Source organism: Telopea speciosissima, chromosome 1, assembly GCF_018873765.1.
Source record: "Telopea speciosissima isolate NSW1024214 ecotype Mountain lineage chromosome 1, Tspe_v1, whole genome shotgun sequence".
NCBI lineage: Eukaryota > Viridiplantae > Streptophyta > Magnoliopsida > Proteales > Proteaceae > Telopea > Telopea speciosissima.
Window position 1 is genome coordinate 37,110,427 of NC_057916.1, and position 72,089 is coordinate 37,182,515.

Below are 72,089 nucleotides of genomic sequence, written 5' to 3' on the forward strand. Positions count from 1 at the left end.
GAGAGGTGACTGTATGAACAAATTGAATCTTTTGCGTAGAAGTCCCTTCATTTCTAAACCCTTCATTCGCAAACATATTATGAAAACTTTCCTCTTCTTCTGTTCTGTCAATATATGCTTGAGCTGAAAGCTTAATCACTTGAACTCGTTTCTTTAAAGAGTGAACTTCTTCCTTTAACTCAGAGAGTTCTTTCTTAAGATCAGAAACAGAGGATTCAAAAGTTTTATAAGAGCATTCGGAACTCTTTTTATGATATTTCTAAAATTATATTCTTCAGTTTTATCGGGTATAAGATTCTTTAATCTTTTATCTTGCTGAGTTTTGATCATATTAATATATTTGTTTAGCATTTTTGTTTTAATAATAGAATCAGATATATGATCAATGGTTCTTATAAATAAATCTTCTTCAGTGGTAAGAGTATTGATACTAAATCCATTCATCTTAAGAGAGGCTTTATAAGGGTTGCAGTTGATGAGGCATAAAACACCCCACCTATCAGAGGCTGCCGCGTGGCCGACCCGACCTCAGTCCGAGAACCGAGTTGGGCCGAGCAGGAAATTGGGCCGACCCCATATCCGATAAGTCACCTGACAAAGCCTGGTTTGAGCGAGCTGGCCGGTGACTGAGGCCGAGATTATACGGGTCAGCCAGGGACTCCTAGCCGACCTCATGGCCGAGACCAACCTCCTCTCGGGCCGACCTCCATTGCCGACCCCACGGGCCGACCTCGTAGGCCGAGCCCTCCTCCATTGAGGCTCCCATAGCACCCCACCGGGGATCTCCGGGCCACGTCAGCACATCCCGAGAATCACGGGATAAGGACCGAGCCACGATCCCAGCGCAACACAGAATCACACTCTACATGGACTCTTACCTTAATAAGAGTCCGACCCCGAAAATAACTCTCCACTCCGCTCTACGCGAGAGAACCTTCCGAAAGAAGGACTCCTACCATACTAGGACTCTCCCAACCGTCTCATCTCCTCCTTACTCTATAAATACCCAGGTATGGAGCTCTATTCCACATCTTGCTTTTTAATACGCAGTTACGCTGTCGCGTTGAAGACCTGACTTGAGCATCGGAGAGTCCTAGGCCGGAGCCACACCGGCCCTCTTGCGCTCATTGCTTGGTTTTTGCAGGTTCATCCACGGGCGAACCACTACCGGAGGTTTTCACACGCAACAGATTTGGCGCCGTCTGTGGGAACGACATCAGCAAGCATCGTCGTTTCTGCCAATTCCTAGAACAATAATAATGGTGCATACGAGGTCAGGGCAGCATGGCTCTACTTCCCGTACGGAGGAGCCGCAACCCGTTGTGCCGACGAGACGATCACCGCCCCCCGAAGCCTCTCGGCAGGGGATAAACAGAAGACCCCCTAGGGCAGGTGGTGCGCAGCCCATCACGGGCACCATTCCACCTCCAGAGAGCGGGAATGGGGGAGGTGCACTAACCACGGCCGCGGCTAGCCGGGTACAGGCCGAGCCAAGTTTGGACGGGAATGTCCTACCTGCACCGCCACCCTTGCCGGAGAGTTTGGACCCAGAAGCCCCGGCAAATAATCGACAGGTTATGGATTTGCAGCTGCAGATGCTCCACACCAATGAGATGCTGCGCGCCTTCATGAACCAGATGGCCCGAGGCGGGCTGATGGGTCAGCCGCCGGCCGCGCTCCCTCCAGCTCCGGCCCGCGCTGAAAGAAACTTGCAGCAAAATGAGGGCCGGCGTAGGGCCGAGCCGAGTCGGGCTGCGTCCTCGCATCCGTCTCGTCAGAAGACTCCACCTCCGCGCCCCAGTAGAGGCGCTCGACGGGGTGAACAAGAACATCGCCAAAGCCCGCGAACAGGGCATGAAATTGAACCAGCCGGCTCTGTAGCAAGGAGGTCGGTATTTTCTGGACGGATCGGAGAGGACGAACCGCCGAGGATATTCCGAGAACAAAGGAAAGACCCGGTTGAAAGGCGCGCACCGAGACGCGGAGAAGGATCGCGTCATACTCCCCGGCGTCCGAGCTCACCTCCCCGAGAAGAACAACAGGGGAGTCCCCGAGGGTCCAACTTCCAAGAAGAAAAAAGAACAAGGAAGGACGATGAGGACCGAGCTGACCAGAATGGCCGACTACAGCGGGATGACCGATCCTATCAACCCCGGGCCGAGGAGCCGGTTGGCCAAGCACCTGAAACCGAGCTGGAGAAGCGGCTACGAGACTTGGCCGAGCAGGTGGAGGGGTTGAAGAAACAGGCGACCCCGGACGCCTACTCTTTGGTCGGGCGTCACCCTTATCCTCCCGAGATCATGACCGCGCCGCTACCACACGGTTTCAAACCTCCCCCGTTCGACAGGTATGACGGGACGACCGACCCGACAGATCACATCAACTACTTTAATGCGATGATGACCATGTACGGGGGAACCGAGATCGTTTCTTGCCGAGCCTTCCCTGCATCCCTCAAGGGCGCGGCGACCTCATGGTTTTCCTGGTTGCCGCCGAATTCCATAAAAAGCTTCGCTCAACTCGTCGAGCCTTTGTCACACGCTTCCAGAGTAGTATGAAACATAAGAAGACCACGGTCAACCTCCTTAGCGTGAAGCAAAGGCCCGACGAGTCGATCCGAGCATTCGTCTCCCGCTTCAACAAGGAATCCTTAGATATCAAGGATTTGGATGAGGCCACGGCCCATACGGCTATGAGCAACGGATTGGCCGACATGGACCTTATCAAGGACTTGGCCCGGAAGCCGACAAGAAACCTGGCCGAGCTCTTGGAGAGGTGCAACGAGTTCGCAAATATGGCCGAGGTCCTCCAAGCCCGGAAGGGCAACGAAGGTCGTACCGACAAGAAAAGGCCGACAACAGACGACCGAAGAGAAGACAAAAGGCCAAGGACGGATCGCCGAGCTGACAGGTCGGATCGAGCTCGGAGCCCCGACTACACGCCATTGAATGCATCTCGCAAGGAGATCCTGATGCAAATACAAGATGGGGGGTACATCCGCCGACCCCGACCGATGCAAGCGGGGTCATCTCGGAATCCCAACAAATATTGCCAATTCCATAAGGACATCGGTCACGACACCGAAGATTGTTATCAGCTGAAAAGAGAAATCGAAGAGCTGATAAAAGCGGGCCACTTGAAGAGATATGTCAAAGGAGGCCGAGAAGATCGTGGAGGTCGGCGGCCGGATGACCGAGATCAGAGAAGAGCCGAGCCTAAGGCCGAAACCAGGCGAGTTGAAAGAGACGATGACAAGGTCCGAGCCGAGAAGAAGGAGGACGGATCCGGGCCGAGCAATGACAAGGGAGCCCCCATATACACTATCCTCGGGGGGCCCGGGCAAGAGAGTACTCGAAAGGCTAAGGCAAACGCTCGCTTCGTCGGAGTAGCCGAGATGCCCGCCAAGAAACTCAAGCCGGCGGTTACGATTTCCTTCACGGAAGCCGACCTCGAAGGTATAAGTTTACCTCATGACGATGATTTAGTGGTGCAGGTAGAAATTGCGAACAGACCCGTACACCGTGTATTGGTCGATACCGGCGCATCCGTGGACCTTATGTCATTGGAAGCGTACCGACAATTCGGCTTCGGCGACGAAGCGCTTAAGCCCGAAGGAACCTCGCTTCACGGGTTCTCGGGAGCGGCCGCGACTATCAAGGGCTCGATCGATCTACTAGTCACAATGGGGCAAGCTCCCTGCCAGGCGACGATCCAAGTCAAATTCATGGTGGTACGGTCGGTAGTGGCTTTCAACGCCATACTCGGCCGTCCGTCATTGACCGCCCTCCAAGCCATCATCTCCCCGACTCACTTGAAGATGAAGTTCCCCACCGAGAACGGTGTCGGCGAGGTCCGAGGCGACCAAAAGAAGGCACGAGAGTGCTACGCTACCTTCGTCAAGCAAAACAAGGGTAATGTTCGAGGAATGGCCATGTGCGTCGAACATCTCCCCGAGGATCAGCGGGATGAGCTTATCGAGAGAAGAGGGCGACCCGTGGAAGACCGACCCCACTTCATCTCACGAAGATGACCGACCAAGGTGGTCCAGCTCGGATCACTACTAAATAAAGATCAAAGAAGGCGGCTCGGAGTTTTCTTAAAAGCGAACGCCGATGTCTTCGCCTGTGTCGGCCCGACATGTCGGGCATACCGGACATATAGCTGAGCACCGACTCCATGTGGATCCGGTCGGAAACCAATCCGGCGAAGAGAAGGAACTACGCACTTGATCGGCAAACTGCAATCAAAGAAGAGGTGGAGAAGCTTCGCCGATCAGGATTCATCCGAGAAGAGAAATTCCCGACCTGGTTGGCTAACGTCGTCATGGTCCCTAAACCGAACGGGAAGTGGAGAATGTGTGTCGACTACACCGACCTCAACAAGGCCTGCCCAAAAGATGAGTACCCACTACCTCGGATCGACCTCTTGATCGACGCCACGGCAGGTCACGAGATGCTGAGTTTCATGGATGCGTACTCGGCTACAACCAAATCATGATGCATGAGGAGGACGAGTCGTACACGGCCTTCCGAACTGACCAAGAGAATTTCGCTACAAGGTCATGCCGTTCGGATTGAAGAATGCCGGAGCGACATACCAGCGCCCGTGAACTATATATTCCGCGAGCAGATCGGAAAGAACATGGAAGTCTACGTGGACGACATGTTGGTGAAAAGTTTGAAGGCCGAGCACCACTTGGCCGACCTGGAAGAAGCCTTCGGCGTATTGAGGAAGAACCAGATGAAGCTGAATCCCGCCAAGTGTGCATTCGGCGTAACCTCGGGAAAGTTCCTCGGCTTCATGGTCTCTGTCAGAGGCATCGAAGCCAATCCGGCAAAAATCAGAGCCATCCAAGAGATGAGTCCTCCAAGGACGATCCGAGAAGTACAAAGGCTAAACGGACGTGTGGCGGCGTTGGCGCGATTCATGTCGAGATCGGGCGACAAGTGCCTACCGTTCTTTAAGGCCCTAAAGAATATCCGGAACCCAAAAGATTTTATCTGGTCATCCGAATGCCAAGAAGCTTTTGAAGAGCTGAAGAAATATTTGGAGAACCCGCCTCTTCTAAGCCGACATGAACCAAAAGAGGAACTTCAAGTATACTTAGCCGCCACTCCCATAGCGGTCAGTGCGGTGTTGATCAGGGAAGAGAGTCGAACTCAAAGGCCGATATACTATATCAGCCACGTTCTTGTTGATGCCGAGACAAGGTATTCCGGGTTCGAGAAAGTAGCATTCGCCCTAATCACGGCTGCAAGGAAACTAAGGCCGTACTTCCAAGCCCATCCGATTGTGGTACTGACCGACCAGCCACTCAAAAAGATATTACACAAACCCGACGTTTCGGGACGGCTGATTTCCTGGGCAGTTGAGCTAAGTGAATACGATATAAGCTATCGACCGAGGACGGCGATAAAAGGACAAGCCCTGGCCGACTTCATCGCCGAATGCACGGGGCCCGAGCATGAGGTTGGAGAAGAAAAGACAGTCGAGGAGGTCGGGGCTACGGCCGACCCTACTTGGACCATGAATGTTGACGGCTCAAGCAATTCCGGAGGAAGCGGGGCCGGCCTAATACTTGTAAGCCCCGAAGGCTTTCTGGTCCAATATGCCCTAAGGTTCAAGTTTTCCGCCTCAAACAATGAGGCTGAGTATGAAGCCCTTCTAGCTGGACTTCGAGTCAGCAAAGCTATGGGCATAAAGCGGTTGAAGGTGCGAGGAGACTCCCAACTCGTGGTCAACCAGGTCAACGGAGACTACGAGGCAAAAGACGAAAGGATGATAGCATACCTGGGTCGAGCCCGAGATCTGATCTCCGAGCTCGAACACTTCGAGATGACTCGAATACCGAGACAAGAGAATGCCGCGGCGGACTCCTTATCTAGGTTGGCCGAGGCTGACCTCCAATATCTGAGCCGGTCAGTATACATAGAAATATTGGAGAAACCATCCTTACAAGAAGAAAGCATAAAGCACATTGAAGAGGATGGGCCGACCTGGTTGGACCCCATTGTCAACTACTTGGAAAATGACCTGCTCCCGGGGAATCGAGACGAAGCAAGGAAGGTCAAGATCCGATCTTCCAAGTACTCAATGATCGACGGAGTACTCTACAAAAGGGCAATCTCGGCCCCTCTTCTCCGATGTCTGGGACCGAAGGGGGCCGAGTATGCTTTAGCCGAGGTGCATGAGGGAATATGCGGGAGTCACATGGGCGGCCGAGCTCTTGCATACAAGATACTTCGGCAAGGATTCTATTGGCCAAGAATGCAAGAAGAGGCCATGAAATACGTGAAGACGTGTGAGAAGTGCCAACTGTTCGCGCCAATCCCAAGCCGACCAGCAACAAAATTAACCTCAATGCTGAGCCCAATCCCATTCGCTATGTGGGGAATGGACATTCTTGGAGATTTCACCCCGGCATCGGGAAACAGAAAATACGTAGTAGTGGCGATCGATTACTTCACCAAGTGGGTCGAGGCCAAGCCTCTTGCCACCATCATTGAGAAGAACATGGAAAATTTTTTTCGAGATAAGGTCATCTACCGGTTCGGGCTACCAAAAATTCTCATCCCTGATAATGGCACGCAATTCAACAACCCGGCCTTCCGAGAATTTTGCGAGCACTTCCACATTGACTTCCGACCCATCTCGGTAGCTCATCCACAAGCAAATGGACAAGTAGAAGTGTCCAACCGAACATTACTTGCCGGCATTAAGAGGAGGTTGGATGAGGCCAAGGGGAGATGGGTGGAAGAACTCCCAAGCGTCCTATGGGCATATCGGACGACTGTAAGAACTCCAACCGGGGAGAGTCCATTTCGCCTCGCTTATGGGACCGAAGCCCTCGCACCGGTTGAAGTTATGGCTTCATCATACCGAGTGCTCAACTTCGATGAGAAGACCTATGAAGATGGGCTGCGAGCCAATCTGGACTTCCTCGATGAAGTCCGAGAAAATGCCCTACTCCGAAACGCGGCGTACTAACAGAAGACGGCAAGCTACTATGATTCAAGAGTCAAAGAGCGGCATTTTCGTCAAGGGGACCTTGTTCTCAGAAAACTCAGCGCATCCCAGCCAAGGCAACAAGGAAAATTAGCACCAAACTGGGAAGGCCCGTACATAGTCTCCAAGCAAATTCGCCCTGGCACATATCGCTTGCAGACTCCGGGGGGCAAGAAGGTACCGAGACCTTGGAACTCGGAAAATTTGAAAAAGTTTTTTCAATAATTGAACATGTTTGTATTCGGTTTCAGTTCCGACATTTGATTCAATAAAGTCTTTTCTCCAACACTCAACGTATTGGCAAGCTCCCAAGTCGAAGTCATAAGACCGGTCCTCATAGACCAGGCCGACATCAAAGACCGACCCTCCTAGGTCGGCAACCGAGTCATAAGACCGGTCCTCATAGACCAGGCCGACATCCAAGACCGACCCTCATATGTCGGCAGCCAAGTCATAAGACCGGTCCTCATAGACCAGGCCGACATCAAAAACCGACCCTCATAGGTCGGCAGCCAAGTCATAAGACCGGTCCTCATAAACCAGGCCGACATCCAAGACCGACCCTCATAGGTCGGCAGCCAAGTCATAAGACCGGTCCTCATAGACCAGGCCGACATCAAAAACCGACACTCATAGCTCGTCAGCCAAGTCGTAAGACCTGTCCAAATAGACATGGCCGACCTCTCAAGGGCCGACATTCCTATTTGGCCGAGCCTAACGAAGTACTAAACCACGCTAAGGCATTAGGCTCGGCCAAGAAGGATATTCGGCCACGCGTGCGCTTATATGATAGCCTCTCCAATCGGACTGAAGGGAAAGGCGAATTAACAACCAAAGCGAAGATCGCATTGACCGCCAACAACGTTGGGCATGGATAAAAAAGAGACGAGTTCCTAAGCTCGGTTAGTGAAACGACTCGGCAGCTTCTCCACAAACAAAACAGAATACGCAAGGAAAAGAATGCTGAGGGCGCCGAGTTCAAATACTTAGACAAATTTTGACAAAAATAAGTTGTTTTATTCATTGTAAGCCGACTGATCGGCACGGTTACAAAAAGGGCAGCTCGGCCCCACACACACACACAAAAAAAAAAAAAAAAAAAAAAAAATTTTACATCTCCGCCTCCTCGGCGTGGGACTTGGAGGCACCCTCGGAGGCGTCCACGGTGTTGGGCTCGGCAGCAGGGTCTTGAGGTCCAGCTCCCAGAGGGACGACGTCGGCTGAAGCAGGTGCCTCCAGGGGCTGAGCTTGGGTGACCTCGGCCCCCTCCTCATCTCCCATCTCCCCTGCAAAAGTAGTCGCATCATCGTCAAAGCGGGAGAGATTGAGATCGGGATACGCTGCCTTGATCTCGGCCAAAAGCTCGCTCGGCTGCTTCAAAACCTTCGCGAAGGGAGGCTTCCTGATCTCGTGGCAGATATCGGCGTACTCCTCCGATTGGAGATAGTCGCTAATCGCCGCGCTCCGAGCCGTGGCCAGATCTTCCTTGGCCTTCTCCTTCACCTCGGCGAGCCGAGCCTGCAGAGCCCGGACCTTCTCTCTCTGCCTGGCCACCTCGGCCTGAGAGCTCTCCACTTCGGCCTCAGCAGCGGTGAGCTTCTCTTGGGTCTCCCGACGCCTCTGAACGGCATCCTGGGCGTCCTGATAAGCCTTCTTGCACTGGACGTCCAAGGAATAGTTCTCGGTCAGGAGCCGCTCGAAGCGGAGCATGGTCTCCACTGCTTTGGCGAACCCCTACAAAAAAGCATGAGAACAAAAAATCAGGATAAACTACACATATCAGATCATAGGCAAGAGCCGACAAGGAAACTTACCATGTTGAAGTCTTGAAATAGGGTGGAGAGGAGCTCAGGGTCGGACAGCGCCTCCAGCTTCTCCTTGTCGGCTGGGAGCCGACCTGCATCCAGCCATTCCTTGGCGTGAGCGGCCGACGTCAAGGCCGAGTCCCCCGGGAAGAGGCGCCAGGTCGGCCTCACAGGGACGTTGTTGGCCGAAGCCCTCCCCAGGACGTATCGGGAGATGTTGGTGGGAGAGGCCACGGGCGGAAGGCCGCCACTCGTCAGGTTAACCGAGAGCTTTTGGCGTTTGATGTCTCTCGGCGGGCTCCTCTCGCCTTTTCGGCCTTTCCCCTTCCTCGGAGACCCGGCTTGACCCGTGTTCTTCTCGGCCTCCAGACCGACCACCGCGTCCGATGGTCCCGGCATCACCCCCTTTCCCTTGGAGGCCTTGGAGGACTCGCCCCGGGGTCTCTTCTCGGCATTCTTCTTCTTCCTATCCGCGATAATCTCGGCCCTCAGCCGAGCTGTGTCCATTGGAGGAATGTGGCCGACCACTGCAAGAGAAACCGAAAACATAGGAAACAAGTCAGAAAAGGAAAAGAAAACTAAGTTAAGGGGTCGGCTCGGATAACTGAGATAAGCTCGGCAAGGGTTCCTACCAGGGGTCATATGCCAACTCTGAAGAAACCCCTCGTCCTGAAGCCGGAGAACATCGAAGGGCGGACGCTGGGGGATCAGGTCGAGCGAGGTCATCTCGTTCTCGGTCAGGGGTAGTACCCTATTTACATAGTTCAGGTTCATCTCCTTCCACTCGGTTCGGAGAGGGCTGTTGGGAATGGAAGCGAAGAAAAAACGGGGCTTCCAATACTTGTTGAAGGTCGGCGTGCCGACCAGAAACTTGTGACCGCCTAGAGCCGCACTCTTCCCTGATCGGCGGCAGAAATAATACCACCCCTTCTCGGGAGACTTCTTCAGGAAGAAGAGCCGAGAGAAAAGCGCCACGCTCGCACCTCGGCCCATCTCGCAAAACAGGGCGTAGAAGCCATAGACGGCCAGCCAGGAGTTCGGCACCAGCTGACCAGGAGACAGGTGGAAGTGGTCCAAGATCTGGTCCACCAGGCTGAGAACGGGGAGCCGAAACGCATACTTGAAGGGCGTCTCGTACAGAGCCACCTCGCCGGGCCTGATGAAGCAGGCCATCTCCCCGGGATTAGGAACTCGGAGCTGAATGTCCTCGGGGATGGCGTAGGTCGTCCTCAGATAGTCGAGGTCGGCCTCCGTGATTGTGCTCGGAACGGTGCCGACACTGCCTTCCTCGGGCTCAGGGGCATCGGTGGACGAGCTTACTGAGCCAACCCCCATCTCGGACGAATCTCCCTCGCTTGATTCCTCATCTGATGAGGACGACCCGGAGTTCTCGGCCCGATCTGCGGCTGTGGATTGGGCCGCGTGGTCAAACTCCATGGGTAACGGGGGCTCGGCCACCTCGGCCTGACGAAGCTCCACTACATCGGGCTCGTCTGAGGTCGAGCCCAACAGGTCTATGGTGGGAGAGCGGACGGGGAGTTCTCGGCTCGGACTCGCGCCCTCTGCCGCCCTGGCGAGCAGTTCGCCCATAGGACTACTACCAACTGACATACTGGGCGGAGAAGACTTACTGGTTGAAGAAGAGTTGAGCTGGAACGAAACGACGGCCGAGTCGATCACGAACGAAGCTTCAGCCGAGTCGATCACGAGCAGGCAAACGACGAGATCTGCCGAGTTGACGGTTCCAAACTTGCCGAGAAGTCAATAACTTAGAGCAGTGAAGAATGAATAGTTAGGAGTCGCCTATTTATAATCCTTGGGTTTCACTGATCCAACGGCCGACCAGAGCTCAGCATGATCCAACGGCCCAGATCGAAGGACGTTTCGAATTCCCGAGCCCGCCATAATGACTCTGCTGACGTGGCACGGACACCCAACCGTCAGATCGTGCAACGTCAAATCCGCAGCAATAAATAATCTCGGCCCAACCGCAAGAATCTTCCCGACAAGCGCCCAGGAAATTTCACTCATCAGCGCCGAGCCGACACCTGATGAGTGGGGGGGCCTGTGATGAGGCATAAAACACCCCACCTATCAGAGGCTGCCACGTGGCCGACCCGACCTCAGTCCGAGAACCGAGTTGGGCCGAGCAGGAAATTGGGCCGACCCCATATCCGATAAGTCACCTGACAAAGCCTGGTTTGAGCGAGCTGGCCGGTGACTGAGGCCGAGATTATACGGGTCAGCCAGGGACTCCTAGCCGACCTCATGGCCGAGACCAACCTCCTCTCGGGCCGACCTCCATTGCCGACCCCACGGGCCGACCTCGTAGGCCGAGCCCTCCTCCATTGAGGCTCCCATAGCACCCCACCGGGGATCTCCGGGCCACGTCAGCACATCCCGAGAATCACGGGATAAGGACCGAGCCACGATCCCAGCGCAACACAGAATCACACTCTACATGGACTCTTACCTTAATAAGAGTCCGACCCCGAAAATAACTCTCCACTCCGCTCTACGCGAGAGAACCTTCCGAAAGAAGGACTCCTACCATACTAGGACTCTCCCAACCGTCTCATCTCCTCCTTACTCTATAAATACCCAGGTATGGAGCTCTATTCCACATCTTGCTTTTTAATACGCAGTTACGCTGTCGCGTTGAAGACCTGACTTGAGCATCGGAGAGTCCTAGGCCGGAGCCACACCGGCCCTCTTGCGCTCATTGCTTGGTTTTTGCAGGTTCATCCACGGGCGAACCACTACCGGAGGTTTTCACACGCAACAGCAGTGACAATCAGACTCTGAACTAGAGTCGGAGCCAAAAAGATGCTCATCATCAGCAACATGATTAATTTCTTTGTCAGACTCTGTGTCGGATTCCGAGTGAGAGCTATAAAGTATAAAATTACAACGATTTTGTTTCCAATCTTCGTCAATGTTTAAAGCGTTAATTTTTGCTTTGACACGACATTGATTCCTGAAATGACCTACTTTGCCACATTTAGACAAGGGGTTTATTATTAGTATTCAACTGATGCCTAAATTTAGATCTTCTATTGTTTGAAAATTTAGAAGTTTCTCTTGGTTGTCTATTATGTGAGAAAAGTTTCTTGTATATCGGCCTGGAATTCTTCCTATATTTGGAGTATGGTCTATTACGAGTTTTATTATATCGTGGTTTTGTTCTTCCCGGAACCTGAAGTTTCTCATAACCAAATTATTCACAGAAATTGCCCAATTCCTTAGAGCCAATCTGCTTTTCTTTTTCTAATATTTTCTTCAGCTTTAGGTTGGTACAAATTTGAAGGCCTTGTTGCTGAATCCCGAAAATGAGTTCGCCAAAGGTATATTCGGAAAATGGGATAAGACCATTATGTTTATTTCGGAACTGGATTCGAACCTTTTCAGCTAAAAGAGGGGGTAGACCAGAAATGAATTTTTCTTTCCAGAATTCAGAGTTGCTATAATCACGGAGATATACTTTGGAGAGGAAAATATCTTTATACCAACGGAAATGAGACATCGAAGGACGTACAGTATAGACTCATAAGCTGTTCTCTAGTTTTATCTCTTAATATTTCAGTTTGTCCTATAAAATGAGTGATAAGTATATATATATATAAGAGTATTAACTCTGTCATCCTTATCTTCATATATAGTCTGCATAACTATCGTATTATGAGCATCCTGAGTTTCTACATTTCGAGCAACCTGTTTTTTAGCATATATAATTTTAGATTTTGCCTGATCAGAAAGACAATTATCCCACCATCCACGTAGTTGCCCTGAGAAACCGGTTGCAATTATTTTAGCAATATCACTATCGGTTATTTCTTTGGAAGCATGCGGTTTGAAGAGATTTAGGATATTATATTATGATAATCCATCTAGATTCCATTCTACAATGGAGGTGCCTGAAAATTCCTAATGGGTTTCTTCGGCTTCAAATTGAAGGTCGATAGAAGAAGGTTGAGGATAATATATATTTGTAGGAGCAGTGGGTATAGTTCATATAGGTGATTTATAGTTATCGAAAACCACTTTATTAATTTGGAAAGGACTTGGATCTTGAAATTCCTTTTCTATGACGGATATATCCTCATAATCGAAATCACCTATAGTTCATATAGGTGATAATTTATAGTTATCGAAAACCACTTTATTAATTTGGAAAGGACTTGGATCTTGAAATTCCTTTTCTATGACGGATATATCCTCATAATCGAAATCAATATTAGCTATGGACAAGACATGAACACCTTTTTTGGTGTTCTTAATATTTAATTTCTCAAGTCGAGAGACTAACGCGTCTAATAATTCATTATGTTTAGAAAAGGAAGTGGTATTAGATATAACTGGTGGTGGTTTAAATATGAATGGTTTGATAGGGTTTTGTATTGAAAGGGGTTTTTTCTATACGGGAGTTGGTGTAGAGGAAGAAAGTATATTTTTAGTTTGAGAATTGAGGAGATCTTCGATTCTATTATTCTGTTCTCCTATAGATATTAAATATAAATTTGTGTAATTATTTTGTTCTATAATATGGTTTATATGAGATTCATATATTTGTCCGCTTCCAGTGGGAAACACGGACTTGAATGATGCTGCTTTGGTTCCATTCATATTTAACCCTTCTGCAAGAGGGTGTAGAGTTGTTATTTCTTTATTTTCTTTAGTAGTATAGACCCTAGTTATCCTATTTGTATTATTTAATTGTAATTCCGTAATTTGAAACCATGCAAAGAATGGAAAATTAATTGTTCCATATAAGTAACCCATTCTTTATGTATATTCTGCTGAGTAGGCGGGTCATAGTTGGAAAAGAAATCTATTCATTTTTCAGAATTTTTATCAGATTGAAATTCCCTGAATAATAATTTTTAATTTATAGAAAAAAGGTTTATCTTGTTGGACCATGTATATTTTAGCATCCATTTCAGATAGAGTTGGAGAAGATTGTTCTCCGGAATCATTATTATAGAATTCGGGATATTCAACGTCATATAGGAGATTTTCTACTTGTGTCTTTCGGGTGCGACGAGTATGACGAACAATCATCCGCCAACTATTCGGTCCCTTAAAGGAAGTGGGTATATCAGAACAGGAAGCCCTAGAAGGGGATGGTATAGGGAAGGATCTGGTTTCAAAAGTTCTAGTAGATGATGAACGAAGGGATTCTATGCCTGGAATATTTCTAATGGGTCTTGAAAAGGTAATTTCCACATTACTAGCTTCATCTTGGATCATATCTCCAATCTCAGTTTGCTGAGGTGGTTTGGGGGGAACGACCGCAGTCAACAACCATTTATCTGGAAGAGTTATATCTTCCCAAGAGATCATTTTTGGAACCATGACATGAGATTTAGATTCATTTGCCTGAAGAAGTATAGTATGTCCCTTAGTATCAATGACTTTATCCAAGTATAGATGGTTGCTGAGGTGGTTTGGGGGTAACCACTACAAGAAAAAGGGTCATTTACGACAGAATTTTTACTGTGGAATTTTTTTTCCGTCCTAATAAGTGTTATTTACAACAGAAATATAATTCCATGGTTACATGTCCCATCTTTCCTGACACTTTTATATTTTCGTGGTTATAAATTTCGTAGTGACGGAATTCGTGGTACCATGGTGAATATTTATATTATTACCATTGAAATTAAATTCCATGGTTAAAAGTAGCATTCACGACAATAAGAATTTATTGTTTAAGACGGTAAAATAATTCCATGGTAAAAAGTCATGTACATTTTTCTTAAAACAACGGAATAATTGGGCCATCATATTAAGTTTATAAATGGCACGGGTAATTACTCGATCCATTGTATTAGTTTTCCTGCTTTGTTTTTTTTTTTTGGCAGTTCCCGCGTACAAATCAATTATTTATGAATCTCTCTCCCTCTCGCCACATACGAATCAGTGTTCCGTCTCTCTCGGCCTCAATCTCTCACTAATCCCTCTCGCCCTCAATCTCTCACTGATCCTCTCATATCTACTCTTTAATCTCTCTTGCCCTCAATCTCTCGGTTACGAATTCCCCTCTCATCTCTCTCGCTCTTATCCTTTTTATCTCACGGTTTTCTCTTGTTCATCTCTTTGATTGGGAGTCATCTTCTAGATGCTTAAAACCCTAATACAGGTTACCTTTCTCTCTCTCTCTCTCTCTCTCGATTCTTTTAATTTGGAGAATGTTTGTGATATCTGTTTTAGATTTATTGATCGCAGGTCACATTTTTTCGCAGCTGAAGAGACCAAATTCAGCAAAGTGGTGTGGTGACTGGAGAGTTTTATTTTCTCCTTTTCTTAATTTATCCAACTGCACCTTTTCTCTGACTTCTCTGACTACAGTTTCAAAATAGTATGTATGATGTAGCTTCAGTTCTAGACTTTATTAAGTTGGTTCTTTCAGTTCTCTTTTATTTCCCCTTTCCTTTGGTGATGTCTTGTTGGATGTAGCAGCTAGATGAGTTCTATTGAGTTGTGTTGCTGTGATTCTTTGCCCGTCTTGCCTTTGGGTGGTCTTTTGGCTTCTTTCAATTTGGATTGCTTTTCTATATTAGATTCCTTTCTCTATGCACTAATGATTTGGGTGTGTTTGTTTTGTTTCTGATGCTTCTATGAACTTCTATGGCTCCTGTTCTTTTCTGGGTTTGTTGGGCTTGGTTTTATAGTGTATAATCTGCTTTTTGGTGTATCTTTTCTCTTCTCTGAAAAGGAGATCAAATAAGTCCCAAGGCCACCTCTTTGGTATTCCCTATTTCAACCAAGTTCAAAGTTTGACATTATCCAACTACATCTCTAACTGCCTAAACCCTTTTGCCATTGCTTGGGGCATACATTTCATTATTGTCGACAGCACAAAATCACTTTGTTATAGTTACAACAAGAGGAGAAATTATATAAATAATTTTTTTTGTTCTCTTCCACCAATCACCATGAATTCAAACCCTTTTTGAAGAATGGTAAATCCATGATCTTTCAAATTTACAAGCATATCTCAACCACTCAATGCATTAATTCACATTATGGTAGGGCTCATAAAATCTCAATTAGTGCCAAATTTTCTTCTTCCAATTCAATTAATTGGCAACTGAAATATGGCCGACTCACTTAAGCAATTGACAGCAGCAGATAATGACCCACTTTGATGATTTTATAACACCAGGCCCCCAGAACATTTGCCCGCAGCCAATCCAAATTTGGCATTATCTTCTTTCTGTTCTATTCTATTTCCCCCTCCCTGGTGAATTTTGAGAAACTGCCAGTCAAGTCATATTTGGTGCCCTCGAACATAGATGCATGCCTTGTGAATATAGAAGATGCATCCCTTCTGTACCATTACTTTCATCAGAAAAGGCCAATGAAAGTAACACATGCATATGCCTCAAAACACCCAATCATAGTACAGAAAAGGAAAAACTTGAATAAGACTTTGAAAAACACAACATACACAGATTAGGCTGCTATTTGTTTATGTTCCTTGTGTTGATGAGATGCTTTGCTGCATATCATTAATCCTGTGAAGGAAAGGCATTGTATTGTAGTCAGATAAGGTAATGATTAGGTGGGGATATTTGTTATTACTCGTGCCTTTATGCTCTTATGTGACAAACCAAAACCCGTCATGGCCAAGTTAAAAGTGATATTGCATACCCCCAAGAAAAGGGAAACAAAAAAAAAGGAATGAAATCCCTATTGCTAGAGCACAGCTGGTGAACCCCATATGCAGTGGCATATTTCCTGCGCATGCTATTTATTATTTTTAGTTTCAGCTTATTTTTATTTTAGTTTGTGTATCTCAATTACATTCTTACTTAAGATTCTTTTTTTAGTGCCTATTGTCTCTTTCATTTCTTTCTTCCCCTCTTTCAACTTTTGTTCTGTTACGATATGCATTGATATGCTGCTGTTCTCACATTGAAGTAGGCTGATAGTACTACTGTTTTAGAAACACAATTTCTTGAATTTTGAATGTTCATGCACATATATTTAACTAATTGCTACCTATAACGCCACGTTTTTCTACCCGGTGCCACGTTTGCGAAATTTTTTTTTCTATATAAGGGGGGGTCATTTTCATTCTCTTCTACCCCCTTTTCTGCAGTGAAGCTCTGCCCCTTTCTCCTCAGAATCATTTTTTTTTAGCATCTATGACCCTTCGCAGGCGTGCTAGGCATGTTCCACAGGGTCTCTCCTTGGTACGAAGGACAAGGACAAGCAGGCGGGTTGGTACGTGACTGGGGACACATTGAGGGATACTAGCCGCCACATCTGTTGTGCTGTCTGGGAGCAAGCAAAGCAGGTAAGTCATTTTGTTATTTTCATCATTTATTTATTTATTATTTCATTTCATTTATGCCATTTCGTTTATTTATTTAATGCACCTAGAAAACCTTAATCATCATTCTTAGCTCTTGAACCGAGATGAAATCATTAGATACTTCCCTAGACACAGTTTGGCACGCAAAATGAGGTAAAACCATTAAATACCATTTTAGGCACCGTTTGACATGCAAAATGAGGCAAAGTTATTAGATACCATCTTAGACACTTTTGGTGCACAAAACAAGGCGAAACCATTAGATATCACCTTGGGGACCTTTAAGCATGCAAAACGAGGTGAAACCATTAGATACTACCTTAAGCACCGTTTGACACACAAAACGAGATAAAACCATTAGATATCACCTTCGGCACCCTTTGGCATGTAAAATGTGGCAAAGCCATTAGATACCACCTTAGGCACCCTTTGGTATGTAAAACGAGGCGAAGCCATTAGATACCACCTTAAGCACACCCTCCCCATGTTTGTCCTCTACAGTCCCTTCTCAACCATCTAAACTTGGACCGCCTCCCCTCATACAATGGCTGCCCTCTCCATTGTCAACCCCTTCCTTCCCCTACACAGCCTCCCCACCCATTTGCTGTTCACACCAATTCAACGCCCTTATACTCCCCTTCACACTCACCGTCCCTACCCCCCACTTCACCCTCACAACCATCCACCGAACACCCATCCCCCACATCGTCTTCTACATTGCCCACTGTGGATCTATTTGTTGATCTTCCGATTGAGAAGCCACCTACCTCATGCCATCACATGATAACACGCACTCAAGATGTCACTCAAAAACTACGTGTACTTGTAGCAACTCTACCACACTCATCCACCGATCTCGTTGAACCTACCTCTTTCACTATGGCCAACCGAAATCCCCACTGGCGACAGGCTATGAATACCAAGTTTACAACCCTAATAAAAAACCCAACCCTCCATGAATGTAATTGGTTGCAAATGGGTGTTTCGTTTCAAACGAAAAGCGGATGGCACCCTTGACCACTACAAAGCCCGATTAGTCGCAAAAGGGTATAACCAACAAGGACTTGATTACAATGAGACTTTTAGCCCCATGGTTAAACCCACAATGATCCGTCTCATCCTCTCCCTAACGACCTCTCATTGATGGCCTATTTGCCAACTTGACGTCCAAAATGTATTCCTCCACGGTGTCCTACAAGAGGAAGTTTTTATGTCCCAATCCCCAGGCTTTATTGACCCTCTCCATCATGATTATGGGTTTAGGCTTTACAAGTCCTTTTATGGCTTAAAACAAGCCCCTAGTGCTTACTTGAAATTGGTTTTACTAGTTCCAAAACTGACACCTCTCTTTTTATTTATCATTGCAAGGACGTCATCATCTACATATTAATATACGTTGATGATATTGTAGTTACCGAAAACAATGATGTTGCGCTCACTTGCTTCATTAGTCAAATGACGGTTGCCTTTTCCATTCAAGACCTTGGGCCGCTTCACTTTTTTTTTTGGGGGATTAATGTGGTTCTCATGGCGCAAGGTTTACTTATCTCACAATGCCAATATATCCTTGACGTACTGCACAAATCAAATATGGTAACTTGCAAGCCTCTCTCCACGCCTAAGGCCACATCTACCCAACTCACACAGTTCACTGGTACCTTAATGGATGATCTGACTTTGTATCGCAGCACCGTTGGAGCCCTTCAATATGCCACTTTGACACGCCCTAACATTCAATTTTCTATCAGTAGAGTGTGCCAGTTTATGCATCGCCCTACTACTGATCATTGGGCAGCGGGAAAATGCATCTTACGGTATCTCCAATCAACGGTACATCATGGACTTATTTTTAAACGTCAATCCAAAATGCAGCTCTAATACCTTCTCTAACACTGATAATCAAGCAACAGTTGCTCATTCAAGCACAAAGGCTGAATACAGGGCTACTCGCCAACATCGCTGCAGAAATTAAATGGTTGCAATCGCTCCTAAAAGAACTTCGTGTCTTCCTCCCAACAACTCCTATTCTATGGTGCGATAATGTTGTGGGCCTCGTGGCCACCTATCTTACTGCCAACCCGGTGTTCCACACGTGCCAAAGCACGTTGAAATCGTTTCCACTTTGTGCGTGATAAAGTCGCCATAGGAAATCTTGACATACGCTACATCTCTACCAAAGACCAGGTTGCGGATATCTTTACGAAACCACTATCACAAGCTCGGTTTGTTTTCTTGGTGTCCAACCTTAATGTTACTAAAGTACCCTTGAGTTAACCAATCCCCTAATCAAAGGAAATGATTTATCTCAAGGGATTCTATCCACAAAGAACTACCAAGACAATCTCCCAATCAAAGGAGATGATTTATCTCAAGGGATTCTATCCACAAAGAACCAGCAAGACTTACCTACAATAGAGAAGGTTACCGTTGGAAGGACAATACGTGATAAGAATTGTTTTGTCATGACAACTCCTGCTTACTTAAATGGAGGAACCTTCCCTCACAAACAATGTACATCGTCCATAAATAAGGACTCTATTGAATGGAAGAAATAATAAGACAAAAGCTATTGCCTGGACGTAGGTTTATCTTAAACCGAACCACATTACATCATTGTGTCTATCTTCTTCCCTATCTCTGTCTCTTCTTTATTTTCTCAACAACGGAGAAGAAAAAATTCAAGGAACCTTCCCTCACAAACAATGTACAGCGTCCATAATTAAGGACTCTATTGAATGGAAGAAATTAAATAATAAGAGAGAAGCTATTGTCGTGGATGTGGGTTTACCTTAAACCGAACCACGTCACATCATTGTGTCTATCTTCTTCTCTATCTCTCTCTTCTTTATTTTCTCAACATCAGGGAAGAAAAAACTCAAGAGAGAATGGAGATAAGGAGAAGATATGATCAATAGGTATCACCGCCTATGGCCTACGGTAGAGCATCACCACCCTGTAAGAATTATGGACTTAATTAATTATTTAGGTTGATTAATTGGTGAGAATCAAGTTGCACAGATCGATTTGGTTCACTCTTCAGTTTAGGGATAATATGGGCTTAATTAATTATTTAGGTTGATTAATTGGTGAAAATCAAGTTGCATAGACCCGTTGTCTTCCTTTCGAAGAACAACAAGAAATCCAACAGTTCCAAATACATTGAAATCATGTATATCCTAGTAAGGAAAAATTAATGAAAAGCATATCGTGGTGGAATACAAAGTGACTGTTAGAATGTTGGCAAATCCTCTTATAAAAGCTTTGCCAGTGGGAGCGTTAAAAGGTAATTGAGTTTTTGATATGCTTGGTTAGTGGGAGCTTTTTATCCTATTGACTGTTCTATTTATATTTGGAACTTTAGCCTGTGTGTTTGGGCACAGTTTGATGGATATTGATTATATTCCTAATTTTATTTATGCATTTATATTATGCAAAGTTATTCCATCATTCATTTATTTGTTGAACAGTTCATCGACAGATTTGCCACCGTTTATAGACAATACTTGCCACAATTTAAAGGCGGTTTTGCCACAGTTTGGAAGTTTTTTTCACAGTTCATAGACAGTTTTGCCACAAATTAAAGACGATTTTGTCACAGATTATAGGCGATTTTGCCACAATTAGATATTAACCCCACATTAAAGGTGGTTTGCCAAAGTATAGGCTAATATCAAAGTTAAGGACTTGCATGCAATGACATTTATTTAATTACAGGATATGTCACTATTTCCGTGCTAATATCCCACAGGGTTCATATTGGTAAATTCATTTATGTTTGTAATGACAGAAAGTTGTATACCGTATGTTAAGGTGTATCTTCTACTGTCGTTCAACATTAGTGGTTTTTTTAACTGAATCAAAGTAAGAGTGGTTCACGTAATGAGATTCTATGGCCACACCAATTAAAAGACATCTTTATAATTAATATAGCCCAAGTAGGAGATTGTAAGAATTATGGGCTTAATTAATTATTTAGGTTGATTAATTGATGAGAATCAAGTTGCACAGACCGGTTTGGTTCACTCTTCAGTTTAGGGATATGCTTGCCCAACTCATTGTGATTTAGGGTTTAGGATCAGGACGGTATTATATATATCATGTTTTACGTTCCCACAACCCTCATTCCATTTTTCTCCACTTTACCACAAAAGTTAGAGAGCAAACAAGGAGGTCTTAGGTGTTGTGGAAGATCCAGAACCAATGAGAAAAAATCGTTGGGGATTGCATCACGTCACCAACATATTACGGTATAAAGTACGTATCCATTCACCGTTAATTATTTAATGCGTGTTCTAATTCTTGTATGGGATACTATTAGGGTTTATGGGTTTATGTGAAAAACCCTAATTAAGTTTTACACACCCTCCCTCCATAGCTTCACCATCAAGGATGTGACTGAGTCACCACAGTTCACCATTCTTTAAGAGCAAGCAATTTTCTCAAACAAAATCGTGGCCTATGAAGGCCCATCCTCTTTAATTATAATAGTCAAAACTCCATTACAATAATAATAACTCCCAATAGTATGGGGCAGCCAAGTTTGAAAGGTAACTGACACAAGAAATAGAAACTGCAAAGAAATAATATGACTCCTACTAAGACTAGCTCCCCCCCCCCCCCTCCCCCAACAAGGGTGTCTGGATCTTCAGCCCGACTAGTCCCAGGCATGTACATACACCCCTACACACATGTACTGGGTAGACACCGAATAAAAGCCGTGGGGCTGACCCCAAGGGGATAAGGATAAAGGGCATCGAACCAAATCCTATGCGAACCATATTACGTAATTCCTACTAAATCTAGCTATTGACTCAATAGCATTACAAAAAAATAGAAACTAAAGATATAAAATCTCAAAGATATTGATAGCTATTAGCAGCTTCTAGCTCTCCCATGCCTACTGTCCATATGGGCCCACAACTAAAGCATATAATCACATATGGTCCCATATAGCTAGCCTAAAGGCTGGCTTGCCTAAGAACCCAACCCATATACCATTATTCACGTGACCAGTTTTCTTTCTTGAACTGCATTAGAACCCTTAGCACGGAATTTTTTTCTTCTCAGGTTCTCAATTCGGTATGGTTGTCTGATTTCTCTAATAGGAGGCAAAAATGACAACTTAATCTCACTCGGGTAATGTGTTCGAGTAGAGGATTAGATCATTATTTTCACTCCTATGAGAGGAACCGAACAACTGTACCAGACAGAGATCCTAAGAGGATAATGATCCCCTCACGGGTGCTAGGGATCGAACACTCCGACCTTATATACAAACCATGTCCCACACCCTTCCAAATGTATGTTAGGAAAGTTCTATGTCCATTATAGGCAAGCTGACACATCTGACAAGCTGAAAAGGCATCCAATGGGTAGGGTTCGCATTCCACTCTTTTACAAATTCCATGAAATTGGAAAAGAATATGAAGAATAAGATTAAGGAATAGAATTTAAGGTGGAGAACCGAGATATCCGTACGTATTGTATTATACCAAAAGAGGAAATTTGCAATTTCCTAACTCAACAGGAATTATACATACAATAGAGGAAATTTGGAATTTCCCAACTCAACAGGAATTCTACCTTCTTACCAATGATTGGTGTCTCTTTAAGGGTAAACCGAACTTATATAGAAAGGTAAAAGAAGGAAGGAATTAGGCCAACTAATCCTATATAATTTCCAACTCAACAATAGTTGGGGTCATTTTACCTGCCCTGTATCAGGGCGTAGGGGTGGCGAGTTTGGCGCGACTGGATGGGGTGGCTGTCATTTCTCACCTCCTAATGTTGAGCCCATGTTTTTCTAGGATTTTTTATTTTAAAATCAAGATATGTTGAATAACTAAATTTAGTCAGGTCTTTTTTTTCATTAATAAATAAGTGATAAACAATCGCAAGCACACACACACAAATTATCTCTTCCTACATTTTTCCTCCTAATTAGCAAGAATATTACTTAAGATAGTTTCATTATTTATCTCGAATGATTAAATCCTATTTTTAGATTATGATTTTTTAAAATCTAAACTATGTTGAATAGCTAGCTATCTATCATTTATAAATCCTTCCACATCTTTGTCAATCTTCAATTTCATTAATTTTTTCCTTAGTAAATTTATGACATTTAGTAAATTTATGACATACATTATCTCTCCCCACATTTTTCCCTTTAATAAGAGTATTTAAATTAACTTACTAATCCATCACATCTCCCTCTCCCAAAGCTTGATCCAAGTGTAACCCACATTTTCTTCTCCCTAGAAAATGTCCTCATAAGTTAGCTTGTCTCGTTCATCATCTCGTCTCCATTGTACGAGTTTTTTGCTTGTATCTATATCCGCAATTAATGAAAATGAATAAACAAAAATGTATTCTCATGGTTTTCAAAAATATTGATAAATATAAAAAATAATTCATATATATGAGAATTAACTTAATGATGCATGAGAACTCATATGCATGCCAACTAAATACATTGTTCCTCTTAAGCGGCACCCAATTAAATTGCACAACTATAATTAAGATTTCTTGCAAAAAAAGTCAAGGAAGACTATTGTCTTTTTTTGTTTTTGGTATAAAAGAAAGATTCATTGAAGGATAGTATGTGTACAACCTAAAGCTTCAGATTCACAAAGATCATGAAGCCACGGAGTGGAATTTAGTTAATCTATCATACACATAATTGATAGGGCCTTCCTAGCCAGGGCATCTGAAATACTGTTCATAGCCCGTGGAATACATTGAAATGAAAAGAAGAGGATAGTCTCCTAATATCTGAAATACCATTCATAGGATGGATGTCGGTGCTAGTCATGGATATAGCCGATCACCTCCTTGCAATCTATTTCCACCTGAAGTTTAGTGAAACTAGCAACCACAGCTTCTATAAGAGCACATCGAATTGCAATAACTTCATCTTGAACCGCCAATCTAAAGTGGCGGTGTGGAGTTTAGACTGCCTTCACCTGATAGCCCCTATGATCTCTGAAAATGAACCTAGATCACCCCCCCCTTTGAACTTCTATTTCCCAACACTGCTTCCCATTTGACCTTATGGCAACCAACCGGTGGAGATATGCAATTGAGAGTAGCAGCAGGCGCACTATAAGATGTAGATGTTGTTGCATGACCACTAGCAAAAGCAGCATAGAACTTGAGAAAAGCTCGCTCGGCCACTGTGATTATCTCTTGCGGTGTCCAATTTTTAGTGTTGAATACATAATCATTCCTTGCTCTCTAAAGATACCAGCACAGGAAAGAAGCGTGTGATAGAGATTCACGTGCAACTATCTTATTTTGGCGATATAAGGAATCTCAACTATTCAACCAATCTGATAACTTGGGCACCTGATTTGTTGGAGGTCTATATGATAAGGAACTATCAAACCAAACCGCCTTGGCAAATGGACACTCAAGGAGCAAGTGATCTATTGTCTCTCTATTTGCACCACAACGGCGACATGATGGATCGATAGGCACTTGCCATGAGAGGAGACCATCACCAGTAGCTACGCCTTCCGCACACACTCTCCAAAAAAAATATTTAATTTTTGAGAGAGTTTGGAGTGATCATATGTGTTTCCACACCGAATCAAGTACCAACTCCCATTGATGTGCACGAGAGGAAGAAGGACCTGTGGCAGCACATTTGAGATTTAGATTCGATAAGAGGTTGTATGCTGATTTTATAGTAAACACCCCCATCTTGGATGCACCCAAAATTTGTTTATCCTCACTAAGGTATAGGGTCAGATTTATTTTGAGAATTACATCCCTATCCTCCAGATAAAAATTACGTCACATAACAAATTCATAATTGCATTACTGTCGAAGCTAAAGAATGTGCACTATTGACCTAGAACGCTATTTAAGTCGAAGAAAAATAAAATGCTCATAACCCTTTTCTGGTTTTCTTCAACAGTTTATTCTCTGTGCTTTGAACATGATCATAGAGTTACTATGGGTTTGAATAGGGCAAGATTTGGGCATGAGTTGCAAATTAACATTTACAAAGCAAGAAAAAATTGAGAAATCTTTTGGTTGTTCAATTCCTTCTTCCTTGGTGGATTTTGTTTGTAGAAGTTTGTTAAGACTATCCGTTTCTATGTGAAAAATAATACAAAATCAAGTAAACCTTTTACGCGAATTTCATAGAGAGGCAAAAAGACCCGTAGAGGATCATAGATGAAGATAATGTGAGGGTCGATCTCAATCTACTACTTCATTATTTTGTTCTTAATTTTAAATTTCTTTTTCGAAGGTTTATATATGGGAAATGGTATCCATACCTATAGTGTCATGCAATATTTTACATTCTTTCTCCTCCTCGATACTCTCTTTTTCATTCTCTCTCTTCTTGACACTCTGCTCTTATATACAAACTATGTCCTACACCGACCTTCCGTGCTCCCATTGACTGACTATGACTTGGGATTCCATCCCATGCTACCAACCGGCCGATATAACAATTCCCAACCCATATGTATATTAGGACAGTTCAAGCCAACACATCTGCAAGCTAAAATACATGTAATGGATTGGGTTAGCATTCCACTCGTTCACAAATTTCACCAAAAGAGGAAATTTAAGGTGGACAACCGAGATATTGGTACGTATGGTATTCAACCAAAAGAGGAAATTTGGAAAAACCAAACTCAACAGGAATTATACCTTCTCCTACCCAAAAAAAACAGGAATTATATCTGCCAACCAAGTGATTGGTGGTGTGGAGGGGGGAGAGGGGGGTCGCCGACTTTCAGGGAAAACTGAACTTATACGGAAAGGTCAAAAGTGGTCAAACTAGGGCCACAGAATTTCCAATTCAACAAAGTCCAAATTTGACACGTAGATATCCTTTACTGGACCCCACGCAATTCACACCCATGACCCACCACAGAGTCAGAAACAATTAATTACCTCTTAATTTTGGTAATAACGTGAGAAACGTTCTTATAGAAAATTAAATTGCATAAAAATTTGTATCCGATGGTGAGGGCTTTTTTGTAGCATCAGATTGGAATCTGATCAAAATCTTACATCTCACAATGTCAACGACACTAACCCATCTTACAGTTTGATTCCATTATGATGGAAGAAAAACTTTTCACTTAGCGTAAGAGTGTGGGCCGGTAGCGATAGGGACATGGAATCTTAGCCTCAATGATTGAGCTGAGAGCCCTCGTTTCAAGATTTTTGAAAGCTACGCTACAACGCTTTCGCTACGCCGGATTCTCCTGTAAAGTCGCGAATTCCATGTCTTCATTCTAATTTTTATTCTCACAACGAACAGGTAACGTCGTGTCTCCTCATATGGGGTGCAAAATGACGAATTAACTTCCCTCAAACAGTGTATTTGGATAAGGGATTAGGTCGTCATTTCGTATCCCATGTGAGGGGACAGGACGATCCTGTTCCGGCAGCGAACAAGAGACGACAACATTCATCTTCGTTCTTCTTTCTTTCTTGCCTATAAAAACCCCCCTTTGTCTTCTCCTCCTCTCCACACTCATCATCACTCTTCACTCCTTTTCAGTGTCAAACACTGCTTTTATATACTTTCCGCTTAGAAATGGTTTCTGCAATCAATCTTCTCAACTTCACTCCGGCGGCTCCTCGCTGCCATGGTAGCAGATCTCTCTCTCCTAGAGATTTACAGCACCGTTTCTCTGGTGCGTCCGTCAACAGACTCTTCTTCAATTACATTTTTCGTGGCAGATCGATCTCTTTTTTCTTTTTTTCATTTCTCTTCTTTCCTTTTTCCGGCGAAGGCATTGGAATTTGTTAATCAAAGATCACGTTTTCATGCATGCATGAACTGTAACTGTGATCATTCATTAAATTTCCGTTCTGATGATGAAACTTTCCGGTGAGAATTTGAAATTGGATTGTTTAGCCGGAGAACGCAACATCTTCCTTTTCCTGAAAACAAAAAAATCCAATTTTCCGGTTACTTCTTCAAGAATTTTGCTTTACAATCTTTATCTTTAACCTCATTCTTGATTACAAAAAAAAAAAAAAAAACCTTTTTTTTTTTCTTCTTCGTCGACCATGGAGTGTCTTTCTTTTTCTTTTCGATCCTTACGAGATTTGTTGGACCATATTTTAGCCGTCCGATTAGATGATCTTCCGTCAGCAGATCATCGTCCGATTAGATGATCTTCCGTCACCTGATCATCTAATGGGGCCCAGAGTCCCGTGGTCCCCTTGTTCGGTTGCTTTCCTCTCTCTCTCTCTCTCTTGCGTAAGCAGAAAAAAAATGTTTTTAAAAACTAATTTTGAAATTAAATTGGAATTTTAGGTGTTTGGTCAATTGGGACAAGAAATCATGAAGTAGCTGCTACCAATGGCAATCTGCTCGGTTCAAGATTGAATGTCATTTCCAAAACTATCCCTCGAGGTAACATAAGATGTCTACTTACCATCATGCATGCTTTGCATATAGTATATACATACATGCATACATACATATATCTATTCATGATCGATGATTCGGTTTTGGCAGCCTATACTGACCAGTTTGAGACTCTCCAAGGTGACAAAGAAGCGATTTCTCAGGTAAAAATTTTTTTAGGTTTGTTTGGTTTTGGATTCCTTTTTTTGGATTTCTAAACGTAAATTTACTAATATTTAGACTTTTGTGAAGGTTTACATTGCAAATGAGATAGAAAAGAGGGTCAAATCCATTAAATCGATGTTGGGATCGATGGAGGATGGCGAGATAAGTGTATCGGCATATGATACTGCATGGGTTGCACTTGTGGAAGATATTAATGAAAAAGGTGTTCCTCAATTTCCATCAAGTCTTCAATGGATCGTGGAAAATCAACTATCCGATGGATCTTGGGGTGACCGTTATATATTCTCTGCTCATGATCGGATTCTTAATACATTAGCATGTGTCGTTGCATTAAAGTCGTGGAACATTTATCCGGGAATTTGTGAAAAAGGTAAACACCGGTCACATTAATGATTAAAGCATAGATTCTATTTTGCATTCTTGGGCGATAAAAATAGTTTAGGGTTTTTATTGGTATGCATGCATGTCGAAGTTCAAAAAGTTGATACGTTACGTGTGATTTTTACTTTTGTAGTTATGAAAAAGTTTTTGCATATATTTACCCTAGCGGTATAATATTTATTTGCATCGTCTTATTATTTTTTAGTATACATTTATAATTAATCATGCATGCATGAATTTTTCCTAAATGTATCCTCTCACCATATTTTTTGTTTTTCTCTATAGGTATGGCTTTCATTAGAGAGAACATGTCCAAGCTTGAAAATGAAAATGAGGAGCACATGCCAATAGGCTTTGAAGTTGCATTTCCTTCTCTTATGGAAATAGCTGAAAGTCAAGATTTGCAAATTCCAAGAGATACTCCATTCCTACAGGATATATATGCCAAGAAAAATCTAAAGCTCACTAAGTAAGTTTTTTCTAACAAAATTTTTAGGGTTTTTTTTTTCTTTTACTCTTTTTTTATTTAAGAAATTTTTTTAATAGTCATGCAATAATAACTATGCATATATGTTGTAGGATACCAAAGGACATGATGCACATAATGCCTACAACTCTCCTCCATAGCTTAGAAGGCATGGTTGGATTGGATTGGGAAAAGCTTATGAAGCTACAGAGTGAAAATGGGTCATTCTTGTTTTCTCCAGCATCCACTGCCTATGCACTTATGGAGACCAAGGATGTAAACTGCTTAATGTATCTCAAGAAAGCTGTTGAAAAATTTAATGGTGGAGGTAAAATTAAAATTTTGTTTACTTCTCTTTTTTTTTTTTTGTTTCTTTACAATTAGAATCTCATTTTATTTTGCTTCTTGGTCTGATAACTCTTATTTGTTCAATTATTCTTCAGTTCCTAATGTCTATCCGATTGACTTATTCGAGCATATTTGGTCTGTGGATCGATTGGAACGATTAGGCATTTCGCGACACTTTCAATCAGAAATTCAAGAGTGCCTCAGTTATGTCCATAGGTATTATATCTATAACTCTCTGGCAATGTTTGATATGTATTCTAGGTCGATTTTGCATTCTCGGACGATAAAAACAACTATTTTTTTCATCTGTGAATGTGAAATACTAAAATTTTAACAAATATTGGCAGATATTGGACGGAGGATGGCATTTGTTGGGCGCGAAATTCTGCGGTTCATGATATTGATGACACCGCAATGGGTTTTAGACTCTTAAGGTTACATGGCTATGAAGTTTCACCAGGTGATATGATTTGAAAATTAAGAAAGAAGAAAGAAGAAAGATTAAATCACAACAATTGCAGTGAAATTAACAATAGTTTTCTGGTTTCTTTCATCTACAGATGTGTTTGAGCATTTCCAGAAGGGGAGTGAGTTCTTCTGTTTTGCTGGACAGTCAAGTCAGGCAATTACAGGTATATTTAACCTGTATAGGGCATCTCAAGTGAAGTTCCCTGGAGAAAAGATCTTACAAGAAGCAAAGATATTTGCATCAAAATTCCTGAGAGACAAACAAGAATCCAATCAACTTTTGGATAAATGGATAATGACTAAAGACTTGCCAGGAGAGGTATATATATTCTAGATCAGTTTTTTGCATTCTTGGGTGATAAAAATAGTTGATCGAAATACCACTAATAATGAAATTAACATTGAAAAATGATTAGGTTGGATACCATCTCGATATGCCATGGTACGCCAATTTACCGCGAATAGAAGCAAGATTCTTCATCGATCAATATGGTGGAGAAAATGATGTTTGGATTGGAAAGACCCTATACAGGTTTCTTCTTCTTCTTGTTCTTCTTTGTTTCTTTGTTGGCTTAACCCTTCAAACCCTAAAAATTCTAAACCAATAATAGAGAGATAATGACAGTCTAACAAATATTTGTTTAAATTTATTTGGAAACTATAGGATGCCTTATGTTAACAATAATGACTATCTGGAGCTTGCAAAGTTAGATTTCAACAATTGTCAAGTGTTACATCAGCTAGAATGGACTACTATTCAAAGGTAAGAAATAATCAAAATAATAAATTCAAGGTCGAATGTCATCGAAAGAAGTATTAATTATAATGTGTACATGACTGTGGTACATGTAGGTGGTATAGAGAATGCAATCTTGGAGAACTCGGGGTTGGAAGAAGAGAGCTTCTACTAGCATATTTTGTGGCTGCCGCGAATATATTTGAGCCTGAGAGGGCAAGTGAGAGGTTGGCATGGGTGAAAACCGTTGTGCTTATAGAAGCAGTAAGGTCTTATATGGAGATGGACACCACAACTATGGCTGTGAAGAAGGCGTTACTCAATGATTTCAACTACATGAGCACCAATGGAAACAATGATACTATTAAGTAAGTAACACTGTACTTAAGCTATGAAATGTCCATATAAGTGACGACCAACCTTCATATCAGAAGAGATTTTCTTCCTGCCGCAGTTGTCACATATTACATCACAAATTTTTGTCTAACCCATAAAGTGTAGTAGTTAAGGAATATTTGTCTACAACACAAAGTTCCAAAGCGATCTTTCCAATGTTTCTTTCATGGATTCTTTGCCGGCTTGTTTGTCTTTACTTGTGTTAACTACTGATGCATAGTACCCTATCTTTGAACTCTAATTTGTAAGGATTAATTGATTAATTAGTTTTAATTTGTTATATATATAATTTAAATCAAATCATTTGGGACAGGATGAAGGATGCTGAGTCAAAGACAAGAGGAAAGGAGCTGGTGGAAACCCTAATCAAAACCCTAAATAGTATTGCACTGGAAACACTAGTGGCTCACAGCTTAGACGTGAGACAACACTTGAGTTCCATGGTGAGTAAATAAGCAGCACAGAAATGGAGTGGTCCATTTTTTTTGAATTGTTATTGTGATTGAAAATCTTGGTTGTTTGTTGATGACTTTTGGTGCAGTGGAAGACATGGCTTGTTATGTGGTTCCAAGAAGAAGTTGGAAATGGTGAAGAAGCAGAACTACTAGTGAAGATAATCAACTTATGTGGTGGGCGTATTCTCTGTGAAGACCAATCTCTCCATCCTCACTATAATCGTCTTCTCCACCTAACTAATGCTATCTGTAGCCAACTTCGTGGGCTCTTTAATCCCAAGGTACTCTCTCTCTCTCTCTCTCTCTCTCTCTCTCTCTCTCTCTCTCATATATTATATAGAGAAACAAAAGCTAAAAGCACAACTATGACAAGACAAAGAGCACATCAGATACCTACTAAAGGTTACTTACTTATTATTGATTTGTTTTCTGTTTATGTGATCAGGGAAATGGGAAGAAGGATAGTAATAGAGAGGTTAAAGGACCAGAAGAAGTAGAAACCCTTATGGAAGAGTTACTTCAAATTGTTCTTCTTCAGACACCAGACACCATTGATCGTGAAATCAAGCAAACATTCCTTATTGTGGCGAAGAGTTTTTATTATGTTGCTCATTGCAACCAAGCTACAATCAATAACCATGTTGCTAAAGTTCTCTTTGAGAGTGTGGCTTGACATTATTTTTTTTTATATGTATTTGGGAATAAATGAATGTTAATGTTAAGCAATTAAAGGAAAACTCCAATTAATGTTAATGTTCTTTTGGTGTTCTTTCTTAATCTGTCCACATTTACTTACATTTAACTTTTTACCTTGAAAGGTTAATTAGCTTCTATAATTGATCGTGCATTGAATTTGTTGGATCTACTCAAAACCATACAAATCTGATTTGGACCCTTTACAATGAATCCATAGATTGTTTTGATCCAGAGGAGAACAAGAATTTTATTTAGATCGACACTGTTTGGAACCTTGTAGAGAAGGTAACCGAATATTGAGTATATATGTAGCGCCAATATTGTAAATAAAAAAGAGGTTCCCGCTATTGTAGGGTCTGGGAGTGGCAAATGTACGCAACTTAACCGTTGCACCAAGGCTCACCCACTAAAAGGGCATTTCTTGTGTATTTGGTTAAAACATTTTCCCCACTTGTTTAGTGGGTCAGTTCCACTCTTAATGACCTATTAGTTTCAATGAAATACATCACCTAATTTAGCTACAAGATCAAGCCCAAATGTAAACCATCCTTTGTGCAGTTAGACTTCCTTGCATAACCCTAGCATTTTACCTTGCATCTACACATTTTGAAGTTCCAATAGTAGAAATTAGAGCAACTGAATATCCAAGTAACTAATTATTTCAAATCTCAAATGAACCTGACTCACTGGACCCTCAAATGATCCAGATCGGTAATAGCACCTCAGAGGCTGGAGAAGGCCAGACTATGCAAGCTGTCTAGAGAAGGTGTAAAGCCCTTTGAGCACCATCAATCCTCCTCTGTTTCTCTTCTATTGTTTTTTGTGCTTCACTTATTGCTAGTGCCAATATTGCCACACCAGAAAATAGGAGGACCATAGAGGAGTTCGACAGATGCATCTGCATGGGCCTTGTTTCTGACTCAGTAGAGGAATAGACGACGGTCAATCCTCCTCTGTTTCTCTTCTATTGTTTTTTGTGCTTCACTTATTGCTAGTGCCAATATTGCCACACCAGAAAATAGGAGGACCATAGAGGAGTTCGACAGATGCATCTGCATGGGCCTTGTTTCTGACTCAGTAGAGGAATAGACGACGGTCTTCTATTTATGAGAAGTCCAGGAGATGAGTTTAGGCCCCAAAAAAATGGCATAGCCTCCATAGATTTTCTGTCATCACTGTTATTTGCCCAATCGTCATTAGAGTAAAGCCTAGAGGGTAATGCCTGAAGAGGGGCATGCATGTATTGGTAGGCCCGATTAACTCCAAAGGCAAAATACGAACGAGTGAGGGTGACGTATTGAAGAGCCCTAACAATAAACCGGTACCGAGTGGGATTAGACATCAAACACCCCTTGTGGCTGACTATTGAGAGATGTAGCCATCGGTGTAAGAACGAGCAAGCAGTCTACCATTCCAACTCTTTAATGAATATCAGTTATGTACTCATGTGGGTACCTCGACCTCCGAAGTGTGTTCATTCCACCTTGCGGGTGGGTCCGAAGCTTTCAATGTCCCTTTTTGCGACAATGAATATGGTTTCACCATTATGATTTATTATTAAAATGGGGGTTTGAGATCATGTCATATTTTAAAAACAAAAGGAGTCACTACCTAGGATTCGGGCCTAGGACCCAATGGTGGTAGCCCCGTCCAGAGTGAGTGGAAAGGGCTCCCTGATTTCATATGGTCTGGTTAGAGAGTGGGTAAGTGGTTACGTTACGAGCGTGGGAAGGTATTAGCACCCCATCTCGCCCTTTTGAACCGGTCTTTCTCCTAGATGTTTTCTTTGAATATTCTTTCACAATAATGTATTCTATTCCAACATGTAAGGCTATAAAAAGAAACTAAACATGATATTTTTACAAATGAACATGGACAAAATATGGGGAAATCAAGAAACGAGTAGGAGATGGATAATGGATGGATGGGAGGCCAAATGAGGACATTACAAATGAACATGGACAAAATATGGGGAAATCAAGAAACGAGTAGGAGATGGATAATGGATGGATGGGAGGCCAAATGAGGACACAAAAATCAAGAAAACAGAGCAAGGGGAAATCACGCTTCTCGAGGCCCAAGATGATCTCTTTTCAAGTAGGGGGACCCCAGGGTTTGGCGGCACCAAGGAAGGGGACTGCGGCGCCGCGAAGAGTGGACAATGTATTCGGACCTCCCAAAATGTGGACAATGTGTTCGGACCTCCGAAAATGTGGACAAAGGGTAATGGATCAAAAATCGAACTAAGGGATAGAAAATGGCAAAAAGGGGTTGCAAATGGGGACACAAGCAAGGGAAAAGGGGGAAATGGAGCCAAAAACACGTCTCTCAAGACCAAAAAACTCCTTTTTCGAGGTGGGGGACCCCAACCTTTTTTTGGGTTTTTTGGTCATCTTTCCCAATGTTTTTCAAGGCCCTGGTCATGAATGAAGTTCCAATGTCGTCTGTGTCCAATTTTCGTCATCATCGTGGGCAAGTGGTAATATTCAACGTCTACAACTATGACTGAGAGAGTAGTAGACCCTTGGAATGAGGAAGATCTTCAACAGCCATAAAAAGAAAAGGAAGAGGACCCAACTTGATCGATAATTCATTGGCAAACTGTGCAAGTAAAGTGGTGACCTAACTTGGATCATTGCTAGTGAAAAAAATTCCATCCACATACACAAAAACATAAACCATACACCGTTCCAGTTTATAAATAAGAGGGATCGGTCTGAGAAGCCTGAAAAACCAACCTAAGTAAAAACTGAGGTAACCTGTGAAACAAAGCATGGGAGGACTGTTTTGTTGAGGATTGGTGTCTTGACTTCTGATGACTGGACTGTTGTGTGGAGCCTCCGTGGGTATTTTAGTAAATTTTCTGTATAGGGTTTCGCTATAAACCTGTAGCGAGAGATATTTCTTTGTAACGAAAATCTGAGAGAGGTGTGAGGAACAAGTGACTGTAACCCTATTCTCCATTGATAGTGAAACAGAACTCATCTCACCGTGGACGTAGGCAACCTTGTCGAACCACGTAAATCCTTGTGCGCATTGTGTGATTGTGTTTGCATTTTTCCTTTACTTTTCTGCATCGTGTTAGGGTTCTACATGTTTGAGGGCATATAAAGATCGATGAAGTTTGCATACATGCTCTGGTCACATGTGGTCCTCAAAACCAGGGGGTTGGACCGCTAGACTATGTAAACCTCTTCAGAGAGAACCCCGTGCAAGAACGCATTATGGACATCAAGCTGTCAAACCGGCCAACCTTGAAAAACAACAATGGTAAGGATGGAGATAATGATTGTCTGATTGATAATAGGACTAAAGGTATCATGATAATGAAGCCCTTGATGTTGATGAAACCCCTTGGCAACCATACATGCATTGTAGCGCTCAATCCTCATACCCGGAAGCCTGGTCTACTCTCTTTGGTCATTGCCTCGATCAGCTTCGAGTTGATATGTCTATTGAATGAGAATCCCTCCTTCTACAACAATGTGTGAAACTGATTTGTTGAAATAGATTAGATTAGATTATGGACTCCCTTGTTAACTCGACAACTACTCCTCCAGTTGACGAACACCGATGGTTCATGTATTCTATTTTATGGTTCATGTATTCTATTTTATTTTATAGCTATGGCTCGCACAATCATTTGTCTCTTGCATTCTCAATTTATTCCTCATCTTTGCACTCTCAATTTATTCCTCATATATCCATGTGTTAGAATCAAGATTTGTATCTTGCACAATGTGCTTACATTTTTGTCATATTTTATTTACCTATATACTAACCATTATCTTGCAACCAAATCTCCAGGTATGACGCTTGGACTTTTATACATGCACGTAGCTTAGGTTCCTTTTTCTTTCATTTTCATTGTTATTGCTCCTTAGTCGCATTGTTTTGGCATCATTGTATTCTCAATTTATTCCTCATATATCCATGTGTTAGAAACAAGATTTGTATCTTGTACAATTGTGCTACATTTTTGTCATATTTTATTTCCCTGAATATTAAATGCTTTGACTCTTATACATGCACGTAGATCAAATCTCCAGGTATGATGCTTTGACTCTTATACATGCATGTAGCTTAGGTTCCTTTTTCTTTCATTTTCATTGTTATTGCTCCTTAGCCGCATTGTTTTAGCATCTTTGCATTCTCAATTTATTCCCCATATATCCATGTGTTAGAAACAAGATTTGTGTCTTGCACAATTGTGCTTACGTTTTTGTCATATTTTATTTTCCTTTATTTCCCTGTATATTAACCATTGTCTTGCAGTCAACCTCCAAGTATGATGCTTTGACTCTTATACATGCACGTAGATTAGGTTCTTTTTTCTTTCGTTTTCATTGTTATTGCGCCATGTGTTAGAATCAAGATTTGTATCTTGTACAATGTGCTTACATTTTTGTCATATTTTATTTCCCTGTATACTAACCATTGTCTTACAGCCAAATCTCTAGATATGTCTCTTTGACTTACCTCTTAAACTTTCACGTTATTCTTTGTTGTGCTTCAATTTCCTCCCTTCCATGTTACGTCGTTAATTTCGCCAAGAAATAGAAAGACCGGCTTGACCGAGTGGATTGGGATGCCTAATTCCTTCCCAAATCGTAACATGACCCATGCCTAGACCCTTATGCTAGGTGGCAACTCCAACATGTAATTCGGTGGAGGATACATAGAGATCCCCCGCCATGACCGTTGTCCTCACAAGGGGTTAAGGACTAGAGATACTGACTAGGTTTTGCATGGTGTGAGCCAATGGTGGCTCTGATACCATGTTAGAGTGTTATTTAATTTGTTTTTCATTGTAATTGAATTGAACATAGTAGAGTATATACAGTTAAATTAGAGTGGTAGCCCTAGTCGCCTTTCCATGAATAGAAGATAAAGTTTACAAGTAATATATACATGATAAAATCCTCGTGGAGAAGGTGACCGAATATTGAATTGCTATAGAATATGGATACTCAATGTCAGTCAATAATAGCTAAGGTATCTAATAAAGTAGTAGACTTTACAAACACAATGCTCTAACGAGTATGATGAGGTAGGATTCCTCAATAAGGCCAAGACGTCAAAATTCATCCATAAAGCCAATTCTATCAATTATCCATATTTTATCTCTCATTTATATGATCCTATTTTATCTTTTTCTATTTTCTCTCTTCTTTTTTTTTTTTTGTTTTTTTAATGGAAATAAAAACTTATATTACTAAGATAAAAGATTTACAGAGTTATGGATAGGCCATAGATCTATATAATTACAACATTTGAAGGCTATACTAGTGAAATTGTCCGTTTCTTCAGTTGGTTCAAAATAATATTTAATTAAGTTCCAGGAGGTGCGAATTCTAGGAGTAGAATGAAATAAGTCAAAGAGCTCCATGCTTGTACAGATGATTTCTTTAATTTTTAGGTTTTGTTGCTGCGCAAGTCTCCATCCTTGAACAATCCCAAAAAGCTCTGCCTCCTTTGCATCTGATGTAGATAATCTACCTACATCTGTTAGAACATTCTGGCCGTCGATCAAGATTGAAACAGTCCAACTTGTTATTTTAAGGCCTGGTTCATAGTGCCTGCGCAGATTAAACAAGGAAATTGTATATCCAGATTAGCAATCATTGGAGAAATATTTTGGGTGTGTGTGCTAGGTGGTGAGGTTGGGTTAGATGGTAAAATGAGAGGAGGGTGAATATTCATATCTTGAATCCATCTGAAAACCTCATTGAGAACCAACATCGGGTCGGCTTTGGAAGCCCCTAAAATAACCTTGTTTCTTAGATTCCAGATTAAATAACTAGTGATCATTAAGACAGAGAAAAACCAGATTAAAGATTGTTTATCAAGACCTTGAGAAAAGAATATTGAAACACAGAGATGAGTCAGTGAAGGCCCAGAGAGATGCTCGATTCTTAATCCGATGGGGCCAGATGCCCAGATACGCTTAGTCCAATCACATGATAAAAAGATGTGCCAAATTGATTCGTCATTCGAACCACAGAAAGCACATGTAGGTTCGACAGGCATTTTGAGATAGTCAAACTGACAGGCAGTCTTGCATTTAAGACTTGCCAAAAGAAAATTTTAAATCTCGGGTGAATCTTAATTTTTTCTCTTCTTTCTACTCATATATGCATCCCATCCCTGTAAAATGAAAATCTCACCCTTGTTGGATGCCCATGTGCGTACTCTTATTAGCCCCACACTGGTGCAGAGCCACATAGCTTGACAGTGATCCCCCTCCTTATTATGCAAGAGTGCTCATAGCTATTGTTGGTGGAGACGATAATCGATACCGAGCACCGACATGGAGTTGTGAAGATGGCTTTAGCTATTGGGATTTGATCAGCTGATGCCGTCTCTATTGGTATGAATTATGGTCAATACTAAGATTTGATCAATATTGTATTTTTTTTATTTTTTATTTTTTGGGTAAACTCATAGATCAATTACAATTACTAATTAAAGAAAAGGTTAAGACAAGCCAACACAACTTACAACTAAAGGGGGAGGGAGAAAAGGTGCATTTTTAATGACACTAGTGTGATTAAGAGAATCGAATTCATGACTTCCTGAAAGATATACACTTTAACTGACAAGTCTCCATCCAACCGAACTAGTGATTAATCCGATACGGCCAATACATATCAATATCAATGTCGAAGGGCAACCAACACCAATTTTGTGCACCATAATCCTGCTTCTCTCTCTCTCTCTCTATAAATATATATGATATATCTAGTCATCTAGGCGCGTGTGTGCGTAATCTTCCCACTAAGGAGAAACAAAAGCTAGCACACAAGTACGACGCGACAAAAAGCTTACCGGATAGAAGAATCATTAAAATTGGATTGTTTGATTACCCTTTTTAATTTCTATATTCTTATCTGTATGTGATGAGGTGGGCCACAGGAGTCAATCGGTCACATTAAATCAAACTGACCGAGGACTTACCAAATATTGGTCCAGATTAAAACATAAACACAACTATAAAAAGTTGAGTTCTTTAGAAATTCAGATCGGAATCTTTAAGTCCAGTCAGGTTTCGGGTCGCTTATTGGTCCATGTCAGCCAATGAGATGTGACGGCATACTTTCAAGTAATGTCATTCATGTGAGGAGGAGAAAGACAGGGGTGCTAGCGTACCCTCTCTATTGGCTTTGAAAAGTTTTTCCTTTATTTCAGTGAGTATCTTAAATTGAATTCTATACATCCATATATATATATATCATATACTTTACTTTGTTGGTAAAAGATTGGCACACCGGTGTTATACCATACATGTCTCTATCTCTCTTTCTTTCTTTCCCCTTCCTTTGAAATGACTCTTCTGCTCCTCTTGTCTGATTCCTTATCCCACACATCCATTGGTATTGTCTGTTAGTTTATTACACACGGACAATGTGTCTATTCCTCTTCCTAGTTTGTTTCTTTTAAAACACAAAAATTCTTTAGAGATGATACGGGAGGTAATGTGGCTATCCACCCTCTCTTTCAAATGAGCTACCTAAAAGTGTTTAGTTTGCAACCCCCTTACAGAAATAAATAACAAAACTTATTGGTATTTATCATTTGGGGTGCTATTCTCTGTGCCGCAACACAGCTTGCACCCAGGCACATGGGGGTGGGTGCAATGTATTAGGAATTTTTCAAATGCGACGTGTGGGCTTAATTAATTATCGGGTCAATCATTGATGGGGATCAAGAAATACAAGGGCTGACGTGGCTTGCTACTATTTATTGAGATAGATCGGACCGGCCTGGTCCATTGTGGAAGTAGGTTAGAGTTTGGGAAGTATTTTAAATACTAATAATGAGGGGTCCCTGCAGGCACTATTCTATTCTCTTTTCTTTTTTCTCCATAAGAAAAGAAACTCTGTGGGAGAGTCTAGGAGACTGTAGAAGATCCCCATCGTGGTTGTTTACAAATATCATCTGACGGATCGCTATTATTCATGAATATATTCTTATCTATTCTTCATCAACATACGTGGGTGCCAGGTACGCCTTATTTCCCTATCTTTTGATTCAATTGTATTCTAGATTTCTGTATGGGGATGGATTCGGGTTTGACAAAATCTATTGATTGTTCTAACACAATGACCACCCTGCCCCCCTGCACAGGCTGCCCATGTGCCTGGGTGTAGGCTGCGTTGTGGCACAGAGAACATTCTCCCTATTTTTTATCGGGTTTTCCTGTTTTGCTCCATTCAGTAAATTTACCAACATTGGTTATTAAATATTTTTTTCTAAAACCAAAACCGATATTAGACCAATAAAGAAAGGACGGAATTTCCCTTTAGCCACAGTGAATGGGATCACACTCACCGCGGGATAGGAGAGAGCAGGAAAGGGTATCAAGAGGGTATTTTGGGAAGATACTAAACCCTAAGGTGGGTTTGTGAATCCTAGAATGGTGGTTTTCCATTAACCAAGTGGTGGAGGGAAACTTAGTCCATAAATAAATCATTGAGTCCGATTTTGTTTTTTCAGTCGGGATCCATCGGGCTTTTTGGTTTGGCCTCCAAATTGACACACCCCTGTTGTGAACCATATACAGGAAGAAGGACAGCTTGGGTAGGAGTGGGAATTGTTCGGGTTGGGTTGGATTGGGCCGGGTCAGGCTGGGTACCCGGTCATTCAACTTGTTTTCCGTTTAACTAACAATGTACATATATTCTTTCCAAAGTAAAGTACAACTCTGACTCTATTACAAGTGGATGAAAAGTACAGTTCTGACTCTTATTTATTACAGTCTGGGGAATTGGGAAAAGATGGGAAGCCAGGCAAAGTAATCTTTTTAAAGTACACTTTGTTGGAGAAAATCAGATTCGCTCATATCCTCAAGTATCTGGAGATGATGACATGGCAAACAAGATCCCACACAAGAGCAAATGGTAGATGATGGATGTTCTGATTTCCTGCAATTTTCCAACACTCTTATCACTAATCAGAAGAAATAAAATGATTCACCTGGCTACCACATTAAGAAAACCTGTCTTTAATCTTTATATTTGTATGTACTACAAGGGAATCCTTTTTTTTGTTTTTCAATTTTAAAATGGCCCACTGAACCCTTTTCAGTCTGTCCAGATGCATAAGCAAATTATAAAGAGAAAGAATAGATGAGTCTGATAATACCTGTTGCAGCACTTTATCATCTTCACAAGAGTTCACAAAGATTTGGCTTAAAAAAAGTTATACAGGAATGTTCATCAAAATACACCGTGAGCCTCTTTTCCTTTTTGGGTTGTTTTCCAAGGTTGCATGCTGTCGAACTGCCGGATCAGGCGCATCAAGCTCCGTTGCACGGAGTCCAGTGCCCAGGGAGTGCCAACAGCTGGGCTGTGCTGCACACATTCCGACGGCTTGTGTGCAGCACAACCCAGCCGTTGGATGCCCCCTAGGCGCTGGGTTCCTGGAGAGTAGCCAGATCCGGATTAGGCAAAATATCCCACTTTTAAAAGTTGGTTTAGCATTTGATTTTTCAGTTGGGTTGGATAGGGAACAGAACAGCCAATCCTGATTCGAACCAGCCCGGAACGGTACAGAATCCGATTCTATGATGACTTGGCCGATTTTAGGGTTTCCTTTACCAACTCAACTCGAATCTGGCCGATTCAGAACAGAATCAACGTTCCCGATTCAGAACTTCAACCCTGATCTCCGGTCTGGTTAATCCAAACAGCCGAAGCAGACTTGCCATGCCTTCAATTGTTAAGAGGATAGAGACGTAGCTTTAGTTGGGTCCCATCTTGGAGATTGTATGGCGAAAAATTTCAGCTTGATTTTGATGGGCTTGTCACTCTATCAGTAGGATTGGAAACCATGGTATGCAAGGGGCCAGTCCTTATAGATCAGTCACTCAGAAAGACATCGTTAATGCATTCAAAAGTGGTCAAACCACTCTTTACTTCCATGGTATGCAAGGAGCCAATCCTTACAGATCAGTCACTCAGAAAGACATCGTTAGAGACATCATTATTGCATTCAAAAGTGGTCAAACCACTCTTTACCTCCATGGTATGCAAGGGGCCAATCCTTACAGATCAGTCACTCAGAAAGACATCGTTAATGCATTCAAAAGTGGTCAAACCACTCTTTACTTCCGCGGGGGAAGCATGGACCCATGTCGCCGACCCCATTTAGTTGGGATAACGTTATCTATTGTTATTATCGATGTGGTTGTTGAAGTATCACGAGTCTATGCAGTGACAGAATTCTACTGCATCCAATGTATCAGAAAAATCTCCAGAGGTGGGGTGACATACAAGGAACCGGATCCTCTCCAGCTCGCATAGGACGGCTGAGCGGGCTGACACACATCCCAAGGACAACACCAGCCGTCTGATGCACAATGGCCGTACTGGCAAGCCCCGCAAACCTTGGGCTATGTTTGGAAGGCAAGAGACGGAAAATGTAATTATATCAATAATGATTTGTTAGGTATCTCTCTCTCTTCATTTTCGATTTTCTTTTCTTGCCTTTCAAACATAGCACTGCTTACCAAAATTGCTTGGGTTTCAGAAACATTTAGTCCTCAATTTTAACATTCTTTAACCTCTGAAATTGCGTGGTGACCTATGACCTGTGAGTGTGCTTGAATCACATATTTTCTTAACAAACCATTCCCATAGGCGCATAGTAATCTGTATTCATCACAAGTTATTCTAAATAGAGAGCTGAATGAAAAGTTTGATCTTAATAGGATTATGTTAAGTTGCACACTGAAAGATTGCAGCCTAACTAGTATTTAAAATGACTACCCACTTCCATCTAGGAGAGCAATGACTTGGGTTGCCGAGACAAGCCTAAATCTGTGATGTGTTTATACAAAAGCAAAGTTCACACACAGGGTGAAGGTGCCGGCTGAGATAGGTCTGCTAAAGGGTCTCAGCTAGTTGTAGCGATGTCTTGGGATTAAATCCTGCCTTCACCGTTAAGTTGACATTCAGAACAACTTTGGTGAAGCAGCTTGAGAGTACAACCACAATGATGAAACACACACGAGACAAATAGTGATGCCATTTCCCTCACTCAGAACAGTAGAAATAGAACAAAGACGATTCAATCCTGCCAAATTTGGTTAACAAGCTATTGCGAATGCACAGTTAATCATACTCCAGTTCATCGGGAGTTACTGGTCTTTTGAGGGGAACGATGGACTTCTTCTCAACATCTCGAGATAATGCTTTCCTCATATCTGAAAAAAATGACCCATAAATAGCATGTAAATATGGGTTGAAATGGATGAAATCCACTAATGTTATGTGGAGAATATAGAGACCCACCTAACCCGTCTTCCTCCCCAGAGTAATAACGTAATACCCGTCTATAGATTACATATCCAAGCTGATGAGAAAAAAGAGAAAGCAATATCATCATAAAAAAAGTGTTAGATAGTATAACTAATGCCACAAAGAAACCATCCCTCGATAGTGGATCATACAATCCTTGTAATCAATCTGCATGGTTCCCCCACCCACCCAAAAAGATAAAAAAAAAGGGAAACCACGTCCAGGATAAAACATAACCTTACAGCAGCTCAACCCCCATGCTCAACAAGTAACTTTACAGCTATGATGAATAAAGAAATCCAGACAAATACATGTCAACATTTAGACTAATTTACAGTGTACCCAATCAGGGTAAGAAATTAATGAAGAAAATAATTGCTTAATAACTCAACATGGAAACTTAATTACACTGGGTAAGACAATAATTAATATTTCAGAAGAAATTAATTGTAGATAAGCATTAGAACATGAAAACTTGTCTAACTTGAAGTCCAAAGACTAAGTTAGAGAATTGTACCTTTTCATACATCTTTATGGCCGGAGTGTTCGATGCCCTCACAAAGAGGTCGACGAAGTAAGCCTTATCACTGTCAAGACAAAGCTTTTCCTCAGTTTCCAAGGTGGGAGTTACAGACACCCAAACAAAATGCTAGAATGGCTATATTAGTGCTTAATGTTAATCACAGTTGCATCACTTTATTGAAGGAATACTTATAAACCAACTCAAACAGCATACGATACAGATTGACATGGATTTTGTTCTTTATGTGAATCTAAGAGATAATAACTTCACAAGTGAGAACAAAATATACAACTTTCAGTCCTTTGCATAAACAAAGATATATAAACTAAGTATCAAACAGCATTGATCAGGTCCTCATTGACTAGAAGATGCAATGAGCAAGGTATCAGTACAGAACAAGATGCAATGGAAAGCCATAAGCTCAATAGAAATGATTCATACTCCATTAAACATTAATTCCAGTAACCAATTCTCCAGTATGCGGTGCTGTTAAAATTGTGTGATTTGCAATCCTGATCAGACTGTGTGAGATAAAGCATTTTTCTCAACATTCTCTATGATTTCTAAATGGATCCAATGCTCCTATACATGGTCCAATTAAAGAATCATTGAATCCTTTGTGTCATGGGTTCTAATGGATATAAATTTGCGGAAACAATAAAGAAAAATTAGAAAGGGTGGGAGGAGGAGGAATAGTGATAAACATCTGTGAATATTTTAGTTTGTTTACTTTGTGTAATGGTTTGGGGCTATCACTGAGACTTTAAGAACATAATGGTAACAAACATTTGGCCACAATTAATCACAAAACCACATGCTGAAGTTGTGAACTCTCCACCAAGAAAAAACCAAATTTCTTACTTATTTTCCCCTTTCCCCCTGAAAAACGAATTATCATGGTCTAACATTCATCAAAAGCACAAACAAGATTGCAGTAGGATGAAACCAATAATGAAAGTTTTCTAAACAGATACCAACTTAGGTTTTTCAGTCAACTTGAGTATGCGTACTTTGGCGTCATTAGCTGACCATACTTTCAGTTTCCTGACCTATAAAGTGGTGTGTATGTTCTTGCACGAGGTACTATTTTCTTGTATTAGCCATAATCTTTCAATTCACATATGAAAATGATCCACCAATTCAAGGAGCGAATTTCCATTAAAGCAAGGTCAGAACAAATTTAAATTTTGAACTGTATCATGAGACTTGAGGTGATGCATTCAGAAGAATAAGACGAGGTCCTGATTGTTTAGCTAGTCCACAGCATGATTAACATATCAGGTTGCTCCTGAGATAAAATCTAATCTCAAGCTGGTCAAATACAATAGCAAGCCTCTCTGATTGGCCTGAAGGTCAAATACATCTTATATGGCTCAAATTATGTGAAATGGTTGTATAATTTAAGCCATACTGAGGAAGAAAAGGCAACAAGAGAGCCATTACAAATATATTACTATCTTATAATTTTTTTTTCCTTTGGGGGGTGGGGTTGTTGGAGAACATTTTCTATCGCAACTAGGAAGAAATCTTGGTTACACTATGCTCTACAAGAAGCCAGCTACTTGCCACTAATATATAATTATGTATCACCATACATCTTGTCACTGATGTCCTCGAGCATGTGCATGAGTTTCTTTGCTAATTGCTGCCTCCGGAATTCTGGGGCGACAGTCACTGCAGTTACATGGCCATGCCACGATTCACCCTGTCCTTCAACTTTTCCCATAACTGCAAACATGTAAGACAAGATTTCAATGGAATATCTGTACTAATTCCAGGAAGAGAACTTCCATATAGAGAGAGGAAGATCTACAGAAACAATGTAGCAGGAACTGAAGAAGTATCTGATTAGAAAATTATAAATGTTACTCCTTTCCTTAATTGAAATGGTGAATACAGAATAGAATAAAATGACACAAAGCAGGGTTTATTACCCAATGCTCAGACATATAATATGGCATCATCAATTAGCATTCATCTATATCTATTGCTCCCTAATGAATGTCATAAGCAATCTGAACCACAAGAGTTGCAAGGACAGAGTCCATCTTTTAATATTTTGAGGCTGCCTCGTAGGTACGGCAGTATAGGCCACTGTTTTGAAGGTAATGGAGGTTTGTGAAACTGTAACGTGAATTATGGAACCTTTTTTTTTTTTTTTTTGGGATAATTTATGGTGGATGGTAAGGTTGTGGAAATGTGATAGCAACAATTTTATAGAAAAATAAAATTAAAGAGAAATAGAATAAAGAATAAGTTCTACATTGATATTACTGCAATCACATCAACAAATCTCCATGGGCTCCATGGATCGCCAAAGGATCACTCAAATATTTAAGAGCATCAATCAATCAAGACATCTGAATGGCACCCCAAAAAGCAGCATAGAAGCAACAGTATTTTGTAGATTCAAGTGGAAGAGACCTTTTATAGACATTTATCCCCGAGCCAGAGGGCGATCTCTTTAACTAGACTTCACATGAGTAGATGACTAATTTCACTCGATTTCAAATACAAATAAACCCATTGTAAACTGATATCTTGCAGTATCTCATTACAATTCTCTTATCAATTGGATACATGAGATCTTCACTTAGTGAAACCTCTCTACAAGCACTGAAAGCTAGCAGGATGATAAACTTTGAACCTGGAAATAAAGCCTAAAAGGAAGTGATACAAACAAGACCAATATTCAGTTAAGGATTCTAAGATTACAATTAAAATGACGCTAAATGTAACTAAAACTAACAATGCCAAGATGAATCAAAGTGAAAGCAAATTTCACCAAACTAAGATCCAGCACCAATACCAAGTATGACCTCAAACAGAGCTGATTGGAGGGTAAGGATCCATGTAGCTGACCCCATTTAATTGGGATAAGGCTGAGTTGTAGTTGTTATAAGATGCAGCACCAAACAAAAATTAGAGCTAAATTTTACAATATACACATACAATTGTTGGAATATTTCATTTTGAATTATGTTTTGGTGACTACTAACATGTGTGTGACTGATGAAAAAGCATAAACTTAATTGTGTAACAATTTGTTGGATATCCTCAAGTGTTCAAGTTGATGAGTAAGCATCATTCCTATTGCCCTTCCCAAGTATCAAAGCATCAAGCACTACAAGCCAAGCAAGCCGGAATGCGTCACTGAGCAAGAGCATCACCGGCACATCTCCAACTCGATTGAATGGAAGATCACGTCTTGTGAAGATCAACCATAGATTAGAAGACTTGGATTCACTTACAAATTTAATCTTAGGATTCACTATTAATTTTGTTGTAATCTTTGTAATCCTAAGATGTAAGATTCTCGTAGTTTGGTAGGCCCAAAATACTTAAATGTAAATGTAACAAATACAAGCCAAGCAAGCTGGAATGCATCACTGACCAAGAGCATCATCAGCACATCTCCAACTCAATTGAATGGAAGATCACGTCTTGTGGAGATCAGCCATAGAACCGAGAGAAGCCAAAGTGTAAAGCACTCAAGTTGAAGACTTGGATTCACTCACAATTTTAATCTTAGCATTTGCTATTAGTTTTGTTGTAGTCTTTGCAATCCTAAGATGTAAGATTCTTGTAGTTTGGTAGGCCCAAAATACTTAAATGTAAATGTAACAAAGTCAGAGAGAAAAACAAACCAGAATCTATACAGGAAGAAGAAGAGAAGTGAGAAGAGAGAGAGAGAGAGAGAGAAGAGAAGATGGGAAGAGAGCTGGATGATAGATGGTTAGTTCTATCGTACCAGCAGTATATATTTATATTAAAGCCAAAAACAGAGTCACAATAGGAATAAAACTATTTCCTAGCTAATTTAGGGTTTAATTACAATAGATATAGGAAACAATAAGAGCCTAATCTAAACTACTCAGCCAAGCATACAATCCCAAGGTATGTATCTTAACATTCCCCCTCAAGCTGGAGTACACATATCAAGGCTCCAGCTTGAACCAACAAGAATAGACATTAAAAGCAACAGTGCAGCACCAATTTTGAATAGCAGTTGTAGACGTCAGTTAACATGGAGAGAACTTCATTCAAGTAGCAATATCATCTCAAGCACACAAATCATCAGCAACATCAGTAGATAATATAATCTTCGTGTGAAATAAATCCAAACAGCAACGAGCAAAATAAGCGGTAGCGAACACAAACCGCAATCCACAGTATCACAATAGCAACAACAATATCAAAGGCATTTCTCAAAGAAGGCTGGTAATAGGGAGTAATCTTCACAAAGAAAGATAAAAGTGCAGCATCCAACGGCTACGTCATAAGCCTTTCTCAAGGTAGGCAGGTAGTAAGTAGTAATCTGTTCAAACAAAGACAAATGAAAGTATAGCATCCAACAATAACACATAAGCCAAGAAGCTCCTTTTAGGAACTTCTCTATTCCAGAAATAAGACCTAGAAATAGGGCTCCACGAGACTCCTCTCTCTCTCTCTCTCTCTCTCTCTCTCTCTCTCTCTCTTATTTGCTTCTCTTCTCGTCTCATCTTCTTTCTCTATTTGCTTCCTTAGATCAGGACTGAGGAGGGAAGAAACGAGTAAAGAATAGAACAGAAAAAATCTTCTCTGCCTCTTCCAGTGTTTTTCTACTCTGCTCTGGAAATGCTCTTAGGTCTCTTCTTCTAGTTGGTCGTTTTCTGCCCAAACAGCTACACCAGAAAGTCCCTCTTAAATCTTCCATTTTAATTCAACAATAGTTTTAAATCTTTCCACCAGATTTCCTAGAAACATATGTGTGTTGTCCCCATAATACACATAATTTCACAATCCTAACCCTGCTTACTAGCAGCAGACCACATCCTCCATCCATTTTCCCTCCCCTCTCCTCGCACCAACCCCTTAGTAGCTTCAGTTGTGCTATCAATCCTGCATTATGATGTAAATGTACGGAGAGGACAAAGCCATATCTCATTAATTGTTGGGTTTAAATTCAGATTAATAACATTCCTTAAAATCCAAAAGTTGTCTTTTAGAAAATAAGTTTTCATCCGTAAATGTTTAAAGGAATGCAACCCTGTAATAGAATTATGACTTAGCATGAAGCATTAAGCAAGCAATAAAGAGTAACATCTTGATAGCAGCAGCCAATCCAACAGAACAAAATAAATATGGATCAAGGGTAAAAGTACCTCCATCTCTACTGCCGAGTAGAATTCCTTAAAATTCAATGGCTTTTCCACATCTGATACTAACCATTTCATGATTTGGGTATTCAATGTTATTTTTTTGTAAATTTATAGAAGTTTCAGAAACAGATATTACTGCACCTAACAAACACGTTTCTGTTTCTTTTATGGCCCAGAAATAGAAATTACTATGCGTTATCAACCACATTATTTTGTCCAGAAATATGGCCCAGAAACAGAAATACCAAAACTTATTTCTGGAACAGAAGCAAAGCCTAGAAACAGAAGTGTTATCATGCAGACCCTAGGTTGCTAACAACCAGACAACATCAGGTGGTTGTAGACCAAATAAATATTCTTTGTTGCTGAAAACCATATTCACAGATAAATTTGTTGCTGAGGACACAAACACATAAATAATAATAATCTTCAACTGATAACTTGAGCGGGAAAGGATCTTCAATCTCCCCCTCATATGTAGCATGACACATGGACAAATAAGACATAAATTGAAATAAATAATATTCAACCAACATATATAATAATCAGCATCATCAAGAGCAATAGATAAGAATCTCCAATCTCCTCCTCATGGTAGAAAATAATCTCCATACAAGTACCAATTTTCAAAAAATTGCAAATCCCAAACTGATACGATTTGGGACCGACCAAAGCAATAAATATACAAATATTCAAGCCAATGGCAGTTCCATAAAATCTGGCCACACTAATGGGAGTACCCAAGCAAATATACCAAATAATACAATCCGGGGTTCCAAAACCTGGGCTCGGATTGCATAGGTCCCACCCAATCAACTAGACTCCAAATATTAAAAAGGTAATGGCAGGTGGGTAAATAACCAGAAATTTTCAAGGGGCCATTGGTAAATTAAAAAGTAATGGGACATGAAATGAATTTGAATTTAATATTTGAGCAGCATAAAGATTAAGGTATCTATGAAAAAATAGGACATAAAATCAGATAGCATGGGTGGAGGTGCAGTGAAGGAAATAGACACAAAGAAATGTGATAACGTGAAAAAAGTTATAATTGATGACTCAAGTCACTCAATAAACAAGGGTAAAATTGGAAGAAAAAAATAATTAAAGGACAGAATAGAATTCATGCAAGAGGGAGGGACAAAAACAGAAAAAAGGCTTTAAAAGAGAGGAATGTGACTATGTCTTTAACCCTCTGGACAATCACGCAGCAGCAGCAAACACCAAGAGTTTGCAGAGGCGATAACCAAGAAAGGAGAGGCGGTAACCTTGAAAGGCTATGGCGGAATATATCTGGTTAGACCTATTAAGTAAACAAGTCACATGGCCAATATATCTGAGAATATGTTAAAAATGAAAGGCCAAGTCACCCGCTTGAAGAAATACCACAATTGGGGCCAAAATATGGCATGCAGGCAAAGAGAAAGACCTTGCGGTTGACTGCCAGTTTCTGGGTTCAACCGTCATGATCGACCACTGCGGTTGACCTCCATCCCGTGATCCCAATGGCTAGAGGTTTTGGGCTTAGGGGGTCCAGAGTTGATCTTCAAGTCTCGAGGTTGAACTCTAGATCTCAGGGTCGACCACCCTAAAAATTGTTGGCAAAGAATAAGAGCCATATTGGGCAACGGTTCAATCCTGGGTAGGTCGCAGGAACTCCAACAGTAAAAAAATGGCTAGATTGTATTGGCCATCTATATGGGAGCTCTTGCATTTTGCCAACAACACCCTTAAGCTATACATTTGCACAAACACTTGGCATATTGGGCTTATAGAATTGTGGGAATCAGGAAAACTAGACAAACAGTTTGTGAGAGTGAAAGGGGTTTGATCAACTGAGAAAAGATCTGTGGAAACAGCGTTGAAGGTTTGATTGGCACTATTAGGAAAACAAATCATTTTAGTGGAGTGCTAAGAGTGAGAAGCTCTTAGAGAGTGGATGTAGGTCAAGAGGACCAAACCAATATAAATCTTGTCTTCCTTTGTGTGTGAGTTCTAGTTTTCCATATTCCCCTTTGCAACCTTGAAGTGGTTAAAACGATTTTCAAAGGTAAATTAGTACCCAATTCACCCCCTCTTGGGTTGCTTTACCAGTCCAATAACAATTTTAGAAGATACTAGTTGATAAGTTCAATGGAGTGAAAAGTATAGACACTTGCGTGCCCATGAGATCAGTGAGATCTATTAGGCCCATCGGGTCACTGGAGAGTCTCCTCAAGAAATGACTCCTTTCTCCCAAGTTTGGTCTGTTCTGTGACCCAAATCCCCTATAGAAGGAGGAACCAACAGGTATTATGTCTACATCACTCTTCCACGTCTACTCACCCTGATGGTAGTGATTTCTAACCGTCACAATCACACTATATGGTTCAGTAGCAAGAAAACATAGTATATGCATGTACTAAATTACAGGTTTCAAAACGATGACCACTCCTATACCACACTATAGCACAGTTTTAGTATACAGTATCTGACGCGGAACCTACGTCACAAAACCCTATTGGGTTCGCTATGCCCCCCTCCCCCCCCCCCACCTGGTAATGGCAATTTTGTAATTAAAGAGAGTAGTTGGGCTTTAAAAGTGAGGTAACAATACAAGGGATAAGCCAGGAATTAACTCAAAAGGAGACGGCAATTCTGGAATTAACACAAAGATAGATTAAAATAGAAGGAAACTTAAAAGGTTAGGATTTTATTGTAATTTATAAGACCTGTCCACGAAAGCAATTTAGAAGACTTGATGTCTTCTTCAATCTCACGATTCCAAAAGGAAATAAAGCTAGCGGGAGAGCCAGAAATAGAATACCCAATCAGACTCTCTCATTGAGTCTAAATCCCATGAAACTGTAGGGTATGATTCGCAATCTCCTGCACTATTGAACCCAACTAACGGTTGCTCGAAATAATAAGAGATGAAATACCACTAAAGGACTGAAACTGTGTCAGGTGGAAAGCTTCGGGTCAGACCTGATATTCACAGTAAGACTCACAGGAGTCACAGCACACACAAGCTCAAAATTGCATCCTTGGCAGCTTGAATCACCCCTAAGGGAGGAACCATGGTGCACAATCTCAGGTAGAGAGAAGAATGGAGGGAGATCGACCCTAGTCTTGTGGAACTATTAGCACCGCTGAAATAGGGGATAGGAGTGAGTTTAAGAAACTCAAGTAGGAAAGGAACAAGAAGAAAGAAGAATGAGAGATAGAATGCACAGAAGAAAGGGGTAGAGATCACACAATCACGCCACGCAGGCCTCAACCAAACACTCAAATTCCATTATCATTAATTTGAAACATTCGTTGGTTACAACCATGTATTTAAAGAGAGAAATAAAAAACTCCTAACTAAACTCTAAAACTGAAATATAATGGAATTCTACAACTACCTAGCCTATTCAAAGTAAAACAAACGACTACAATATAAATCTAAATAAATAAATAGATAACTAATATCCTACTAGACTCCAAAACCTGGTTGGACCTGGTTCATCTCCATCCGAATTCCCAAACGGGGTCGTGTCAATCCACGGAAATGCTCTTGCATCAGTATCGGACACCGTCGGTACTGACACCGATACGTATCGCCGGTATCAGTTCATATCGGTCCAATACGGGATCAAAAGTCGACTATTTTACCAAAAATCTAGGGTTCATAGCCATTTCAACGATACCATATCGGTCTAGTATAGGCTGATACAGCCGATACGATACTGATAACTAATATAATATGCTCTTGGCACCCTACTTCTAGTAGATTCATTGGCATCAGCATTCCCTTCAATAGGAGAATATTAACCTTAAATTACCTTTTTTTCAATGAATAACTATACGAACAACAATATGACCGAAAAACTATGGCCAAGGAAGCATATGGACCAAGAAAACAAACCAGACATCCACATCCAACGGAGCCAAGGTGCAATAAATTTCTTCATTAAACGACAAGAATGGTCAAGGTAAATGCAACTGTGCTCATACAAACACAAACAGCAAGTTATCCAACTTCAGTCAACTATATAGCCAATAAAGCCACTCATTGACTTCATATACCAGTTTTAAACTTTTCAATGGCATACACATTTGCTGGATTCTAAAATTGCAAAAGCACCAAGATTCAAAATTTCTAATGAAATTTGCAAAATATTTCGGTTTCCCTAGACCTCAAAACAAATCACATTGAAAATACAAAGAATACAATATTTCATCAAATAAAAGCGAAAGAAATTATCGAGATGTCGAAATTTCGGTCAAAATGAATGTTACATTCCTTCGTATAAAATACTAAATTTTGAGTTGAAATGATCAAAATTGGGAAATGAGCCAAAATGGTTAGAATGTTTCAAATTTGTACAAGAACTTAAAATCTGGAGAGAGTCAAAATTCTCTCCAATCATCTAAGCTCCCACAACAAGATTGAAAGGAGATTCAAGGATTATATATGTACACATTTTAATGTCGGACAGGATTGAAGGTTCAACCAGTCCCAAAACAGGATCTGAAATCCAGGGGGGTGATTTTGGTTAATGGAAATAGGGCTGGAATGCTCAGATGGGTTAAGGGGTTGGTCTAGGGTTTGGGTAGGGTGATTGAATGAGACTGAAACAGTAGGGAACTAAAAGGGTCAAACAAAATTCAGTAAAACAGCAGGTTTCCCCTCTGCCGATTTCACTAAAAGGCCAGGAAAACAGAGTTTGGGCAGAATTGGAGAGAAATCCAATAGCAGCCAATCTGCTGGGTAGATGAGGCTGAAACTTGGATCGACTGGGGGTCTTGGAGGGGAGAAGGTGTGCTCAAAAGATGGGAGAAAGGTGATGGTTGGATTGGGCAGGGGAAGGGTGTAATGGAATTAGAAGGTTAGGCTGACAAGAGAAAGTAACCTGAGAATAGTAGGTTGGGCAGCAGCAGAGCAGCTCGGTTGAAGGGATGAGGCTTCTAATGGCTTGAGAACTTGAAGGGGATGAAGAACAGCAACTGGAAGAGACCTCCTGGGCTTCCCACCGCAAGGAGTCAGCTAGATCATACACTAGCTCCTTGTCCAAGGATCAAACACCAAGGGAATACTTCAGTAGAAGCAGCAGCTTGACAGCAATATTGAATAGCAAAATCGTGGGCCGCTTGTCCTCCTGGGTTGTCTTTATATATTGCAATGAAAAGAAATAACAAGGATCAAAATTAGAAGGTCCCAAAATAGAAACTTCCAACCTTGACCCCATACTTGGGTTACAAGACACTATCAGTTTCTAAAACTGATGTGAACTCCTAAATCTGGATGCTTACTAAATATGAAAATAGAAACTAACTTCTTACAATGAAATTAGAAAGTAAATATCCTAGACTACTAACTTAGCCCACATGGCTGACCATAACTTAAACTGGACCAATTGAACCAACCGGTTCACTGGTTTATTACAAGACTCAAAATAAAAACATAACAACCCAATAGAACAGCACTGTTCACATGAACACTGTTACACCAGCAGTAGTTGAGACTCAAAATCGTGGCCGGCTGCCAAAGTAGGCAGCAGCCTTCTTCTTTTTCTTCCTTGAGTACATCCTTGATTCTGCATCACATTTGGGTTGAAACTTCAAGAAGTAAGTCCCTAAAACTTACATACTGGTTCAATTTTTTTTATTAGATTTGAGCAATGTTTGAATGCTTACATTAGATTCACATCATACTATGAAAGTTTGTTGGAATTTTTGCAAAACTGAAGCATCTTTACTTCAATCTTAAAACCACAACTTTATTGATACCATTCCCCCCCCCCCCCCCCCCAAAAAAAAAAAAAAAAAAAAATATTAGGTTGAATTGGCTCTGTTAGGCCCTTACAACATTGACCACATTAGGCTCTGTTTGCTCATTAAAACACATTTGCATTAGGATAAACAACTTACCTGCTGTCAATGTTTTAATTATGTGCACAATAACTTATATAGGTGAAGGATACAATACATATGCAATACAATGTAACACCAAACTATCCCTGTGGTTTTTTTTTTTTTTTTCATAATAATATCTAATCATTCATACGTGCGTTTTTATGCTTAAATAAGCATTCCCTAGAGTTTCATTGTGAAATTCTTATGTATTTCTCCTCATTTCTCTTCATTTCCCAAAATTTTACCAAATTTCAACTCAACCATTTACTGCCTTTCTTGGGAAGAATCCTTCCAACAGAAAACTTCCACAATGTCTGAATCCCTATAAACTGAGCCTATTGAATTCCAAAGACCAACCCCGTAAGAGAGAGAGGCAGTGCGGATGTTTATTTTGTTTAGTTATCCAAACACATTTCTCATGTAAAACAGCAAAGAAATGCTCAAAAACCCGGTTCAGACCTAAGTTTTATAAAAAACGGATACATTCATCCTCGTTTACCATTAACCACAGCAGTATTGAGCATCCAAGAGAAAAACATATAATTTTAAATCACACTACATTTTTCCACCTGTATTTAACATTTCCTTCCGTTGGTCGAAAGAACAATTTAAGCATTTGACTAGGGCTCCATCGACAAAAATTTAACATTACTAGGTGCCTTACAATTCCAACTATAGATTAATACAATAGAAACGGAAAATTTGATAATATACAACAACTTTATAACGATAAAAAATAAAGGAGAAATCAAGATGAGAAAGATTTAAAAAAAAAAAAAAAAATTCTTTTGGAAATTGTAAATTAGGAAGGTGAAAATGAAGGGTAAGGAAGGGCGTACTGTATCCCATGATTTGATGCCCAGGAGCTTCAGCAACATGGAAGTAGTCGGGCCACCTTGCCAAGTAGGTCATGTAGAATGACATGTTGAACTGCAAAGGTTCGATTTTTGGAGCTCGTAATTCATTCTCGGACATCCTAGTATCGAATATTGGAGATTTTAAAAAAAAAATTAAAAGGGAAAGGAACACTCACAGTTTCAGTGAGATGATCAAGATTTACAGAAGCGAAGCGAAGAAGATCGTTGCAGCAAAACCTGCGAATGGTCGTCATCTCCACAGCTTCTAACACTCCTCCGTTGTAAATTCTCCTTCTCCCTTGCCTTTCCCTCTGTTTCGACAGAAATGTTAAAAGGGTTTTCTATTTTTTTGGTGACAAATGTTAAAGGGTTGTTGGGTAGGGAAATCCAGCATAGTGTAAAGAAGAAGAAGCGTAGAACCTTTGCAGAGACTATTTTGGTCACTTCATCTCTGAAAATTTTGATTCATCGGACGTTAGATTGGATATTCCTCCAATTGATACCTATCCAACGGGAAAATCTGAGCCCTCATGGGAAAGACCCTTACTCGAATTGCGACTTCGCGAGTCAAAGTCGCGACCCTCTCTCCTTATAAATTAGGGTAAATACACACAGACTACCCTGTACTTTGCCCAATACTCACGACACCCCCTCGTAATTTAAAGGTCACTTTCGTCGCCATATACAGTTACTCTGTCAACTTAAAAATAATCCAAAAAATGAAAGGATAATTTTATTTTAACATCAACTCATTCCTTCGTATGAACCCATCCCTTCCCTTAGGTTTTGAAATCCATTTACCGTTGGTTGAATTGAACCCCATTACGACGTTGAAGACCTGCAAGGCTGCAACTGCAAGTGGAGCTGTTAGGGCCTTCCCAGCCTCTGAAGTGAACCCCGGTGACCTTCCCTACACGGTAAGATCTCTTCTTCTCTCTATTATCTCTATCTTCTCTCTATTTGATCTGGGTTGAGGTGAATAACTCAACCGCACAACGCATCTGCCCCAATTGCAGGTCTTCTTCCCCTTAACCCAGCCTCTGTAACCTTTTGCATCACCACCCCCATATTCTTCCTCTTGCATCACCACCCCATATCCTTCACATCAATCTTTCTTCTTCCTAACCCACCTCTGCAACCCTCTGCATATTCACCTCACCATTCAATCCTTTGCATCATCATCCCATTCAATTTTTCTTCCTTCTAACCCCCTGCAACCCTCAACATATTCATCGCCCCCACACCAGTGAAAACCACCAAAGTATGAAAAACTTATAAAATTTTGCATAATAAATTGTTAGGAATAATTTTGCATAAAAAATTGTTAGCAATAACCTAAAAAATTGATAGATATCTTGATGAAGGGGGAAAATCCTAGAATAATATTGAGAGATCATAACTTAAAAAATTATGTTTGTTTATCATTTTGCTTATTGTTCTTATATTTACAGATGCACATGTTTTTTTTGTACATAAACAATCTCATGATCAAGTGTGAATGACCGTTACAACCAACGTGCTTTGAAATATGTGAATCGAAATTGTAACTGTAACAGAAGAGCAATAATGAGAATATCAAAGTCTCAACTGAATAAGAACATACTATACTACTGTTGTTTAAATGCACCCTCAACAAGATGTGGATACTTCTCATGGTGTGACCCTATGGTTGCACCTAGATAAGTGTCTTTGAACAGAGACAATTCCCAAATAGTTGTACGTGAAAGAAGTCTAGAACTTCAGCACATGAATTAAGAGATCCGAAATTTGAGAAATATTATTATTAATAGGATGGAAAAGTTGGATGAAAAACAATTCTTTGTTATTGTAATAGCTTTGTTTGTTTTGGTATTTGTAGTATTGATGGTAGTAAAATGACATTGTCATAATTAAATGGGAAGTAGTTTTTGTTTGGTAATATTATCAATGAAATTTTGTTTTTGGATCCTCTAGATAAAGTTAAAACCCAAACTCCAAAAAGAACATAATTGTATGGAATAATAGAATTGTAAACACCAGTGGAGAGCGATGACTAGGAAACCTTAATCCGAAAAAGAAGAAATAATACCAAAGGGATTATTCCTTACATTCACACGTACATATGCTTACATGCAATCTCAGTCTCAATATTCTTAAGAAATTTGACCACTCCACTAACTAGAAGCAACAACCTAAACCAAATAAATTAAAGAAGACATTACATTCGACTTGAAACCAAATTGTTTTTCATCAACTACTTTCAACCACAATACATCCATAATGAAACCAAATTGTTTTTCATCAACTACTTTCAACCTCAATTCAATGAAAATCTATTTCATTATATCAATAATGGAACCAAATTGTTTTCCATCAACTACTTTCAACCACAATACATCTATAATGGAAACCAAATTGTTTTTCATCAACTACTTCCAACTATAATTCAATGAAAATCTATTACATTACATCCATATTCAAAATAAATTATTTTCCATTAACTACTTTCAACCACAAAACATCCATAATGGAACCATTGTTTTACAACAACTACTTTAAACCATTTGATTAGTGAGACATACTTCAAATTCTAAGTCTTTCATTCTTCTCTACCACCAGCTCCTGCTCCTCTGCCACCTCTCCTTTTCTTTCTCCTGGATAGCTTCTCAGTCATTTGTGCTCTTTGCATTGATTGTGCAGTGACTTGAGTGGATGCAAAAGCTCGAGACCTGGCGAGTCTCTAGGAGTTGTTTGTGTCATCAATTTTTTTCTCTATATAAGTAAAACAATAAAAAAAAACCAATCAAAATCAAGCTATATGAAGTTATTTAGAAGATGGAAAATAATACCTTAACACTCTTCTCTTTGGCTGCAACTTTCTAACATGTCCTACTATTATGCTGTACAAGTTTACATATATCACATCGAACAAAATTATCCATCCTCCTAAAACTGAAGGGTCTGACTCACCTAGTTTTCTCCTCCTATTTTTTTGGGATCTACTTCGTTACCTTTTCAAAAATTGAGGTTGCATCACATCATTACCAAACATAACTTCCAAATGCTCCAGATTAGATAGTGGGTGAATAATCTCCATATGTTAATCATATGGAAAAACTTCAGCAATCTTGAAGGCGGTTGAATCACAGTACCTCGATTCAATGCATATGGGTTCTCATGGGGTATATGATTCTTCACCGATGGGTGAAGTTGTAGTTCGATCGAAGATTGTTAATCTTCTTCACCGATGCATCCTCTTCTTCAGTGGTAAAGTGGAGAATGAATTGCAAGTCATGCGAGGAAGATCCTATCGATTTTGGGGCTTTTCGATCTAAGGGTAAAACAATAAGTTTATCCTTAACCAAGGGTAGTTTAGGCATTTAAACAAAATTAACTTGCTTATTTCATCACTTAACCACATAAAACTACGGAGTGGACTATCTTGTAATAAAGCCCTTTAAGTAGGGGAGGTCCAAGTGATCTTTAAATTACGAGGGGTATAAAAGAGTATTGGGTGAAGTACAGGGTGGTCAGTGTAATAATCGTATAAATTATAATCGATAAAGTTAATTAATCATTGGACGAAAATACCCACCGCCCTCTTTCAATTTCATCATCCCCAGGATCCCAACCCCGAAAAGGAAAGCAGATCGCCGGAGAAGGGACGAGAGAGAGAGAGAGAGAGAGAGAGAGAGAGAGATCGAAGGGATGGATCTACTGAAAAAAGAGTTGCAGAAGAAGAGACAGAGCTTAGCACAAGACGTGGGAGGCAAGAAGGTCTTCAAACGTTCAGAGATCGAGCAGAAGAGGATCCAGAGGATTCGCGAGGAAGAGAAGCGGGAGTTGGAAGCCAAATCTGTCCGCGAGAAACAACATAACCCCACCACTGACACCACCTCCGCCACCTCCGACGCCTCAAACCCTAATTCCAAATCGGATCCACCATCCTCCTCCAAAACCCTAGAAAAACTCACAGATGAGCAGAAGATCGACGAACTCGTTCTCCCCAAGCAAGAAGTCATCCGCCGCCTTCGTTTCCTCAAGCAACCCATCACCCTCTTCGGGGAAGACGATGAGGCTCGGCTCGATCGCCTGAAGCTGACGCTCAAGGCCGGTATTTTCGAGGTTGACAGTGATATGACCGAAGGACAGACAAACGACTTCTTGAGGGACATCGCAGAGCTTAGGAAGCGACAGAAAACAGGGCTTATGAGTGACCGGAAACGGAAGAATAAGGAGGATGGCATGGAAGATGGGGATGGCGGGGGAGGTGGTGATGGTGACATGAGTGGAGACGGATGTTCTTCTGGTGTTGATGCCGATAAGGATTTGAAGCGGATGAAATCGAATATCGAGGATTTATGTGACGAGGATAAGATCCTTGTTTTCTTTAAGAGGCTTTTGAATGAGTGGAAACAGGAGCTTGATGACATGTCCGAGACGGAGAAGAGGACTGCCAAAGGGAAAGCCATGGTAGCTACATTCAAGCAGTGTGCCCGCTATCTCCATCCCCTCTTCAAGTTTTGTCGGAAGAAGGTACTCTATCCTTTCCTCCCTTTCCTTTCGTTTTATACCTTTACAAAACTGCAAATCCTCTCTGATTGAGCTTATTTGCTTGTAATTGAGTTTTAGCCGTTTCTAATACCTGGTAAACGGTAGAAGACAGTTTAGTTGTAAAAAAACGTATGGTTCTTGGCATATTGTGAATTTACTTATAATTGACCAACAGACGTTTTTAGTCAAGTACAATAACAAACAACCCTAATATCAGTTTTATAGATCCCATTACTGGTGATTTTTTTTTTTTGGTAGAGCTTGGTATGGTTTCACATTTAATGATAAGTGTTGAGCAATGAACTGAAGTCAAATGGAAACTAGTTGGGTTGACAATTCTGTGTCTATTATTTTGTATTGTTTCTGTAGGCCTCTGTCATGTAAAATCTCGAGATGAAATTTGCTAGCATTCACCATGGTATTAGAGCGAGGAATATAATTTTGTCTTGTGAAAAGGATAACATGAGCCATTGGTGTCAAATTTGTAATTGTGCCTCCCAAGTAGAGATTCATCTTAAACTGCATTTAGAGAAGTTCCAGAACCACCACAACTATATTGTGTAAAATTATCATCATTGGCATATTTCAATGTAGCAGAGGATAGTTATCTTTCGGTAAAATAAGAAAAAAAAAAACAGTAGTTAAGGAGAATGAGGTTCACAGCTACAAGTTCGACTGTCCGACAGTTATATCCTCAACTAGTAAAAAGGAGGAAAAAAGTTTTCAAGCTTGGTTCCTGACTGTATGTTTTTCCTAATTGATATGGGTGAAAATAGTCCCCCTCATTTGGTTTTGTGATGGTATATTTACAGTGTATAGTGGAACAAAAGAGTGCTGAAGATTGTCCACAATAAACTTTGGGTTTGGTGTTGCATTTAAGGAAGTTTTTGGTTGGTCAGAGAACAATGGTAGCATTTCCTGCCATGTGAGCATTTTGCCTCAAGCCCTTTAACTTCAGCTGGAAAACTGACTCAGGTTAAATTTACCTCTTATACCTTTTCCCTCACTTCTCATGGTCATTTAAATCCGCCAACTCTTTTCTTCATGAATAATGGAGGATGCATGTGGTTGGGCGTTTAGAAGTAATTAAGTAAGCCTGGGTGATATAGTTTTACAAGATCTATTTTTATTCCGTTCTTAATGAAAACTTTCTGACCACTATAGTATTTGGGGCTCCACACCTGACAATTGCTCATGTGCTTGTGCGCTTTTTTTTCATCTATCCATTTTCTTGTCTATCCCATATCTTATGATATAGAGTAACAAAATTACTGAGAGGCAGACCCAGAATATGGGTGGTTTTGGTAACTCAACTCTTGACAGAGACCCAGAATATGAATGGTTTTAGTAACTGGCTAACCATTGTAAGTCACTTTCTTCCTGTGGGAAACATCATTCTAGTAGGATTTTCTGCTAATTCACTTAACCATTATTAGTAGGAGAAAATTGGAAAAAGGAGAAGGGGTGAACATTACCTTATTGTCCTGTATCATGGTGTATTATTTCTGTGTGGATATTTGCTTTAGCAGAAAACAGCTCCATCATTGTCCTCAATTGAAGAAACTAAAGATTAGATTAAAAAGAAAAATTATAGCCCTGTGTCATTTATATTTTGATTAGAATGTTTATTTGACTTCCTTTTGGTTTCTTATAGCCCTTAAAGATGGATATGTGTAGAGCTGAAGCTTGTAGCCTGCAGTGTGGTGTGTTTGTCTTCTCTTTCAAGATTGAGCTCTCTAGCTGCCCATCCTAATGGGTTTTGTTTGTGTGCTTGTATGTTTTGTATGGAAATTTGCTTTGCTGCACCTGCCACCATATCCGTAACTACATACCATATCTTGTAGGTAATTGCTAGAACACGAGATTAGGTTGGAATTCCATGATTGATTTCATTGTGAATAACAAATATTTATGTAAGAGATTGTAAAGAGATAATGACGAGATTTACAAGAGAGAAAATAGGAAAGATGATATACATAAAATATCAGTCCTTATTGGAGAGGAAACCGAATATGGAGTTTCCATTGAGGGGAAACTCCTTATTTAGTAAATACACCCCCTCAAGTGGAAGAGTCAATACACCGAATCTTCAACTTGTCATGCAAAAATTGGAAGCGATCCGTTAGTAAGGCCTTGGTAAGAATGTCGGCAAGTTGATCTGCTGTAGAGAGAACTGGATAGACAGCTGTTGCTTAGCAACGTGACACGAACAAAGTGGAAATAAATTTCCACATGCTTGGTGCAGGCATAAAATATAGGGTTGGTGGATAGGTAGTTGGCACCAATATTGTCACACCATAAAATTAGTGGACCACGAAGAGGGGAACACAATTTTTGAAAGACCAATTCCAACCAGATAAGTTCGACGGATGCATACGCCAAGGCCTTGTATTCGGACTTAGTGGAAGGATGAGCCACAGTTTTCTGTTCCTTTGAGTCACATGAGATCAAATTGGGACCAAGGAATATAGCATAACCACTAGTTGATTTTTTGTCATCACCATCGCTCGCCCTATCAGCATCGGAATACGCCTGAAGAGTAACGTTAGGAGAGCATTCAAGAAGAAGACCATGGCTGCAAGTCTGTTTGAGATTTACAACAAATGCAACATCTGGACAGGTGAGTGTAATATATTGTAACGCACCAACAATAGAGCGATACAACATAGGATCAGTCATAAACACCCTTGTTGCAGACGGTTTCAGGCGCGTAGCCATAGGTGTTTGGATGGGTTTACAATCCGCCATTCTAGACCGTTTGGGCAGATCCCCAATGTATCGTGATTGAGTAAGCAAAAGGCCCTTACGGTGAGATAGGGCTTCAATCCCAATAAAAAAATGAAGGGGTCCCAAATCTTTGACAGAAAACTTATCTGCTAGGTGGCAAATCAAATTGGTGACTGTTGAGGCGCATTACTAGTGACCAAAATGTATTCCACTTAGATTAGAACATATATAGTATGAGTATCTTTCTTGTAGATGAACAAAGATGGTCGGTTTGCGATGCCTAAAACCTAGTTGGAGGAGAAATTGCGATAGTTTGTGAAACCAAGCACGTGGTGCTTGTTTCAGGCCATAGATGAGACCGATGGAGGCGACATACATGATGGGGCCGATTGGGGTCTTCAAAACCTGGTGGTTGGACCATGTACACTTCCTCAATAAGGATGCCATGCAAAAATGCATTGTGGACGTCAAGTTGCTAGCCTTGAGATACAACAATGAATAGAACAAAGTAGTAGTGGATTTAACAATAGGGCAGAAGGTTTCTGTGTAATCAACCCCCTGTTGTTGGTGAAACAATTCTGCAACCAGGCATGATTTATATCTTTCAAGAAAACTGTCTGCTTTGCGCTTGATTCAATCGACTCACTTGCAGCAAACAAGATTCATATGGTCAGCAGGTGGGACAAGGAACCAGGTGCCATTATGGAGCAGGGTGTTAAACTCATCTGCCATTTTCGCATGCCATTTAGCAAATTTGGTGGCTTGGGAATAATTGGTAGGTTTGGCAGTGGGAGTAACGACGGTAAGAGTCCGGGTGCAAGTTTGGCCTTGACACTGCTCGAGCCCATCATGGCCCACCCTGAGCCCGAACAGGGCCTGGGTTGAGATATCTTGGCTTGAGAGTGGGTCAGGGTTGAGAATTTCTGGCTCTGAGTAAGGGTCGGGCCGGGCCAGGGTTGAGGCCTTGGGCTGAGCCTGGCCCGGCTTGGCCCAACCCAACCCTGTCTTCTTCTTCATCATGTTCTTTCTGGGCCTAGTTAAGGGGACTTAGGGTTGGGTTGGAGTTTTAAAAGGCCCAATCCAATCCGACCTTGTTGCAGCCCCTTAGGTAAGAGCATGGGGAGCTTGGGGACTCAGGCACAGTTGCATCCTATGGAGTCTAGTTGGTGGGGCTGGTGGAGGTGCGGCTGGTTCAATATTTGCAAGCCATTGGGAGGAGTGGTGAGTGAGGCAGCGGGTAAATAAGTGGGTGGGAATGGTTGGGGCGATCCTGTAGGCTGGTTATGGAGGTCAAGAAGGGAACTAGTGCGTATTGGAGGGGTGGTGGATGGCATAGGTTGGAGGGGAACTGCAAGGGGAATGAGGGAAGGAGGGGTGATATTTGGGTTCATTGGGAATGGGAACGGTAGGGACTAAGGGGGGTGAGGAGGGTGGAGATGTTAAGGGCAGCGGTTTAGGCTGCAAGGAGTGAACCCGGATTGGGGTAGATCCCCAGGGCCGTTACGAAGTGGATGGAGAAGGTGGAAGTCCAAGAATGGAATCTATGGTGAAAGGGAAAAGCCATTCATCAAACCACACATGTTGAGCTATGTAAGAACGGTTAGTGAAAAGTTCAAGGCAATGGTAACCATTATGGATGGACTATATCCCAGAAAGACACAAGGGGTGGATGGAAAATCCATTTTGTGGCGATTATTAAGGACTTGGGGTAGGGAAAGCAACGATAACCAAAGACATGAAGGAAAGAGTCATAGTTGTCTAGGCGTTGCCTAGGCGCCAAGGCGGATTTGTTGGGGTCTAGGCAACTATCACTTTAGTGGTATTGAACACCTTAGTGTTATCCAACTAGGTTTGGCCCTTATTTATGCCAAATATCATTTAATTAAATGTTTATTTAAGATATTATGCATAAATAAGCAAATACCACCCTATTTGAATCCAATAAAAATAGTTAAAAAATAAATTCCAAAAGGATAAAAAGTCAACCCCCAGTTCAAGAAAAAAAATTGGATTTTCGGTTGTAGGTAAAATTTTTCACTTTTTAATGCCTGGGTTTTTTCTCAAATCTTAAATTTTTTCCATAAATTTTAATATGGTAAAACATTGCTAAAAACCAAAAAGGGGTAAAATATTCATTTGTTTTGATATCTAAAAAAATGTTTTCATTCAGAGCGATTTTGAGAGCATTCGTGCGCACCAAATAAGGTTGGACCGGAACATTACTCCTTCAATATAAATCAGATTTAAGCAATCTTGGATTTGTTAGAAATCTGGTTTTGTGCTCTACTTAATACGCAAAGGCTCACGTAAAAATGAAGTCATTTGACCAGTCAAAATTCTTAGTGAACAATAACATTTCTCTAAATTGAGAACAGTTTAATTAATTATAGATAATTGTTCCAATAGCTTACTTCTTCAGTTCTGCTTTCTTCTAGTTCTATGTTGATTTTTTTATGACTTGATGTGGCTTAATATTGATTTTTGATGACTTGATGGGGCTTAATGTTGATTTTTGATGAGTTGATATGGCTTAATGTTGATTTTTTATTTTATTTTATGATATAAGGTATATATTGTAGCTTACTAAATAATGTTATAAAAGGGGAAATAAAAAATAACACTTGGGCGCCTTGTCGCCTAAGCACTTAGGCACCCCTCCACCGCCTTGGATCGCCTTGCCACCTTGACATTTGACAACTATGGAATGAGTAGTCGGGGGCCTTGTGATGAACTAGTTCAAAGTGGTTAATGTGGTTTGACACCTTAAAAGGCATTCGGTTGATTAAGTAGACAGCTGATTCAAACGCGTAGTACCAATACTGCATGGGAACAGAAGAACCATGAGCAAGAAGGGTGAGGCCGGTAATGTAGGTTTTTCACCAAATTGGGCGTCTTTCCCTAGAAATAAGTTTAGGGTTGGGTTATAGACATGTTAGGCCTTTGGTCTCATGGGTTTTCTATGTAATAAGCCACTTTTATGAGCCTAAATTTGGCGTACATAAGTTGCATATAGGATTAGCTCTATACTTAGTTTATTTTCATGTTTTAGTGTTTTAAATTGAACCGGTTGAACCACTGGTCCAATTTAAGTGATTTTAGAACATTCTTTTAGGATAGAATCTTCTTAACTTAAGTTTTATTTTAAGGTCTACACCTCTACACGAATTTTAAAGAGGGAGTGTTTTGTATTTAGACTCAGCTAAGGATTAAGGATTTCCTATTCTTAGGTTGCATAGGAATTTAGGCCTTTGGCCATTATAAATAAAGGCAAACCGTGGGGCTCCGTTTTACCTCACTGTTTATGAAATTTCTCTCTTGCAAGCTGCTGCAACTGTTCTTCTACTGAAGATTTGCTTTGTGTGTGATCAAAGCTGGTAGAATTGGTGTGTGATCCAATCGACTCCTTGCGGTGTGAAGCCCGGGTGGTTCGTTGGTGGGATTGGAGTCCGATCCAATCGACACTCTGCGGTGTGAAGCCTGAGTGGTTCTCTTCAAGTTCCAAGATCCAATTTTTATTCAAGCTACTGCCATTACAAGCTGCTGCCAATTACGCCCTGCTACTGCAAGTAATGGTGACAGCATTCCCATCCCCCTACTTCTTCTTCTAAACCCTCTACAGCCCAACCCTAATTTCCCCCTTTTGTTTTCTTCAATTTCCCATAACCTAAATCACTCACAGACTTAACCCACCATCAGAATCACTTCAAATTCAAACCATAACATCCCCAATACACCTCCTCCACTCGATCCAGACCTCTCCCCCATCCCACCATCAAAACCCTAAATTCCCTCAACTTCCATTAAAACCCATAACCCTAAATTACAGTCCAGCAACATCCAGCCATAATCAGACCTTCATACCCCTAGAGAACTCGACCTGAAGCCCTTGCCCTAATTCCCCCTTTAAACCCTAGATTCCCTCACTTCTCTCTTTTCAAAAACCTGAAACCCGAAACCCTAACCTGCTGCCATTTAAGTTTTCACACTTCCGCTTAACAAATCATCACTGGACCTTCACTAATAGACTAGCATAACCAACCCTTCAAACCCTAACCCTAATTTTGACCTAAATCCTTATTCTGCCCCAATCGGACTGCTTGTTCATAGCAGATCCTGTAGTACTGGTTCCTAGCTGGTCTCTTACCAGCCTAGGACTACATTAGCCGGTCTCAACAATGTATTGATGACGGCGTTCAACAGCCCCTTGCTGCACATGGTTATGTGGGGGCAAAGACAGATAGTGAGCAATCCCAAGTTGGGAAAAGAATGTGGGAAGAGTACGAAACTCGCCGCCCCAGTCAGTTTGCATAGCCTTCATTTTACGACCAAGTTGACGTTCAACTAAGGATTGAAATGTACGAAAGGTAGAGAAGACCTCAAATTTATTAACAAGAGGATAATACCAAACAAACTTAGTATGATCGTCAACTGGGAAAATTTCACGTACCTCCCTGAGGTTTGCCTTAATTACACTTTCACCTGTGAGGTTTGGAAAATTTAACATATCTCCCCTGCTTTCTAAAATAAGTAATAAAAACACCCAGTCCATTAACTGTACACGTTAGTTGCTAATGGTAGGAGTTTTTAAGTCCTGTTACGACCAATGTACCCTTGATGGGGTGAAATGACACTAATGCTTTCTTCTTCTTTTACAAATGTAGATACCCAATACCACCACCACCACCACTGCCACCCACCATTACCACCATCACCGCCGTGCAGCCCCATCCCACACCATCCTCTTCCCTGTGCGATCATCACCACCCCCTCTTTGCAGAATCACCACCCTTTGTTCCTATTTTACCCACCACTGCCCCACCCATGTTCTTGTTTGCCAGCGCAGCCCAATCCCCATGTTGCCGTTGCAAGCCCATCTCCCCAGCCCCACTCCTGCTCCCTCCCACTCCCAGCAGAAGTTAGGTGAGGGGAAATAGATTTGTAACTGAGCAGGTCTCTATTCAAAACCCACGGCCCCTGAACAAAAACAGATTAAAACCCACCGATCTAAAGGAAGAACCCTAACCTGAGAAGATGGAAGAAGACTGAAGAGGAAGACTGCTGTTTTCCGCTAGCTCAGGGAGATATGGGCCATGGTGCGATGTCTTCGCTTACGCATATTAAGATTTCTATTAACTAATAAGAAAGCAAAAAAGAAGAAGATGACAATTTCTGGAGATTTAAGGGTGCTCCTTCCAAGGTAAGTTTTTCCTCCCATTTAGTTTCTGATTCCAAACTCAAAATTGAAATGCATTTCATATTATTCTCCACCAATGGCTCAGAGGTCCGAGAAGGGAAAACATACTCATTGTCTGTGAAAGAGAAATTAAAAAATTCCTTCTGGATTTTGCTGGAATTAATCTATGGTTTGCCCATACTAGTGCTTCTACTTCTTGGGTAATCCTTCAATATGGTGCCAAGCCTGTACATTCGAGTATGAGAAACTCCTTGACCTGATCAAGTGCTTCCCCAAACATTTTTCTTGAGATTTTACTTGTGTCTATGTTTTTCAATTGGTCCAAATCAGTGCTATACACTTAGGAGTAGAGATTGAAGGGAGCTGACCTGTTTAATGTCAATTTCCTTTTTCTGTAACGGCGTGTTTGGGGCATGTTCTTATGAACCGTTGGTAACTTGGAGAGGGTGAGGGTCTGGAGGGAGTTGTGCCCATAGTAGCGGCCCCTACTGTGAGTGGAGAGAGAGAGAGAGAGAGAGAGAGAGAGAGAGGGCCTTTACCTGGTTCGCCGGAAATGGTCTCCGTGGCTGGCTGAAATCTTTGAATTTTTTTTCCTGAATCTGAATCCATTGAAGTGGATTTGCAGGTTTGGGGAAGATGAGTTGCAGGTTTTGGGGAAGATGAGTTGCAGGTTTTTTCAAACCCTAAACGATTTGGGGAAGATGAGGGCATTTTGGTCTGTTAAAACACAATTTTAACATTTAACATCTACAGTTAACAGACTGGATGTTTTTGTTACTTAGTTTGGAAAGCAGGGGAGGTATGTGAAATTTATCAAACCTCCTGGGTCAAAGTGTAATTAAGCTAAACCTCAGCGGAGGAACGCGAAATTTTCTCTTAACAAAAATTACAAAATAACGGTGACCATCAACAGAAAGGGTAGATGATGGTCCCCAAACATCACTATATATTAAGTCTAGGGGGAACAAGCTGTGCGATGGGGAAGGGCCTAAAGACAACCTGGTAGCCTTGCCCAATTGGCAGGCTGTACAAACCGAACTTAACCGTGTGGACTGACATGGGAGGTCGTTGACGCTTAACATAAATCTTAAGAGACATTCATGAAGATGCCAGCTACTCAGACTTGAAAGGGGAGTGGACCTGGTTAGCTGATCCTTGATAAGAAAATAAGAGGGGTGAAACTCAAAATAAACTCCATTGTCACTAGCAAAACGTTGAACATATAGCAAGGGTTTGGAGATAGATTGAACATGTAAGACATTGGTAAGTCGAAAAGAAAGGGAGGAGGAGGAAGAGGGAATAGAAGCATGACCAATGTGAGGTATATGAATGCCCTTACCATTTCCAACGAGCAGTTGATCCGGACCACCATATGTATCATAAGATGAGAGAGAGTTCAGGTCCGGGGTGACATGATGGGACGCCCCTTTGTTAGGATACCAGGTGAGAGTGGAGGTGGGAGGGGGGGGGGTTCGGTAGTAGAGGTGGGTTAGGATTGGCGTAGTTGGGGATGGGAGGGTTGTAGGTGGAGGGCAAGTAGTGGGCAGTGGGATTAGAAGGATGGGGATAGGTGGTGGTCTGGTTGGGTGGGGTGTTAGGGTTGCGATAATAGCAATTAACTGCATTATGGTTTATTCGTTGGCAAATTGAGCACCATAGGCGACCTCCCTGTTGAGATAACCGACCCCCGTTACGATCTCCCCACCACGACCCTTGCCCATACCATGGCTGGACTGGATGAAGCCAACGATAGAGGAGGAGTCATGATGAGCGGTGTTAGCTTCTGGGGTGGACGACGTAGCAAGAGTCTCAGTGATCTGGAGCTTCTTCATGGCAGCGGAACAGAGGAACTCATGGCTGAGTAACAGACTGTGCAGCTTTGAATATGGTATCACATCGGCACGGGTGAGCATTGGGGGAACAATATCCTTGAGGTTGGAATTGAGAGCACAAAAGATGTGCATGTTGAAGCTCCGAGGAGTGATAGGGTTACCAGCGGCGGCCTGTTCGTCTGCAATAATCTTGGTGCGCTGGAAGCATTGTAACCGATTCATCACTTTTGATCAAGTTGTTGGAGACCAAGGTTGAGAGACATGATACAAGTAGTTGAGGCAGCGCCAAAGGCATCGTGGAGAGAATCCCATATTTCTTTGCTAGTAGTTTTCCCAAAAACGAGTGCGAAGGCTTCTTCTGAGATGGAAGCGATGAGGAAACTCATTAAGGAAGCATCCTTGTAGAGAAAAGCAGCGGCAGCTTCGGGATCAGAGGGGCACAGCTTGGTGCCATCAATGCAGCCATAGACTTCTGTCCCCCAAGGAAGGGACCTAGTTGAGTCTTCCAATGGAGATAGTTCTTGTGTGAGAGCTTGATAGAAAGAAAGTGATGAGCCGCATTGATGGACAGCTGAGAAGAAGACATAGATAGGATGACAGAGGGAGGGTTTGGTGGCCATTGAAAAAAAAAAGGCAAAGAGAGGGAGCCAACCTGGGTTTTTAGGAGAGAGGAGATGGGAGGCGTGAGCCGATTGGCTCTGATACCATGGTAGAACACGAGTTTAGGTTGGAATTCCTTGATTGATTTCATTATGAATAACAAATAGTTATACAAGAAATTGTGAGCCCTAGTCGGTCTCTCACAATTGGAAAGAGAGATTTACAAGAGAGAAAATAGGAAAGATGATATACATAAAATATCAATACTTATTGGAGAGGAAACCAAACATGGAGTTTCCATTGAGGGGAAACTCCTTATTTTGTCAATAGTAATTGATCATTTACAACAGATGGGATTATTAATGAGACTGGAAATGATTCTGCCTTGCCACTTGCTGGTGCTTCTATGGCTTGTATGGTCATGTGGGAGGGTGCGTTGGATGGGAGGGAATCACTCTTTTTAAGAATGATACCATGATACTGGTTTTAAAAAAAAATCTCTCTTTTCAGGAATGAGACCATGATACTGGTTCCAAAAAAAAAAAAACTGTGATACTGGGACTTGTGGTCCACTATAACTGTATGGTTTATGACTGAGGTCCGTTGCGATATGTTTCGAGTTGTTCCCCCCCCCCCCACCAACAAAAAAAAAAAAAAAAAAAAAAACCCCTTTTTCTTTTCCTTCAAAATGAACGGTGTGCTTTTTTACTCACACACAATGTGGCTTAGCCTTATATCCCATCTGACCAAATGTATCATTTGTGAGACTACATAGCGGAATAAAGAAAAAATACAAGACATTGTGCAAAACAACAAACGCTTAGAAATGGAGAACATTGTATTAAAAATCAAAGAAAATGAAAATAATAAGCAAATTTGAACACTCGGTTTCATTATGTTCTAGTGAAAATGGGGCATGCCAAAAACAAGAGGGAAAAAAAAAAGAGAGAATACTGAATCTAATTCAGAGGGGGTGCAGGGGACAGAGTTTGGGTATTTAGGGGTCAAGTGCAATCTCCAAAATGCTGATGCATTCATGTGGAAATAAACTCGTTAAACACTCCTACCTGCACACACCAAATGAATTGAGAGGTTGAGAGTGAGACAGAGAGAGGTCAAGAGATGCAGAGAAATGGAGGGAGTGAGAGGCGTGAAGAGGGTTGCATCCGATTTTTTTATTTTTCATGTTTTATGTTATATGGGCATAATGACCATTTGCCCCACTTACCATGCACGTTTTTAATATAGTCTCTGGAAAAACCTGGGTGTTTCCATTTTTCGAAGCAACTTTTTGTTCAGAAAATTTCCTGTTTTCTTGTTTTTTTGTTGTTAAATAAAACAGAAACAGAGTGACACAAACACTGTTATTTGGCAATAAATTTTTTTCCAAAGAAATAAAAAAAGAAAAAGAAATTGCAATGTATATGTATCCAAACACCACCAGAGTTTATGGCTCTATTTCAATTTTAGAGACAATATTGTCTCAGTTGAATGGATCACTGTGTAGGCATGCTATTATCTCTATTCTCTGAGCATTTTTGCTTCTTATTCTTTTTCTGTTTTCTGCATATGTTTTTTTTTTATTTTTATGTTTGAGAATGCTTCAATCTTCCATACTGACTTTCACCTGAGTTTCGAGGTGAAATTACTCTGAGCTTGTCTGCTGATGTATCGACTCCCATTACAGGTTCTTCCAGATGATATCCGTCAAGCACTGTTGGTGGTGGTTGAATGCTGTATGAAGCGAGACTACTTAGCTGCAATGGACCAGTATATCAAATTGGCTATTGGAAATGCACCTTGGCCTATTGGTGTCACTATGGTTGGTATCCATGAGCGTTCAGCCCGTG

General features: G+C 41.3%; 3 protein-coding genes and 1 long non-coding RNA gene across 4 annotated transcripts in view; 2 read left to right on the top strand and 2 right to left on the bottom strand.

Annotated features, from left to right (window-relative positions):
* Positions 1 to 6,788: 6,788 nt before the first annotated feature.
* LOC122649142 lies at positions 6,789 to 22,084 on the bottom strand. The gene is made up of 4 exons (XR_006331172.1): positions 21,914 to 22,084; positions 21,634 to 21,644; positions 18,703 to 18,705; positions 6,789 to 6,799 (listed from the first exon to the last, which is right to left on the bottom strand). It is a non-coding gene; the product is annotated as an uncharacterized LOC122649142 (long non-coding RNA).
* Positions 22,085 to 26,698: 4,614 nt separating this feature from the next.
* On the top strand, positions 26,699 to 31,639 carry LOC122648925 (ent-copalyl diphosphate synthase 1-like). The gene is made up of 15 exons (XM_043842247.1): positions 26,699 to 26,798; positions 27,428 to 27,526; positions 27,632 to 27,684; positions 27,773 to 28,076; positions 28,373 to 28,556; positions 28,667 to 28,881; positions 28,997 to 29,117; positions 29,249 to 29,361; positions 29,462 to 29,688; positions 29,786 to 29,901; positions 30,034 to 30,132; positions 30,222 to 30,473; positions 30,815 to 30,944; positions 31,043 to 31,237; positions 31,402 to 31,639. The coding sequence occupies exons 1-15, from the start codon at positions 26,699 to 26,701 to the stop codon at positions 31,627 to 31,629; spliced, it is 2,436 nt and encodes an 811-aa protein (XP_043698182.1). The 3' UTR covers positions 31,630 to 31,639.
* A 10,850-nt stretch (positions 31,640 to 42,489) lies between these two features.
* On the bottom strand, positions 42,490 to 58,309 carry LOC122664414 (N-terminal acetyltransferase B complex catalytic subunit NAA20). Its single transcript, XM_043860218.1, has 7 exons — positions 58,303 to 58,309; positions 55,530 to 55,651; positions 55,336 to 55,426; positions 45,071 to 45,203; positions 43,470 to 43,539; positions 42,947 to 43,007; positions 42,490 to 42,858 (listed from the first exon to the last, which is right to left on the bottom strand). The coding sequence occupies exons 2-7, from the start codon at positions 55,605 to 55,607 to the stop codon at positions 42,767 to 42,769; spliced, it is 525 nt and encodes a 174-aa protein (XP_043716153.1). The 5' UTR covers positions 55,608 to 55,651; positions 58,303 to 58,309; the 3' UTR covers positions 42,490 to 42,766.
* Positions 58,310 to 58,941: 632 nt separating this feature from the next.
* Positions 58,942 to 72,089, top strand: part of LOC122664405 (pre-mRNA-splicing factor 18) — a 13,541-nt gene continuing 393 nt past the window's right edge. Inside the window, exons 1-2 of the mRNA XM_043860206.1 lie at positions 58,942 to 59,868; positions 71,927 to 72,089. The exon at positions 71,927 to 72,089 is cut by the window's right edge and continues 393 nt beyond it. Coding sequence (XP_043716141.1) covers positions 59,041 to 59,868; positions 71,927 to 72,089 — 991 coding nt within the window. The 5' untranslated portion in view covers positions 58,942 to 59,040. The remainder of the gene's footprint in view (positions 59,869 to 71,926) is intronic.

Coding starts and splice junctions, on each gene's coding strand:
- LOC122664414 (XM_043860218.1), bottom strand. CDS start 55,607: ATGACGACCATTCGCAGGTTTTGCTGCAACGATCTTCTTCGCTTCGCT. Junction 45,204..55,335: donor GCATCAAATCATGGGATACA/GTACGCCCTTCC, acceptor ACATGTTTGCAG/TTATGGGAAAAGTTGAAGGA. Junction 42,859..42,946: donor TGGGGAGGAAGACGGGTTAG/GTGGGTCTCTAT, acceptor CATTTTTTTCAG/ATATGAGGAAAGCATTATCT.
- LOC122648925 (XM_043842247.1), top strand. CDS start 26,699: ATGGTTTCTGCAATCAATCTTCTCAACTTCACTCCGGCGGCTCCTCGC. Junction 28,557..28,666: donor AAAAATCTAAAGCTCACTAA/GTAAGTTTTTTC, acceptor TATATGTTGTAG/GATACCAAAGGACATGATGC. Junction 30,474..30,814: donor GGAAACAATGATACTATTAA/GTAAGTAACACT, acceptor CATTTGGGACAG/GATGAAGGATGCTGAGTCAA.